General features: G+C 45.8%; 3 protein-coding genes across 13 annotated transcripts in view; all 3 read left to right on the forward strand.

The window, feature by feature from the left end:
- PIGV (phosphatidylinositol glycan anchor biosynthesis class V) overlaps positions 1–293 on the forward strand; it is a 33,452-nt gene extending 33,159 nt beyond the window's left edge. For all 6 annotated transcript variants that reach the window (XM_053268344.1, XM_053268345.1, XM_053268346.1 and 3 more), the window contains one exon: positions 1–293. This exon is cut by the window's left edge and continues 1,377 nt beyond it. The gene's annotated coding sequence lies outside the window, so the exon portion shown is untranslated.
- A 3,723-nt stretch (positions 294–4,016) lies between these two features.
- On the forward strand, positions 4,017–43,405 carry ZDHHC18 (zinc finger DHHC-type palmitoyltransferase 18). Of its 5 annotated transcripts, XM_053267518.1 has the most exons (10): positions 4,019–4,903; positions 11,967–12,127; positions 16,183–16,332; positions 28,435–28,572; positions 29,371–29,419; positions 29,956–30,058; positions 31,981–32,090; positions 34,036–34,135; positions 37,866–37,955; positions 41,690–43,405. In XM_053267518.1, exons 1-9 carry the CDS (start codon positions 4,641–4,643, stop codon positions 37,905–37,907), a joined length of 1,116 nt encoding a protein of 371 aa, XP_053123493.1. In that variant the 5' UTR covers positions 4,019–4,640; the 3' UTR covers positions 37,908–37,955; positions 41,690–43,405. The 5 variants fall into 5 exon arrangements, with proteins under 5 accessions (XP_053123489.1, XP_053123493.1, XP_053123492.1 ...); XM_053267514.1 differs by lacking the exon at positions 37,866–37,955 and having other exon boundaries at positions 4,017–4,903; XM_053267517.1 differs by lacking the exons at positions 37,866–37,955; positions 41,690–43,405 and adding an exon at positions 34,313–37,263.
- Positions 43,406–51,634: 8,229 nt separating this feature from the next.
- Positions 51,635–56,051, forward strand: SFN (stratifin). Of its 2 annotated transcripts, none has more exons than XM_053266760.1 (2): positions 51,635–53,224; positions 53,981–56,051. In XM_053266760.1, the coding sequence occupies exon 2, from the start codon at positions 54,641–54,643 to the stop codon at positions 55,379–55,381; it is 741 nt and encodes a 246-aa protein (XP_053122735.1). In that variant the 5' UTR covers positions 51,635–53,224; positions 53,981–54,640; the 3' UTR covers positions 55,382–56,051. The 2 variants fall into 2 exon arrangements, with proteins under 2 accessions (XP_053122735.1, XP_053122736.1); XM_053266761.1 differs by having other exon boundaries at positions 54,510–56,051.
- Positions 56,052–71,047: the final 14,996 nt, after the last annotated feature.

Raw genomic sequence — 71,047 nt, forward strand, 5'->3', positions numbered from 1 at the left:
TGACCACTTGAAGAACATCAGTAACAGGTAAGCAACCTGAGGTTCTTTCTTTGAAAACTTGTTCCATTGCCCTGAAAACACGTTGTATCAGGGTAAAACATTAATAGGTAAACTGCTCAAAACAGTTGTGTAAATCATCTGTTGTTCACAGTAAAGGAGTAATATTTTAAAACAAAGATGTACCTGGCAGATTTGCAACAAGCATTCTACATTCTAAGATCAATAAACCTTTGGTGAGGTTTTTTTTTAATCTTCTGGTGCTTCATGGAAATAAAATCACTTTCATCACTCTTCCCAAGGCCACTTATGTAGTCGTATTTTAGTTGTATAGTCATCTGAGCTTTAATGTATTGCCTGTGTCCATCAAATACACCTTTAGCCATCTATCAGCTAAGCAAGCATTAGCTTTTAACCAGTAGTTGCTGCTTCAGCTGAGCCAAGTGGCAACACTTAATATGCCAGTGTTCACACACAAGGGGTACAACTTTGCAAAGCAAAAAACTTTTAAAGAAAAAGGATATTGTGTTTTGAGTCCTATTTTTTCACTTGTATGAGGCTAAGCTGTGGGATATGGATATACAGTAGTAACTCAGGCCCTAGTGATGAACTCAGTCTGGGTGTGAAACAGGTCACTCATAAATAAGGTAATGGTTTCTGTGTAGGCAGGGACTGCCCTAGGTATGCAGAAGTATACTGGTTTGTAAATCAATATTAAAAATATGTTTAGAAGCTCAAATTCACACAACCTTTTGACCTTAAATAATGTTAAAAACACACACCAGAACTCATTAAGGCTCTACGCCCTGAGCCTTTTGGAAGGGTGGTATAAAAGTTTTAATAATAAATAAATAATAATAAATAAATACACACGATCTGGGTGTAGAGCCGAAAGGGGGGTTGCGGAGAGAGCGGGCTTGATCTGCTCTCCCCGCAGACGATCCCTGGCCCATTGCCCACCCAGATGAGCAGTGGCTTTGCTCAAGTGTTTTGGGGCCTGGCCGCGGCTTCTCTGGCAGCTCCAGTGGTTGAGCGAAAGGAAGTTCTGCTGTGCGGCGCCCGGCCCTGCGGAGCCCCAGTAATGCACCATGCGAGTGTGTCTGCTGCAGCTGCAAGCAGCCACATGATCAGAGAAACAGGGAGAGCAGGGCACGCACGCCACTATCCTCGTTCAAGTGGGGGGGGGCATTTAAGTGGGCTTGCCACCGGGAGCCATACATCTCCCATTGCAGCACATGACCAGCCGAAACCAGGCTGGGCTCCCTTAGCCTGGTTTCGGCTGGTCGTGAGAACCACCTCAGTGTCTGAAAAGACAGAATCTTCTTTGCTACCTTTTGTTTGAGGTGGGGAGAAGGACACAGTGCTGCTGCCCAGTCGCTGCTACACTGAAATCCTGAAATTCCCCATTGTTACCTGTGTGCAGCTCCCAATTCTGCCCCCAAGGAGGAAAGTGAGCAGGGTGGGTCTCAAGGAACTGAAAGACAGGCTGGCTGCTTATGAATTGAGTCTTTGGTTAAAAGCAGCTGAGACAGAATGGTGAGTGTGTGTGTCTGTGTGTGTGTTGTACTTTCCAAATAGCCCCAAACCTGACCCACCCTCCCCTCTCTTGCACAGCAAGAGAATGTCTCAAGCTACGGAGCAGAGAAAGGAGTCCTCCCCCGCCCTCCAGTGAGCCCTGAACAACCGTTCCAGCCTGAAGAACTGAGCAGTAGCAATTCTCTTAGGAATTCACGGCAATATTTTGTTGCAGGTACCACTTATTTAGATCTAATTTTGTTTTTTAAATCCTAAGAGGAGCAACAATAAATATCAGGAAAGAGCAGCAGAAAGCCTTTTCTTAATCAATCCTTATTGTTGTTTAAGCACAGGCCATTACAGCTTATTTGAACAATTGGTACCTCTACAGCAAGCCATGCTATACTTACATACATACATTTATATACCATATTTCAACTAAAGTTCTCAAGCAGTTTACACAGAGAAAACAATAAGAAATATAAGATGGATCTCTGTCCCCAAAGGGCTTACAGGAGCTAGCATGGTATAGTGCTTAAGAGTGCTGGATTAGGACAGGGGAGACCTGAGTTCAAATCCCCATTCAGCCATGATACTAGCTGGGTGACTCTGGGCCAGTCACTTCTCTCTCAGCCTAACCTACTTCACAGGGTTGTTGTGAGGAGAAACTCAAGTATGTAGTACATCGCTCTGGGCTCCTTGGAGGAAGAGCGGGATATAAAATGTAATAAATAAATAAATAAATAAAATAAAAAGAAACAAAGTAGACACCAGTAGCAGCCACTGGTGGGATGTTGTGCTGGGGCTAGATAGAGCCAGTTGCTCTCCCCCTGCTAAATATAAGAGAATCACCATTTTGAAAGGTGCTATTTTTGCTCAGTTAGCTACAACCAAAGCATGATTCTACCATGAAAGCTATACAAAACAAAAAGAATTCAAGAGATGTATGAATTAGATAGTAACAATCTGCAGAATACGGATAAATGCAAATTAGCTTTTTGTTTCTTTGACTAAATATTCTAGGGGGTGATGGAGTAATGAATCCCGATTAGGTGGTCTCGAGGGTTTGCCATGGGGATGAAAGTGAGATTTGAATGTGAATCTTACTTATGCACACCACTATGAATGTTTGCTTTCTGGCCAATGAAAATTTCAAGTAGAAACTGGTTTAAGGGTGGGGGTGGGGAGCTCATGTGTGAACATTTCCTAAAAGATTATAGTGGTGTGTAGGAGAATTTTGATAGGCCACAGATGGCAAGAACTACAGCTTCAATAGGCTGTCACTCGCCAGAAATGTACAAGTGAAACTCGGAAAATTAGAATATCGTGCAAAAGTCCATTAATTTCAGTAATGCAAATTAAAAGGTGAAGCTGATATATGAGACAGACGCATTACATGCAAAGCGAGATAAGTCAAGCCTTAATTTGTTATAATTGTGATGATCATGGCGTACAGCTCATGAAAACCCCAAATCCACAATCTCAGAAAATTAGAATATTACATGGAACCAAGAAGACAAGGATTGTAGAATAGAACAATATCGGACCTCTGAAAAGTATAAGCATGCATATGTATTCAGTACTTGGTTTGGGCCCCTTTTGCAGCAATTACTGCCTCAATGCGGCGTGGCATGGATGCTATCAGCCTGTGGCACTGCTGAGGTGTTATGGAAGACCAGGATGCTTCATTAGCAGCCTTCAGCAATTCTGCATTGTTTGTTCTCATGTCTCTCATCCTTCTCTTGGCAATGCCCCATAGATTCTCTGTGGGGTCAGGTCAGGCGAGTTTACTGGCCAGACAAGCACAGTACACTGTATACTTTTCAGAGGTCCAATATTGTTCTATTCTTCAATCCTTGTCTTCTTGGTTGCATGTAATATTCTAATTTTCTGAGATTGTGGATTTGGGGTTTTCATGAGCTGTACGCCATGATCATCACAATTATAACAAATTAAGGCTTGATTTATCTCGCTTTGCATGTAATGCGTCTGTCTCATATATCAGTTTCACCTTTTAATTTGCATTACTGAAATTAATGGACTTTTGCACAATATTCTATTTTTCCGAGTTTCACCTGTATGGCCAGAAACGAACCAGTTCTGATGCTACTTGCCTTCTCAGACAAATACAATGGGGGCAAGCCGAGAGTGGCCCCTCTGCAGATGCGCCAAATACTTGTTGTGCCACATGATGGCCTGCACTTCTAGCCTGTCCTTTTTCTAAATAATTGTTTAGGTAGAGTCTGTATGACTCACACTGGCCTATTATATATATTGAGTAACAAATATGATGACTATTTACCGCTTTTCAACAAAAGTTCCCAAAGCAGTTTACATACATACACATAAAATGGTTCCTTGTCCCCAAAGGGCACACAATCTTAAAAACAAAAACACAAGATAGACACCAGCAACAGCCAATAGAGGGATGCTGTGCTGGGGATGGATAAGGCCAGTTGCTTTCCCTCTGCTAAACGAAATCAATCACCACTAACAAGGTGCCTCTTTGCTCAGTTAGCAGCAGGGGTTATGCACGCAGCACGTGTGAAGAGAGGCTGACGTTCGGACTTTCTGCCTCGTGTCCCTCCCAACGCTTTGGGCCTCCCTTACAACCCCTCCCTTGACCCACGGGAAAGCACTCTGCTGCGCATGCTTGTGAGAAGGGGGGCAGAACCTCGCCAAAAGGACAGCGGCGTTTTGAGAAAGCTTGCAACCCGAAGCAGCTCTCTGAAAACTTCCTCGGCAAGTCAAAAGTCCGACTCCTTCCGCGCCAGAGAGAGAGGAAGTTGTCCGTCGGCCACCGGGGAGCAGGACTCGGGAGGCGCTGACCGACAGGGGAATTGGCGGGCGCCGCCGAGCCAAGCCCGGCGGCTGCAATGCGGACTCCCGGCCTGCCCGGCTGAGGGAGGCGCTGCGGCGGGAGGCCTCGGCCCCTGGCGGGCGGGGGTGTGTGCCGGCGCCGGCTGGTCTCCTCCCCTCCTCATCCGCCGGCGGGGCCGCTGCTCGCTCCCTCCCTCTCTCCCTCCCTGCCGGGCGGTCCTGGCGTTGCCAGAGGCCGCCGCCGCCGCCACCACCACCACCGCTCGGTGGGGTCTGGACGGGGGAGGCGAGCCGCCGCCATCGCCGCCATGAAGGAATGCGAGTATCGGCAAATCCCGCCGGGCACGCCGGCTGCGCCGCCTTCCTCGGAGCCGGCGGCCGTAGCCTCGGCAGCAGCAGCAGCAGCAGCCGCCCCGACTCCGGCGCCCCGGCCCCGCCGCAAATGGGAGGTCTTCCCCGGGCGGAACCGCTTCTACTGCGGCGGCCGCCTGATGCTGGCGCGGCACAGCGGCGTCTTCCTCCTCACGCTCGGCCTCATCGTGGTCACCAGCGGCCTCTTCTTCGCCTTCGAGTGAGTCGCGAGAGCCGCGCAGCCCCCCGCCGGACTCCGGGCAGGGAGGAGAGACCCTCCCCGGCCTCGCCGCGCGCTCTTTCCGCCTCGGACCTTCTCGGGGCTCTTGGGAGGAGGACTCGTCGCGGTGGTGGTGGAGCTGCTGAAAGGAGCCGCCGCCTCCTCCTGCTGCTCCTCCGTCCTCCTGCCCGGCTGCAAAGGGCGCACCGAGCAGCCGAAGGGCTCCCGGTCTCAAAAACGGGCCCTGGAAGAGGGTGGGCTGAATTAAGCGCGGACAGGAGCTCCCTTGCACTCCAGCCCGCCCCAGTCGTGGCTGCGCACCGTGGGGGGCTCTGTCTGGAGTGGGGGGCTCCGTACTTCGGAGGGAAGTCTCGCTAGTTGAGGGGAAAGGGGACTAAGTGGGTGGGGGGAGCATGGTTGAAGCTGAGGAGAGCAGGCCCGGTGCAGAGAGGAAAGCGCCTTCCCCCGCTTTCTCACAACACACTACTAGCAGTGATGCAGACTGGTCCGGCAGGAGGTTTATGATGGACCAAAGGAAGTGCTTCTTCACACTGTGCCTACTGAACCTGTGCAACTCAGTGCCACAAGATGTGGGGATGGCCATTAGCTTAAAGAGCTTTAAAGGGGGATTAGACAGTTTCGTGGAGAAAAACAAATCTGTCAAAAGCTGCTGGTCTTGATGGCTATATGCTACCTTCAGAGGCAGGATGTTTCCGAATACTAGTTATAGGGGAGCAGCAGCAGGAGAGGGGGCATGCCTTCATCTCCTGCAGTGGACTTCCCCAAGGCGTTTGGTGGGTCACTGGGGGAAATGGTCTGCTGCACAAGATAGGCTTTGGCCTGATCTGGCATAACCTTTCTTATGTTTACAATAAACCTGTTACTTCTTATGGTGCCATGAGACATTTTATTTGCTTGCACATGTGTGCGCATGTTTCATTGCAAATGAAAAGACAAGCATGCATAGCCATTTTTTTTAATGTCCCTGTGTTGGAACGCTAAATGTGTTAGATAAAATCATACAGAAAAAGTTCCTCAAAGACACTCTTTGAAAAGGAAGGGAGGAGATACTGAGGGGGAAGGAATTCCCCAGTTGGGGCTGTACCAAAAGGTCCCTGCTCTTCCGGATATTGAGCTCCCCAAAACACATAGTGCAAGTTCTTTCTTGGCAACACTTCTCTAAAACTTTCCCTTCTATGAGCTCAGGGTAGGTTCCCCTGCCATTTATTTTCATGTCAACCTTGCGAGTTATTTATTTATTTTTACATTTTATATCCTGTTCTTCCAAGGAGCCCAGAGTGGTGTACTACATACTTAGGTTTCTCCTCACAACAACCTTGTGAAGTAGGTTAGACTGAGAGAGAAGTGACTGGCCCAGAGTCACCCAGCTAGTTTCATGGCTGAATGGGGATTCGAACTCAGGTCTCCCCGGTCCTAGTCCAGCACTCTAGCCACTACACAAGGCTGTGTGATGGCTGAGCAGGGGCTTGAACCTGAGTATTAATTGAACACTATCCATTGTCACACAACTGGCTTTCCCCATGTTGGCAGTCTAGCCTCTCTCTGCCCCCCCAAAAGTGACTTTTTGTTTAAGATTTTGAAGGTAGAGCTAATATTAGCGAACCATAATAACTGAAATCAAATTTCCATATTTAGAGGCTACAGACCTGCTTTGAATATAACATCCTGGGGAAAATCAATAGGGGAGGGGCAGTTGCCTTTATGCTTGTGGTCCCTTTGGAAGCAGGAATGCCGGACTTCTTGGGTCTAGCTTGACGCTAGAATTCCTATCTTGTGTTTCTCTTTCTCCTACTACACACACATGGTTGCACACCCCAGGATTAGGACTTGTAGATGAGACCATTGAAGCTGAGGAAGCCATTTCTGTGGTTGTGAAAGAGCTCATCTCTTCTGATAAGGAAGAGTGCTTGATCAATAATGTACTCCCAGTCTGAGCAGCAAGGGGGTCATGAAGTTGAACCTTCATCATAACCCCATCGTTGCTCAGGCTAGGAGCACATTATTATTCAAGCACTCTTTTGCATCCACAGAAATGGCTTTCTTGACTCTACTTGTCTCTCCCTGTCCCCGGTTGCCTGGTGTTCCACAGGCTCCAGCCAAATGTCCCTGGCAAAGGCATTCCATCAGGAGTCCTAAAGCTTCACCTCAGTAATAGGTTCCGAGCATCATGGTGTCCCCCTCTTCCCTTTGAGACAGAGGACATCCTATTTTATTTATTTATTTATTAAAAAAATTTATACCACCCTTCCAAAAAGGCTCAGGGTGGTTTACATTAAAACACCATTAAAATCAATTAACAATTAAAACAGAAATTGTAAAACTGCATAAAATAATTAACAATTAAAACATCATAAAACACCAATTAAATAGCCAAACAATTTAAAAAGTTTTAAAAAGCTAAGAAAGCTTGGTTGAAGAGATGTGTTTTCAGAAGTTTCTTAAAAATTGCCAGAGATGGGGAGGCTCGTATCTTAGTAGGGAGCACATTCCACCATCTTGGGGCAGCAGCTGAGAAGGCCCGTCTCTGTGTAGCCACCAAACGAGTTGGCGGCAACTGGAGACGGACCTCCTCAAGTGACCTCAATGGGCGGTGGGGCACATAGCGAAGAAGACGCTCTCTCAAATACCTTCTCATTCTTGGGGTCCGTGAACTCTTCAAAATACTACATTAAAAAGTGGGCTGCCATTGTGAGTTATAATTGTGAGAGGCTCTCGGGTTCTCATCCCTTACAGCCTGTGGTGCAACTGAAATACCCACTTGTACCAAGTGCCATTAGATATCATGAGATGATGAGGCGGAAAAAGCTGATTTGCCTCTTGACTGTATCAAGGAATCTGAGTTTGCAACGACTGAGAGTTGCTATCTTGAGACAAATGATGTCAGCATTCAAGCAGCTAGCTTTGACTGGGATCTTGTGAGAGGCCATTGCCTCCAAAATCTAGATAGGAGCGCAGGCTTCTGTGGTGGTATCTATCTGTCCATCTGTCTTCAAGCTTTTCATTCCTAAATGCCTGTTATAAATGGATACCTTTTAAACAGAGAGCTGCCTGGAAGCCATGTTCCTAGATGTTCATGTGGGCTGGATGTGATATTTTGTGATGAAAGGATACTCTGTACATACTGAGAGGTGTGAGTCAGGTGTGTATATTTAGCCTTGTGGAAACAGGTAGAACTGGGACTACTGTATGGAGGCTGCTTGAAACCACTGCTGTTCCATGCTGCAGCTGTTTAGGATGTACCTGCTGGCATTTGTACTGAATGGTTTGTCTCCTGTGCTGCCAGGATTGCTTGGCAACAGTGTGGGAGCCATTTAGCTACCATGCACAGACATTTTCTAATCCATATTTTATATGTATGTATGTATGTCAATCTATAGACCACTCTTCAATAGGGATTACCAGGGTGGTGACTTCCATATCATGAGAAATGGCTCTGAATTTCTATGTAACATGCATCTCAGAGTCCTGTGAGGCTTTTAACCAGCTTTTAGCCAGAAATGGGACAACATCCTGCATGCATCACATTTCTAAGGTTACTGCCAACCAGGTGCCTAATTGGAAAGGTTGAAATACCTTCAAGAAACGTGTTTGGCTCCCATATTAAAGCCCCACTTAAGAGTCAGATCTTTCATTTTAAATTCACTGTCTGACTGGTGGACTGCATCTGCCTACTGGGATTAGCACTTAGGGATGAATTGTGGGTATGGGTGTTCACGGATGAATGTAAAAGGCTTATTGCATGTCCTTCTGTCCTTGCTCAAAAGAAAATTCAGGGGGCATCCATAGCAGATGACTTGGTGTTGATCTGGTGTGATTTCACAACTGAACTGAGGGATGCATCAGATTCCTTTTAATCCTCTCTTGGGTGGGTATCAGGAAGTATTTGGGCAGTTGCATGTATGTGTTGGAGCCTGTGTGATTATCAGTGCTTATAATAGTAAAATCCTTTTGCAGAGTGGGGCGGGCAGGAGAGAGTGTCTGGCATTTTCCTTATGTAAAGGGCTGTGTTTTCCAGAGCACTGGGCTTGTCTAAAGCCTCTGCTTGCGTGTCCAGCTCAGCTTGCCTTTGGGGGTTATTTAATCTTGGATTTTTAGCAGTTCGGCCGTAGAGATCAGAGCTTGCTATTTCTGACAGTGGCAGAGTAGCGCAGCCTGAGTTGTCATCAGGGTGAGTCTATACTACTGCAGATCCACGGATGACTTTTGTATTGAAGATAGATAGATAGATAAGTTTATTCGGTCATTGACCAGCAAATTTTTGTATTGAATGTCATCTGCACTTCAGGTGTAGTCCTAGCCCCAGGTTATCCTGCCCAGTACTATGATTGTTTTATAAAGCTGTCATCTTTCTCTGGACATGAACTGGCTTCTTGTTCATCCATCCACAGTATTTTGATTTCTTCCAATAATGTTGAAGGAAAGGCAGGAGATAAATAATCTAAATTCAGTTGTTTGCACAAACAGTTTCTTGAAATCCCTTCAGCCTTGGCATCATATTCTCTGACTTTGCTTCAGAGAAGTTGTTAATGCTGATATGAGGACCCCTAAACTGGCTTCATTTCTGTAATCTTTGTCCACCACGATCAAGAGATAGATAAAAAGTAAAGTAAAGGTAACGTGCTGTCGAGTCAGTGACGACTCCTGGCGCCCACAGAGCCCTGTGGTTGTCTTTGGTAGGAGGGGTTGACCATTGCCATCTCCCACGCAGTATGAGATGATGCCTTTCAGCATCTTCCTATATTGCTGCTGCCCAGTATAGGTGTTTCCCATACCAGTGGGGATTCAAACCAGCAACTTCTTGCTCCCTAGGCAAGTTACTTCTCTGCTGCACCATTAGGTGGCAGAAGGAGGAAGCGGGTCTTGGAACAACCAGAATGCTGGGAATGAGAATCTGAGGTAGCAGCAACCTTGGTTTGTGCCTGTAAACTAAAGATGAGACAATCAACATGTGGATGATTTAAAATTAGCCTTGAAAACAGCCCTGGGCCCTTTCAGGAGACAAGCTCTGCCGTTAAAAGACACAAGATCAGGCAAGGCCATTTTTCATGGTCGGCTGACAACCCTGCTAGTGCCAATGTCACAAAGTGCCTTGGCATCTGCGCTTGCCCTGTGTCTTCCACAGCCTTTCTGCCAAATGATCCCACTTACAAATCTGTTTCCCCCCAGAACAGAAATAGCATTAATTTCCCTCACGATGCACAGCTCGTTCCCACTTCTCTACTCAGATCAGCCACCCACCCGTTACCCTTGACAATTCTTATGTTCGGCACTGAGTTTCTCCATATTAATTTCCCTCTCTCGCAGATGTGCCTGCTTATCATGGGGATACATATGTGGTCTTTGATATGAAAACACTAAAAGTGTGTAAATGTAGTGAAGACCTCTGGATCTAAGCTCCTGCTTTCTAAAATGGATCTAGCCTGGATCTTCCCTGCAGCAAGGTGGCTTTTGTGCAGAAGACTAATTCTGAGTGGTTGGTGGAGATGAGGGGACTGGATTGCTGAAGTCTTAATCTTGGGTTGCAGAGCAAGGCGGAAATCGCTGTGCTTCGACAGCAAGAAGTGAAATTGCTGTGGAGAATTAAACTTGCTCTAACCAATTTACTGACTGTGTCTTCCAGCATAAATGGGCTGTGTTATGTCAATGAAATAGTGACAAAGGTGGTCACACTTATAAGACAAAACCAACTGGTAAAAAAAACACACCAAAACCAGGTCATTTGCTGTTTGACTGAAAGTCTTCACTTTGAATTGTGGGATGCAGCAATCGGTTCTGCTGGGAGGGGCTTGTGAGGAGATAAGAAGAACATCTTCAGAATGAATTAGGTTCAGAGATGGGCAACAGACTGTTTGGATCTGGAGGAAAGATTGAAGGAACTGGGCATGTTTAGCCTAGTGAAGAGAAGATTGAAGCGGGACATGATAGCACTCTTTAAATACTTGACAGGAGCAGACTGAATGGGCTTGACCTTCAGTTTCTGGAGGGCAGATTTCAGTTTGACATTAGAAGAAACTTAACAGTGGAATGAAATTACCAAGCATGGAAAGTGGGCTCCATCCTTGCTGGAGGTGTTCAAGTAGAGGCTGGAGAGCCCCCTGCTGGGGATTTCCTGCATCAAGCAGGGTTGTGTTAGATGGCCGACAAGGCCCCCCAGATAAATGCTCTAGCTCCAGTTTGTAGTTTTGCTTATTTCCGAATTTAAGGTGTAGTGGGGAAGGCTTTGAGGGAAGCCTAGGCCTCACTTAGAGCAATTGCTGGGAGGGTGACCCTTTCCAAATAAGGGAGGAAGCCTGGGAAAATCAAAACAGAAGGACTAATGTAGAGGACTGGGTGGGGAATACACTCACAGCCACCTACAGAAGAAGAAAGAGCCTCTTCTTGAGTTGTTCTATCCCAGGAGTGTGCTGAGGAAGCAGCTGTCTGAGAAGCTGCTGGGGAAATGGGAGGCCACAGCCAAGGAGGCTGGAGAAAGTAGGAAGATCCCTACCAGTTCAGTTAGACATGTGCGGGAAGTTACTTTCCTTTACTGTATTGCTTGAATCTGAATTGCCTGGTTAATGAAAATTCTCTCTCTTACAATCTGCTTTATGAAAAGACAATTGTTCTTACTGCATACCTTTAAAAAAATCTAATAATCCTTGTTGCTGAAATGTGCCACTCTTCATTTTGGGTCTGCCTTAGTCACATGGCTTTGGAAGCTTAGGACTGCAAAGCCCTTCTAGGGAGGGTTTTGCCACTTTACCTCTCTCCCCCCACCCCCAATGAATCTTGTGTGGAAAGGGTGGTTTGTTCCACATTAAAATAAAGTGGATGGTGGCAGCCTACCTTGATCTATTACAGTCAAGGATTCACCCCAGTGAACTTCCCCCTCCTCTTCTGGCTCTGGTAGGAGCTATAACATAAGGGAAAATTAGATCCTAGGAAAGTAGGGAAGAATTTACCCATGGAATATGCCATGACCACAAGTTGTGCTGTGAATGAATTTGTAAGGTGGATCAAGGGCCTGGTTTTTAAAAAGCCACAACTGTGTTTTTCTTTTCAGCTGTCCCTTTTTGGCTCATAACTTGACCTTGGCCATTCCTGTCATTGCTGGCATCTTGTTCTTCTTTGTCATCAGCTGCTTGCTGCAGACCAGCTTCAGAGACCCCGGTATCCTGCCCAGAGCCACCCCCAGTGAAGCTGCAGACCTGGAGAAATGGATAGGTGAGCCTCTAGTTTTCGCACTTTTCCTATGGCAAAATATTTTAAAATGCAACTAGTTCTTTGATAGCATCCAAGGCCATTTGAACACCTTCACTTCTTGAGTCTGAGGCATCTTTGGAAGGAGGCAAGGCAGCAGGACTGTCAGTTTTTCCCTGGAGAGACTTATCCTCGTGGAAACCCATGATGTCATTGAGCAGCAGGGCCCTTCCTTGTGATGTAGCGTCTGCTGTCTCCTCACCCTGTGCTCTCCACTTCAGAGCCAAATTACCACATGCTGTAGCAGACAGGGAAGGTTAGAGGCTTTCCGTACAAAAGCAGCATTGTGGCAGAAAGCAGTGGCCGCCTGATTGCTCACTTGGCACAAGGTATCTTCCCCAGCATGGAGCTCTTGATTTCCAGACTGGGCTCTAGTTAATGTTCCTTTGACACAAGGAATACAGAGGAAGGGCTTATGGCCAGCTTCTCAAGAATATCTGGGACTTGAGAGTGTGAATTAATCACAGTAGCAAAATGGTTCGAAAGTGGTGGTAGTTGACAAATTTTCAGCATGTATTCTCTTCAAATAAATGGAATTGCGAGTTCCCAGCTAACCATTGGTACCTAATCTTTCATGAGTAGGGTGAACAATTTCCCAGATGACTCAATCGGATAACTTGGTTCTGTTTCCTTGCCACACAGCTGTTCTTACTGTGGCTTCCAGAAGTAGAGCATGAGGCACCTTTTGCCTTGCAGTTATGGCAGTACTGGGTTCTGTCAAGGGGAGAGGGAATATGAATTAACCAGGAAGAGAGATCTGTTTCTTTGTTCAAGTATTGTTTCAACCCTCTATGGGTTGGAACAACGTCTGGTTCAGTTGGTGTGCTGAATTTCGATTTAGTCTTGATAAGTACCTTGGTCCCCAAATGACCCAAGGTCACTTCTGCCTTGGTCCCCAAATGAGCAAAAGATTTAATGCTGGCTCTCCATCCAGAAGAAAGGACTGACCAGATTATCTTTCACAAAGCTAGTTAAATATCTGTCTCTTGTCAGAGCGCAGGAAGCAAATATTCCCTAGAAATGTGTCTATAACTCAGGGTTGTAAATAATCACTTGTTTGCCTCTAGTGAGTAGGTATTTCCTCAAGGTGACCAGGTAGGGAACTTTAAAAAACAAAAAAACAAAATGATGAAATACTATAGCCTTGAAAACACTACAATCTCAAGTTTTTCTCTAATCAGAATTGGCTTCTGAAAGATCAGGAGCTTCTGATTCTGAACTTGATTTATGTCTCCATGGACTGTAGAGAACAGAACGGATTGAAACAGTTTCTCTACTCTTTAATGTATTGGTTTCTTCTTGATTTGGTGTCTGTATTTCCAAACATAGATCGGGGTTTTTTTCACATGCTGTAGAAGATGGAGGAATCTGAAGTAGGCAAGAGGATTTGATAATTGTATATGCTTATTATATATAGGAATGTAAGACCTAATAAGTAGTCTTACACAGTTATTAAAAACCATTTTGAAGGATTAGAAGGCACCTAAAATATTATATCAAATGCCTTAAAAATTTCACTTATAGTTCTAAAAGAAACTATTTCATAAGGTGCTTAGTGTTTCTGAAATGCTCTGCTTTAAAGCAATCTGTGCTTTAAAGCAAATGTAGAAATTTCAGCAAATCAAATCACAGATCTCCCATATAATGTGTAATTTGGTTGCCATTTGGGTTTTCTGTGTGCACCTGATCTTCCTAATCATGCTGTGCTTCTTGAATTTGCCTGGGTTAAAAATGCTAGTTATGAGAGGACACTTATACAAAATGGTTCATTATGAGAGTAACTTTGTAAAATCTGGATTAAGAGTGTGGATTGCTAATTTTTTTCCTAGTGTCTTTCAAAAAGGGAACATATTTTGGAGATTCAGGTGAGAGAAAGATAAGGAAGTGAGTGGGTGTCCTGTGGAGTTCTGCTAGATTAGGTGGATTCCTAAAGAGCAAGTTGGAAGTGCTAGGAGTAGACAAACATTGAAGCTGTTGGAGTGTTATAACTGGAATGCTTTTTAAAAAAAATAGTGCAGTTTAAAGTATTGAAATTGAATTATGCTTTTGTTGGGCTTTGAGCTGAAAGGTGTTGAACACTGTGTACTTGTACATTTTGTATGTGGGAAGTGGTGGTTTTATATTATAACCCACCCTTCATATTGTAACCCATCTCCTCCACCCAGGAGGAGATGAAATAAAAACCCCGTTAAATAAATCAGAAAAAACATAAAAGAGCTCTGCTTAAGTAGTGAACGAATTCTCAGGAAACCTGATGGTGATGCTTATGTTTGTGCACAATCCACAAAAAACCCTAAATATTTTGGGCCCTTGATACTTTGCTGGTTCCCAGGGACCATGCAGCAGAGGTGGGCAGACTTCTGTTTTGTCTGGTCTGCTTTTTTCAAAATACACTTGTGGCCCAAAGCGATTCTACTATCTTTAAAACTGGCAAAGCAAGAAATGCATACTCAGGATCTCTTAGTAGATAAGGCGTAAATTTCTGTTAAGTTATCCCGAATGTGCACTCCTTGCTTAAGGACATCAGACGAGACTTGCAGGCCTTCCGAGTCCAGTGCATTTCCCAAGAATACCAGTGACGAGCACACACTAGGTGGTCTACCAGAAGCTGATCTATGAAGCTGTAGCCATCTAGCCCAGCTTTGTCTGCTCTGACTGGCAGTGGCTCACCAGGGCCCTAAGCAGCGACTTTCCCAGCACCTGCTGCCTGGTGATACTGGGACATGAATCAGAGACCTTCAACATGCAAAGCTGGCGCTCTCTCACTGAGCTATGACTCTTCGGAAGGCCAGCAGCTCATAATCTACCTTCTGGCCCTCCTGAAGTTACACACAAAACACAATTCCACAGCCTCAGGCATGCAGTGTGGTGCTTGTTGTATCACATATCTGCAGCCAGGCTTGTAGCAGAAGAGGGCATAAAGACTGGAGACAACAGCTTGCCACCAATCCTTGTGTCTTGGAGAGATGCTGCTGAAGGTTAGGCTTCCTGTTCATTTTTCTGAAGGTGTATGAGCACTAGCAAGGGCAATGGTCAAAGGTCAGTGGGCAAGGTACACCTTCTGTTTTGAGGTCAGCTGAATCATGAAGCTTTCCCCGCCCTGAGCTGTTTTTCGTAAGCGAGTGTTAGGTGAGTTACTACTCTGCCCGGCCAGACTTCGCTGACAGCTCAGTCTTCTCCCCACTCTGTCCCCATCCCATTGCTTCAGTTCTGGAGAGGAGGTGGTTGTCAGACACCCATTTCTTCCAGGTCTCTCCTCATTGGCCAGACACCTTTCCAGGAGCTCCACCTGTTTCTGTGGGCCAGCATTTCCTGTAACAAGGATTCCCAGATGTTGTACAACTCCCGTAATCCTCAGGCAAAGGATATTGCAGCTGGGGATGACTGGAGTTGTAACCAACACCTGGAAATCCTTGTTACAGAGAACACTGCTGTAGACTTTGCTTCCTTCTCCAGTGCTGACCAGTGTTCTCTCTGATTTTTTTCATATGTGTGCGGAATGAGTTTTCTTCTGGGCGGCAGTATCAAGGCAGTGTGTGCACACGTATATTCAGAGTGGGACCTTCATGATTAAACCTGAGCGGGATCCAAAATCAACTGAGCGGATATTAAAAAAAAGTGTGAGCGCACACGCCTTAGAAGAAACACCGGTGCTGACCTACTCTGCCCTAAAAAGGCACCCTGGTGGCAGGCTTTTAAGAGGCCAGCTAAGCTCAGGGGCACCTTGAAGGGCCTCCTTGGTGCCGATGTCTCCCATCACCTGGGTAAGGATATGCTTCTCTCACTTTGTCAGGGCCTTAATCCTGAACACCAAGTTTTACAACTTTCAAACATTCAGCATGAGGGGTGTGTGTGTGTCTATATAAAAGAAGCTCTGCAAAAAGACTTCTGCTCCACAGAATTTCTAAGTGGGTCAGTGTGTCCTAAGGCAGGGACTTAGTGACAAGATTGTCACGTTACATCCAGGTCTGCCATTCACCCCGGAAGAGCTTAACGTGTGGATGTTCTTGCCTTCACAGACAGTCTGGGCACCTCCACCTATCGGCCGCCTCCCCGCACTATGGAAATTGTTATAAACAAGTACATGGTGAAGTTGAAATACTGCTACACGTGCAAAATGTTCCGTCCTCCCAGGACCTCCCACTGCAGTGTCTGTGACAACTGTGTAGGTAAGTTCAAGGTGAGATTTCCTACAGGCAATTAGGGGTTTAGGTTCAGGTTTTCCATAATCTTTCTCCTTTATCTGAAGGCAGCCTGAAATTTGAAGGCAGAGACTTGAACTGCAGACAGGGTACCTTCCTCTTGCCAGTCATTCATCTGTGCATTATGGCCTCTGGGTATATGGGGAAGAGAGTACAAAATTGCCCTTTTGTTTGTATCAGCATCCTGTTCACAAAACAGATAGTCATGCAGTTCACATGCTTATAATTAGGGTAGGCCTAGTTTGGGAGCTGTGCACACTCCTGTTTTGTGATCATGTGTGAGGGAAACAGCAAGGTCAGAGCGGGGAGAAGTGATTGTCTGGGAGAGAGGAGCTGGATCAGATCGTGATTCCTCCTACCGTTGTAAAGCAAATTTCTCTCAAATTTGAGAGAAAACCCTATGAGGAGAGACTATGCCTTTGCGGAGCTGCTCCCGAAACATTGATGCATTCACTGTTACATTGTCCACTTTATACTGATGAAAGAGATTTATTTTTATCTCAGTATCTGAAAGATCTCCAAAGCCACTCAGTGGAGACAATTCTTATATGCTTATTAGAAGACAGGGACCCAACAATATCCCTGGTGGTTGCTAAATTTTGTTATACACTGACCAAACTAAGAGAAGCTAGAGCACAGCAATCGGTTACTGTCAAAGATTCCTGATTTTATATATTTGATGACATTTTAGACTTTGTTTCCATTATTGTTTTCTCTTTTTACTGTGTATATTCTGTGTATATTGATGTTTGATCTAAGATCGTAAATAAACATCAACAACAACAACAACAATAATAAAAGCACTGGGTATAAGGTAAGGGTGCTGACCGACCCAGCTCCTCTCTCCCAGAGATCACTTCCTCCCCCTTGGACCTTGCTTTTTCCCTTGCACATGATCACTGAATAGGAGCATGCACAGCTCCCGAACTAGGACAGGACACTTGTCCTACCCTAACTATAATCATGTGAACTGCCTTGATGGATGTTCAACTTAAGACTCCCCAGAATTAGCTTTTCTGGGGGTCAGGGAACATGCTAGTATTGGGCCTCAATACTGTTGTGCCCAGTCACCTTTTCCAGGTTCTAAAAAAACCCCGCTTTTTTGACGAGTGGAATCCTGCCATCTCAAAATCTTGCCCCAAATAGAAATGTGGACCTGGGAATCCTGAAAACAGTAGATGGGCAAACAACCCCTACTGTAAGAAGTGCAGCCGGAGTCCTTGGCATTAGGGACTATAAACTTGGGAAATTATTCTGGAGGCTCTTCAGCTCAGAATAATGCTTCACGCTTTGAGCCATATAATATTTTAGCCATGGCTTTGCCATATCTACCAGCAGGGGTTCCTTATTAGTATCTTGATTCTAATGGTCTTTGGTTGAATGCAATAAATGACTTCAGAGGCAAATGTGGAAGGTGATTAAAAGTTGCTGAATAGAAAGTCTGAGAGGCAGGCAAAAATGTTTCCACTTGAAGGAGATATTAGCCCCAAACCCCTCCTATTCTTGCATTGTTTGTAATGGTGACATTTTCCTGTACAATCTACTAGATTGGAGCAGACATTAAAGAACATATCAACATGTGGACAAAAGTGTGAGATATGCACAAACCACTAACTGGGTGCCTCTGGGCTAGTCACTTATCTCTCAGCCTAACCTACCTCACAGGGTTGTTGTGAGGACAAACATAACCATGCACACTGCTCTGGGCTCCTTGGAGGAAGAGCAGGATATAAATGTAAAGAAATAAACAAATTGTCTCCAGGATGTGTAGTGCTTTAGAGTGAGGGGGTGGTCTTGGTGGAAACAATCTGCTTCTTGAAGTAGGAGTCCTGGATGTTTGAACTGTGTCCTTTGCTGTCTGGGAGATGTTAGGGCAGGATGTTGGAGCCTTGGTGAAAGAGACTTCTAATGAGTCAACTTTTAAGCATCTAGTCTGAATATGGTTTTATTTTCCAAGCCAATTCCATGTGTAGTCATGCAGGAGAGAGTGAAGAGCACATGCAATTACTGACTCAGATTATAGAGTGTTAATTCAAGATGATGGACAGAGAGAAATCCCCCCCTCTCACAATACTAGAACCAGGGGTCATCCCATAAAACGGAAGGCCAGGAAATTTAAGACCAACAAAAGGAAGTACTTTTCCACACAGTGCATGATGGAATTCTGTGCCACGGGATGTGGTGATGTGAGCTTGGGTGGCTTTAAAAAGGGGAGTAGACAGTTTAATGGACAACAAAACTGTCAAAAGCTGCTGGTCCTGATGGCTGTAGGCTACCTCCAGGCTCCGAGGCAAGATGCCTCTCAATCCCAGTTGCAGGGGAGCAACAGCAGGAGAGAGGGCATGCCCTCACCTCTTGCCTGTGGGCTTCTTAGAGGCATCTAGTGGGCCACTGTGAGAAACAGGCTGCTGGACTAGATAGGCCTTGAGTCTGATCCAGCAGGGCTGTTGTTATGTTCTGAAGTTACCACGGAGGGCACTGCTGGCAGCCTGCCAGAGGAGTTTCAGGAAGAAATGAGATGAGGTATTCAGGTCCTTGAGGAAGGAAGTCCTTTTCTCCCTTAGCATTCTGCCACAGTATTGCTTAAGTCTGCATAACTTGAGGAGACAGTATGGTGGTGGAGGTGGGTAGGGTCCAGAAGAGAGAACACATGACAAGAATACTTCTCATACAAGTAAGGTTACTTGTTCTAGAGTTTTGTAACATGCATGGCTGTGACTGCACTGCAGTACAAAGGAATATACTTTATAATAGAACAGGGTAGATCCAAATAGAAAAGCCACTCAGCTGTTGGGGCTGGGCGTGGTGGGAGTTGTAGTCCAGCAACGTCTGGGGACCAAGATGTTGAGAACCCCTGGGGTAGATCAAGCAAAAATGCTGACTTTGAAATGAGAACAAGTTTTTAGCCTTAATGGTTGTGGAGGAAACTGGGACTAATTCATTTGCCGAAGGCTTGGAAAATAGCTGACAGCTGAATGGGATTTTTTAATAGTTGGAGACAGGGTCATGCCTGCTTTGTACATGGCTTTGTCTCTCTTTCCTAAGTGCTGAAGACGTGTCCATACCCCTAGATATGCTGTCTCTTCTTATCCTAGAGGAGATAAGAGGGATTTTGTGGAGGACATTGGGGGGGTGGGGAGTAAATGGGCTCCTCCTTATCCTCTTTAGCATACTTAGAAGGATGCCTAGAACAAATAAAGATTTTTGTTAAGTAATTCTACCTCTGAATATCCTAGTCTGGGGCCACCATGGCTATATTTCTAGGTGCTGTGACTCCCTGGCACCTAGGATTTGGCAAGCCCTGACCCGTAGCTCTCTTTCTGCCTACTGCCCTCACCTATAGTGGCTATTGTATGAATTTTATATATGTAAAAAGTGTATTGAGAAAAATAATACATTTTTAAAAACTCTATATCAGGCTGTCAAACTGCAGCCCTCCAGCTGTTGTCAGCCTACAACTCCCATCATTCCCAGTCACAGTGGCTGGGAATGATGGGAATGACTGGGAATGATGGGGAGTCATAATCCTGGCTAGGGATTATGAGAGTTGTAGGGCAAAAACAGCTGAAGGTCCACAGTTTGACACCCGCCCACCCCCGGTCTGTACTATCAACTGGTCTAGGGTCACTGGTCAGTCTACTTGAGGAGATTTCTTTTTTTCTTTTTTTGTTCCAAAAATATCTATTAATCAGTAGGAGCCAACGTTTAGCTGATTAATTAATTAATTAGGTTAACCCATGAGTTCCCAGCAGGGGGTACTAGTTCCCCAAAGGGTTTTGAAGGGACCCCTGCTAACCTGGCAAAGAGACACCTTTTAACGTGGTGATTCTAAAGAGAATTTAGCAGGGGGAGAGTAACTGGCCCTATTCAGCCCCAGCACAATACCTCCAGTGACTGTTGCTGGTGTCTAGCTTATGTTTCCTTTAGATTGTGAGCCCTTTGGGGACAGGGATCCATCTTATTTATTTATTATTTCTCTGTGTAAACCGCCCTGAGCCATTTTTGGAAGGGCGGTATAGAAATCGAATAAATCATCATCATCATCCTAGGAGTGAGTCAAAACCCTTCTGCCCCCCACCCCCATCCACTGCAGCCGCAGTATTTGTTCCCTATCTTAAGATCGCCAGTATAAATTGAACACATCCTCAGTGTTATGTCCACTTCAGAAGAGGAGTGGGGAGGGTGAAGGCCCCCCCCCTCTGCTTCTGACAGGGTGGCTACATGCTGGACTTTGCATACCCCTCCTCTCAGCCTGATCGACAGGCTTCAGAAAATTAGTATTTGAAATTAGTAGGACAATTAAGCTTGTCTCATTAATTTCAGTGGGAGTACTCATAAGTAACTTCTGGATGTAAACCAGTGACTGGAATAGCCTGTCTCATAACTGTAACATTTAAAGTTGTGCATATATGTGAGTATGTATATACACACACACACACACACACACACACACAATCTCTATGAGGTACCTGAGCTGAAGATTTGCAAAAGAAGGGGCACACCTGTAAAAAAAAAAAAGCTTGGGAACCTCTGGGTTAACTGATGTAAACAAGACAATTAAGCTGGTACCTCTTAAGCTGATTAACTGGGCAGAAAAGCTTTTTTTTTTTTTTAATTGTCTATTTTAAAAGTAAATACTTAAACATCCATGCATGTGAGGTGCTGCTTTAGAAGAAATATTCCTTCTTTTCTCTCACTCAGGAGGGAATGCCTCTTTGGAAATGATGCCTTTTGTGACATATTCATGCATCATTTAAAAACAAGGGAAGGGTGCTTCCCCCTTTTTCAGAAGTGTTATTTTATGTTATGCCACTGTTTTATGTTATGTTATTTTATTCATTGATCAGTTGGTGACCCTTCCTCTCTGGTTCTGGTCTTCTGGCTGGCCACCATGGGAAATGTATTCAGGATGCATTTATTAAAACTCGTACGATGAGTTGATGCAGATTTCTTTAATTGAGTGAATGTCATTAATTAGATCAGAAGCCCTGCTCTCAAGTTCCTTTTCCTTTATTATAGTCCTTATCTAGATTACATAGGAAAATGTCTCGTACTGAGTCAGACCATTGGTCCATTTAGCTCAGTACTGTCCACACCAGAGCTGCTCAACTTCAGCTCTCCAGCTGTTTTTGGACTACAGCTCCCATCAGCCCCAGCTGAGTGGCCAATAGTCAGTGATGATGGGAGTTGTAGCCCAACAGTTGCAGGGGGGCTGCAGCCCTGGTCTACACTGACTGGCAGCAGCTGTCCAGGGTCTCATACAGGTATTTCCATGCCAGGGATTGAACCAGGGACCTTCTACATGTAAAACATGTACTCTGCTGTTGAGCTCTAGGCCCTCCTCAGTCCTAAGAGCAGGAGGTTTGCCAGATGCATGTATAAAATGCTAGCTGGAACTCATCAGGTGAACACTTGCCTACCACTTCACCAGACTTTTCTTAATGGGGAGCATCATTGTGGAAGACGGCTCTGAGTATCAGCAAAAAATACATCCACTGGAGAGGTTGACACAGCATTGACTCACCTGTCTCTTCTCTCACCCTTTGATTTTCCAGCCCAAGTTAACTTTCTCCGCTGGTGTCGGAGGTCAACCAACGTGGGATTATGTCCCTCCACGTGCTCCAGGAGGCAGGAAGTAAGACTAATTGAAGTTCCTTTAACCCAACGCCTGTGGGTGGATCCTCTCAGTTTACTTCCTGCCTCTGCTCCAGAGAGTCATACTCGCCTTAGATCGCTTCTTCCTCGTATTCTGGTTTCACTTTCCTTTTCTTCCCCTTATATCTCATCCTCCGATCTTTTCCGTTTCACCTGAGCTGTCCCCGCTTTTGTCTTGTGCTTACTCTGCTCCCCATTTGTCTCCCTCTGTTACCGTAGCTAAAAAAAAATGACTTTTTCTCATCGTTATTTTCTCTCACTCTCATCCTACCCCTTCTCTGCCTCTCCCGTCTGGGTTTCTTTTTCCTCACTGCCCTCCCGCTTTGTCACTCCCGCTGGCTGATGTCCGCAAAAAAAGCACTCAGTGGGCTGGCCTTCAGGGAGGGAATCGCCTGCCAATGGCAATTCCCACCCAGGGCGCAGGAGAGCAGGGACCACGCTGCAATGACGGCAGCGGAAGCAGGGAGCCTTGCTGATGCCAGTGGACCACAGTGGCTTACCCTGACCCCAGAAACCAAGTCTGGAAAGGAGTGTAGGGAGCCCAGGCGTGGGCATCGCCACCGGTCCCCCCCTGCAAAGGAGGAGGCACAGGCGACGCCGGCTTCTTGAACACGGCCGCCCGCCATCCCCAGCACAAGTCCCAGAAGGGTCTCCAGACAGGTCGGCTGAGAGAGAGTCCATGGAGGCTGCCTCACACACACACACTCCACCAGCTTCCCAGTGCGTCGAAGGGGAAACCCAGTCTCCGAGGAGCAGGCTGCCGCCGCCAGAGCAACAGTCCACCTGGCCCCCTCAGAGCCAATTGGACTCTGAGGGAGAGGAGCAGCTGGACATGGAGGCAAGGAGGGAGCAACAGGACCAGCCTGGGAGTCCCACGCAGCAGGCAGTGGTGAGATCAGAGCCTTCCGGGGGCGGGGGGGACCAGGATCCCTGCATGCCACTAGAGTACCCAACTGAGGACTCTGCCCCACAGGGCAGAGCCAGTGGGGTGGGTGTCCACCTGTCCCAGCAATTTGGAGAGGCTGGATCCAGGGTGCCATTTAGCAGTCCTTAGATGCACCCCTCAAGGGGCAGAACCTTGCCCAACCATGCAAGAGGCCCGGGGATGCCCTCTCTTCCTCAGACTCACAGGAGGAGTCACCCCACCAAGAAACATAGGGGCTCTGAGACCAAACATATCCCTAAGAGGTGCAGAGAGCCGAGATCCTCAGAGGACTCGGGCAAGGAATCACCTGACCATTTTAGTCTCCGGGGGACAGAGTTCTATGCAAGGTGACCCAGACCCTGAGTCATGCTCCTTGGAGGAGGGCGAACTACCAGAGGAACCACTTTCTAATATGTATAATCAGAGACTGTCCCTGATGGAGGATTTTCAACCTCTCATTAATTAGTCATTAAAGCTGGCACCCTGTTATCCAAGGGTTCCCTGGTGTTACCAAAGCCTAAAACCACCCAGACCAAATCAGTGATGCCTGAGGGCTTCACAGACACCATCAAGGAGGAGTGGTCTTTCATCTCCACATCCAAACGGTCCTCTGCACTCGCTAATCTCTATAATTTTGATGATGAAACCTTGAATTTCCTTAAGGTGCCACTCACCGATGCGCCCTTTGGGGCAGTCCTCAGCGGCGTAGTGGTTCCCAGAGATGGGGACTCTACTTTCAAGGACCCGGCAGACAAAAAGGCAGAGTCCGCACTATGCAGGGCCCACGAATCCACAGCACTGACCATCAGAGTGGACACCACAGCCTCCCTGGTGTCCAGAGCCTCCATTCTGTGGATAGATGAGCTTCTTAATGACCCACCAACCGACCCATCCAGGATGAGATGTAAGCTACTACGCTTACAAAGAGCGGCTGCCTTAACTGCGGACGCTACCCTAGATAGTGTACGGTTCTCGGCCCGAGCGGTCAGTGCGGGTGTTCTGGCCAGGCATGATATCTGGCTGAAGTATTGGAAGGTGGACAATGTGTCTAGAGCCAACCTGGCGGCCGTGTCCTACGTGGGGGGGAAGCTCTTTGGCGATGAGAAACTGAAAGAGGTCTTAGTGGAAACTAAGGACAAGTGCAAGGCCTTGCCGTCAGTTCACAGGAGGGAGGACAAAGCATTCTTGCGCAGACCTACTCAGCCCCTTAGGCCTTCAGGCCCCAATTTAAGCAGAAGGAACCATTCAGACCCTTCAGACAACAATGGAACAGACCCAGAGGCCAGGGCAGACAGGGTTTCGCACAGCAGAACCGCCAGTCCTTCGGGACCCAGCCTAGGGGTCCCAAGCAGCAATCCTGACAATCACTGCAACAAAGTGGGGCTGCGCCTGTTGGACTTCTGGCCTGTTTGGAGCGAATCAATCTCAGACAGGTGGGTTCTCTCCATCGTTCATCAGGGCTACAAAATAGAACTGTCCGGCTGCCCAGGGGACAGGTTTCTTCTCACACCAAGGTCCAGGAACATTGGGAAGCACAAGGGGCTACTGCAAGCTATTCAGCATCTCCTGGATATCAGAGCCATAGAACAGGTCCCACAGCACCAGAGGGGGAAGGGGGTCTACTCAGTGATTTTCACGGTTCCAAAGAAGGATGGCTCGACAAGGGCCGTATTGAACCTGAGGCCAGTCAACAGATTTGTGGTAAAGAAGAAGTTCAGGATGGAGACCCTCTGGTCTATCGCGGAAGCCCTGCAGGCAGGGGACCATCTAGCCTCAATAGACTTGCACGATGCCTGCCTGCATATCCCCATTCATCCAGACAGCTGCCCTCTTCTCTGTTTCTGCTACATGGAAGGGCACTACCAGTACCGAGCGCTGCCGTTCAGTCTGTCGCCAGCACCCTGGGTCTTCACCAAGGTCCTGATCCCCCTCGTGGCCCTCCTGAGAAGAAAGGGGGTGCACCTATATTGTTTTCTGGATGATCTATTAATCAGGGCAAGCACGAACGGGGCGGTCAATGCGGCCCTGCAGCAGACTATGTCCACTCTGCACTCCCACAGATTCCTGATCAATGAGGGAATCACCTGACACTGTCTCTAAGACTCCGGCATTTGGATGTGATAGTGGACACCTCAGAGTGTCGACTTTTCTTACCACAGGACAGAATGGAGGTCATCATGTCACTGGCACGGACAGTGTGCACAGCGAGTGCAGCAAGGACGCTCACCCTGGCAGGGCTCCTGGGACTCATGGTGGCAGCCATGGACTCAATCCCTTGGGCCAGGCTACATCTTTGTTAACTACAATGGGCTCTCCTTCTTTTCCAACACAGCATTGCCCTCAAGCGCGACAGAAGGTTGGCTATCTTGAGGTCTCTCCGCAAGTCACTCACCTGGTGGACCTGCTGGCAGAACCTCTGCATGGGAAAACCATTTGTGGAACCAGACAGGGTGTTGGTGACCACAGATGCCAGTCTTCTGGGCCGGAGGGGCACACTGCCAGAACAGGATGGCGTGGGGCCGTTGGCCGGAGGAGGAAGCCTGGCACAGCATCAGCTGGCTCAAGCTTCAAGCAGTGTTCCTGGCCCTGAGATGTTTCCTACCGATGCTGAGAGGCAAGAATGTGTTGGTGCGCACGAACAAAAGCGCACATAAACCATCAAGAGGGGACGAGATCCAGGTCCCTTCATCAACAGGTTGTGGAGCTTCTGAGCTGGGCGGAAATTCACCTACAGTTGATTCTAGCCCATCATGTGAGCGGAATATCCAACATCCAGGCAGATTAGCTGAGATGCCAGGAGATCCATCCAGTGGAATGGAGTTTACACTCGCAGGTGTTCCAGTGGGTGACAGAGCAACTGGGGGAGCCACTGATAGATCTGTTCGCCTCCTCATAGAACACAAAGCTGCACAGATTTTTCTCATGTTGCCCTACGCACGGGGCAGAGGTGACGGATGCTCTATCAATGCTGTGGCCTCCGTGTCTTCTGTATGCGTTTCCACCCGTACCACTGCCTTCTCAGTGTCTACAAAAGCTTTGGGGGTCCCGAGCACCATTGGTACTAATAGCGCCGTTCTGGCCCTGGACTGTGGTTCTCAGAGATACGACTGCCAGTTCGGGCAGATCTACTGTCCTAAGGCCCGATCCTCCACCCGGATCTGGACTGGTTGCAGTTGACTGCGTGGAAGCTGAAAGGCTACTACTGAGGAGGGAGCATCTGTCCTCAGGGGTTATTGATACCATCCTGGCCTCCAGAAAGGCGTCAACGAATCAGATTTACCAGTCAACCTGGCATAGTTTCCTGCGCTGGGCAGCCAGACGTTCTTTGCAGCCAGACCGGTGCAAGCTGTGAGATCTTCTGGAGTTCCTTCAGGAAGGATTGTCACTAGGATTAAAGGCTCAAGCGTCAAGCAGCGTGCCTGGTGCAGATGCTGTTTCCGCACCACCATTCTTATCAGGCAAAGCACCCCCTGTTGCAGAAGTTTCTGAGAGTGGCTGTCCAGCTGTCACCTCCAGTATGCCATCGGTTCCCATTGTGGTATCTGCACATAGTTCTCCTGGGATTGCAATTTCCTGCTGACCTGGAAAGTGGTCTTCCTTGTGGCCATAACATTGGCTAAAAGGGTGTCCGAATTGCAGGCCCTATCCATGAAGGACAACCTGTGCATCTTCTCCAAGGACTCAGTGAGGCTCATTCTGGACTCTTCCTACGTACCCAAGATCAATTCAACTTTTCATTGCTCAGCCGACATTTATTTACCATCTTTTTGTCCTGACCCATGCAAGCCGGCCGAGAAGGAGTAGCACAGGCTGGATGTGCGCCGGGCACTTAAGATATACCTGGACCAGACGGAGGGCTTTCGCAAGTCACTATTTGTATGATGCACTATTTGTATCCTTCCGGGCATCCAAGATGGGGACGAAAGCGTCAGCAGCCATGATAGTACGGTGGGTTTGGGCCTGCATTGCTTCAGCATATGACTCCCAGCATCTTCCAGCGCTTGGACATATCACTGTGCACTCCACAAGGTCCGCAGCCACCTCAGTGGCGTTGTCAACTCCTCCATCATTGGAAGAGCTCTGTAAGGCAGCCAACTGGAAGTCACCGTTCATGTTCTCTAGGCACAAACTTGATGACCATGCTTCAGCCAGAGCAGCTTTCGGCTGGAGGGTGTTACAGCAGGTCCTTCTGGGGCAGTAGATCCAGCCGGGGCTTGTACCCACCCGTGGTTGTGTGCTGTGGTATGTCCCACGTTGGGTGACCTCCTACACCAGCTGAGAAAGGAACACTGGTACTCACCGTGAAGGTTTCTTCTTGCTAGTGTAGAAGAAGTGACCCAAAGCCCACCTGGGATTTGTTATGTCGGCTGGATCTTGTGCCCTGGGGAGGGGGCTTATGGTTTTCTTATTTCTGACTTTTCTGCCATACGTTTGTCTCTGGGTTGATGGTCGTGTTCCCCCTGGCCTTGCTGGGATTGGTTGAATCAAGGGGCCTTTAGTTTTGTTATACCAGTTATGTTCCTACTTTTCTTCTCTGAAGCTTGAGCTGTTTAAGTAACTGAGAGGATCCACCCACAGGAATTGAGTTAAAGGATCTTCAATTAGTCTTACTTCCTGCCTCCTGGAGCACGTGGAGGGACGTAATCCGACGTTGGGTGACCTCTTCTACACCAGCATAAAGAAACCTTCAGTGAGTACCAGTGTTCCTTTTTCAGCCAGTTCAAAATAGTAGATACCCAGTCTTGGGAATGATTCAACACATGTTCATGTAAAGAGAGAGAGAGCCAACGTGGTGTAGTGGTTAGAGTGCTGGACTAGAACCGGAGAGACCCGAGTTCAAATCCCCCTTCAGCCATGAATCTAGCTAGGTGACTCTGGGCCAGTCACTTCTCTCTCAGCCTAACCTACTTCACAGGGTTGTTTTGAAAAAGAAACTTAAGTATGTAGTACACCGCTCTGGGCTCCTTGGAGGAAGAGCAGGATATAAATGTAAAAATAAATAAAATAAACCACTTTGGGAACTTTTCAACTGTTGTTGAAAAGTGGTATATAAATATTTGTATGTCACAGACCAGACAGGCATCCTAACTTCATGAGCAATAAAATTAACTTTGGTTGCTAAAACAGTGAGTGTGAATTGATCCTTTACTCATTTCATTCAGCGTCATATATCAGATTGTGCTGCATTAGATAATGCTGGGAGGTGACTCCCCAAGGACAATTGTCTCATCTAGTCATAAGTACATGCCAGATTTCTCCAAAAAGATAAGCCTTCTTCCAGGGCCACAATTGGAGAACAGGAGGGGTGGGGTGGCAGCTCTTCTGGTCCTTTCTGCTTTACTGCCTCTAACCTTGGAGAAGCTGCTGCCAGTCTGGGTAGACAGTACTGAGCTAGGTGGACCAATGGTCTGACTCGGTAGAAGGCAGTTTCCTGTGTTCCTAGATAAGTCACCTCTAACATTGTTGTCTTGCTGTCTTTGTGTTTTTAGAGCGGTTCGATCACCACTGCCCCTGGGTGGGCAACTGTGTGGGGAAGCGCAACTATCGATTCTTCTATGCCTTCATACTCTCTCTCTCCTTCCTAACCGCCTTCATCTTTGCTTGTGTCATCACCCATCTTGCTCTGCGTAAGTACAGTTTTCAGCAAAGCACTTTCTGGGCCAGGTCTCCATCTGCCTCCTTAGGAGTCTGGGTGAGCACTTTGCAAAAGCAAGATGTTTCTTGAAGCTCTGGGCCAAGCCACTGACTCAAGAGGGTGATGGTTGCAGGCTGGTGGAAGTGGGAATTGTTTAAACAGCTGCAGTAAATAATTTTAGTATGCTAAATTTGGGCAAACCCATCCAGTAGTAATGCAGAATTCTTTTTTTAAAAAACAGAATTCTTTTATTAATAATTAAATTTCAGTGCAGTTACTACATTTTTGAATTAAATAATATCATGATACGTTATATAATCATAATAAATTATAAATTTATAATTAAATTATTATAATTTAGTAGTTTTTCAGACAGGGTGAAAAAATTAACATACATTATGACAAAGAAACATTCAGTGGTTAAGTCATTTCATCCTTCTGTATAATAAAACATGTTCCACCTCTACTTTATGGAGTATATAAATTTGTATTATATACATTTAAATTATATAAATTATAATATATAATAATTCTGCCCTCTTGCAATGTGGAGGAGATCCGTGGTGCTCAGTTCTGTTGGACTTGCAACATATTTCTTCAGCTTAGGGCTTCCGAGCTTTAGGTCCCCAGATGTGGTTGGACTACACGTTGGCCTTTGGCCATTGTGGCTAAAGATGATGGGAGTTGTAGTCCAACAGCATTTGGAGACCCAAGTTTGGGAACCTCTGGTCTAGCTAGAGATACGAAAATGGCCTCCTCCAATTCAGTGCTCTTTATTTTTGCTTTGCAGGCTCCCAGGGAAGTGACTTCATCACTGCTTTGAAGACAACACCAGCAAGATATCCTTTCTGTGCCTTTGTTTTCCCATCTCCCCCCACCCTTCTTTTAATTGAAATAGATTGTGTGGCTTAATGCCCTATGAGGTGCTTTCTGGATATATAGCAGGGAATAACCAAACACTCGTGGAGGGAAAACAGATGATCCTTCTTGCTGGGGCTGAAGACCACCTCTACTTGGGGCCATATTATTCTTTCTTTTTTCCCCTTTACAGTAGTTTTCACCTAATTATTCATAAGGCCTATAAATAATGCAAAATCTTTAAAGTAAGATTTGGCTCAGATTAGCCCAGTAACCTCGGAAACTCCATGGACCAAAAGCAGAAGTTGATTTTAGCCCTGGAATCTGACATCCTTTAATTGGAAATCCTAAGGGTTGAACCCTGGTTCCATGACAAAGCATATGATCTTCTAGTGATCATATCCATTTCTGAGGTGTGGAATACTGAGAGTGGGGTTGGGGTCTTTGTCTCTGGGAATTCAGGGAGATAAGCTCTCCGTGATCACACACATTGATTCTTCCTTGATTCTCTGCTCACTGTGTTGGAACTTGTGATCTGCTTCTTCTCAGTCTGGTCTATTTTTGGCCTCTCAGGGTTTCACACTTACTTAGTTGCCTCCAACTTGACAACCAATGAAGATGTGAGTATGTACTCTTCCATCTCCTTCCGCATGCACATCAGCCACTTCTGTAGGCCCTGACCGGGGCGCAGGGAAGGACACTACAGTCCCACGCGCCTGCTTTTTACAAGAGCGCCGGCGGTGGGGCGGGAGATGGCAGCACCTCCCCTGCCCCTTAAAGAAACCACCCCCCTCCTCCCTACTGGGGAGGCAAGAGGACTTTAAGGGCCTTACACACCATAAAGGTACCCCCAGGGGTTTGTGTACCCCTGGTTGGGAACCACTGGGTTAGACCATGGTGGTGGCTAGGTGAATAAATGGGCCAAATCAGTAACTCAAAGATTCTCCCCGGTTGTTAAATTCCAGCCGTGGTGTGTTGTTTGGAGCACTAACCCAGTTAAAGAAATTATTGTCCATGTAATCATGTGGCTTCAATTGATTAAATCTGCACAGATCTGTTATGAAAGAACAGTTTCAGAAAGAAAAAGTTGGCTATCTTCAGATAATGCCTATATCTGCTAACTATAACTAAATAACTCAGTTACAGTCCCCTGCTAACTGAGCAAAGCGGCACCTTTTAAAAAGTGGTGATTCTCTTTATTTACCAGGGGAGAGCAACTGGCCCTATCCACCCTCAGCACAGCATCCCTCCAGTGGCTGTTGCTGGTCTATCTTATGTCTATTTTTTAGATTGTGAGCCCTTTGGGGACAGGGAGCCATTTTATTTATTTGTTTATATCTCTGTAAACCGCTTTGGGAACTTTTGTTGAAAAGCGGTATATAAATATTAGTCTTATTCGTATCTGTTGCATCAGGCCTCATCAACCAGATTTTAATGTTCCAAACAGCTTGATCTCAGAGTGATAAGATTTTTGCATGAACTTAAATATACAGGTATTTGTGCTGTTAAAGTGATGAAATGGGCAAAGTTAAGCAGATTGTATTTTAAACATAATTACAGTATCTTTTGAAATGTAAGTTTACTTTTTACTCACCCATGAAAGTAGTGAATGCTTAGTTGAAATCAAACCTGTGCTCAATTCAGAATAGCTCTAGATTATGCCCTCCTACTTGATTCATAAATATGTTGTTAGTAATCTTTTCCACACTTTCCTAGTGCTGACTTGTTATGCTTGTCCAAATTGGTTTGTACATCTGTCTCAAGAGATGTTATGGAGTGCAACTTTAAAACGGCGAGGTCTGCATAGCTGGTAGCTGAAGTGGTTTTTGCAGACCAGCACCATTCAGGGACATTTCACAGGCCCAGTTCATACATAACGCAGAACCGCAGGTCCAGTGGGGTTCCATGTCCCGCTTCCCCCTGCTCTGCAATCTGTGTTCAGACGTTGGGGAGAGCGTCTCTCTGCAGTCAGCAAGACTGTTACAAGTCCTGTTACAAACTGGGCCAGTGGTTCATGTCCAGACCCAGAGCGGTGGAAATTCCCTGCTGAGTCTGTTTAAGAACAAAAGATGTTAGAACTCTGTGACTTAATGGGATTTCTGAAATACATGGCTGAGAGTGTGATCATTTCTGGCATTTAAGCTGGTAGCAGAAAAAAATATTCAAGAGAAGATGTGCTTGAGGAAGCTGGTCAGAGTGTTAAAGATGGTGGAGAGGGAAGATGTTTACACAGCAAGAGGCTTCCAGCCTGCTGTAGCCCACAGAAATCACCTAAACCTCTTGGCTGAAGGAAGCTATAACAGTTTTGTGTTTGGTGGGCACAGGTTTTTCTCTTTTTTCCTGCAGAAATTCTTGTGCAATTGCTACTCTGATTTTCTTGACTTTTAGCATTATTGCATAGTCTTGCACTCCTAAACCACATGGCTGTATTGGAAAAGAATTTTGGGATAGTCTCCTAGGCCAACCCAACAAAGGATTTGCATTGTCGTCTCCTCCCCCCTGGCCTTTCCTAACCAGTTCATCTCTCTCTCTTGGATTGTAGCTCAAAGGGGCATGGTCAAATAAAAGAGGCTCTGAATTTGCCAATCCTTACAGCCATAAAAGTGTCCTCACCAACTGCTGTGCAGTGCTCTGTGGACCGTTCTATCCCAGGTAAGATGCAAGTGGGCTCTGCACTTGAATGCTTTATAGAGTACCCTGAATTTTGCTCAGGTGGGGAGAGTGGTGGCAAACAGCATTCTACCAGGACTGCTAGCAGAAAGATGGCGCTTGTGTTTGATGAGGCTCCTATCGCAGCCAAAAAAGAGAGGGTCACATTGTTACTGCAGTCTGCCTAATTGCTTGTGAACTGGGAAATTGAAAGGGGTTTTCTCTTTTCTGATGCTTTTCATTCAGGGAGGCTGAAACAGGAGCATGTAGGTGGTCCACCCCCTCTCTAGGTTTGGGCAAGATGCACATGTGCTGCCCCACAGGTGCCCATATTCCAGGGTGCCCATATGGCTCTGAAACCTGGGCAGCTTCCTCTGTCCTACCTGGGAGATGTTGAACCAATTCCCTCCTCAATAACTGCACGTGCATAAGAATCCTGGGACCTGGAAAGACAAGGCAGTGCTGGGAGAGGGAAGAGTGCTAAGCTAGAGGGAGAAAGGAAGGCGAGGAATGATGTGCAGAAAGATGTACAGGTGCCTGAGCCAGAACAATCTAAATCCCACCCCCCAGAAATAATTTGCTGCCCTATAAAAGCATGCAGAATCTATAGCCTGAGGCAGCTGCCTCCCTCAGCCTAATGGTAGGGCCAGCCTTGAATGCTGGACTTTGATGTCTGAGCATTTTGCCAGTAGTGGTCTGGTGTTCTGGTGTGGTTATGGGCAATTGTCAATTGTCATGTGGAGTATTTCCAGTGAGTGACTTTTCATACCTAGCTAGCATATGGTTCTGTTTACTGAGCCAGGTTTAATTATCTTCATGTAGTCACAAGGGGGCAGAGTGGGACAAAACGAAGAGCAATTCTTTCATTGGCATTTGGCATTCATACGTCTATGTTTGAGGAAGCGTTTCCATTGAGGAATTGTGGGGATAATCATTGGCATAGGGTCTTAGATTTCTGTTGGGTCCTGTTCACAGGATTAACCTCAGGCAAAGTTACATGGTGATCCATTTCGCCCGTAATTCATCCATGTTTGCAGAATTGCCCCCAAACACCACCCCATGACTGACAAATATTGAGTCTGAATTGGCTTTCAGCCTCAGGATGAAACTGTGCTTGCCTCCTAGGCACCTAATAAAATGTTTGATTTTGTACTTTTTGTCTGGTGGGTGTCAGCCAATGGGTGACTTGTTCCCATAATGCAGTGTTAGTGTTGTCAGCATAGCACACATGAAAAAGTGCTTTTCTAACTACTCCTGAGCAGATCTGTTTAATTGTAGTTTAAGGGCAAGGTTAAGTTGGGGTTTTTTAAGCGCAATCAATATTCCTGTGACTTAAAGTTCCTGAGGATTCCTTAGTAGGATTCCTTACTAGAGTTCCTGAGGATTCCTTAGCTTATGTTTTAAATACATAATACCCTTGTATAGCCCCTTTTCTCAACCATAATGGGCAGTAAGCTTCCCATCTTGATGGGAATTTGACCCATAGGAAATTTAGGCTGTGGTTTAAAAGTAGCTCCAGCAAACAAAACTTCATACCATCAGAACAAAGCAAAAGAGAACCGTGTTTAGAACTGGGTTTAGCTGAAGACTGTCTCTAAACTGAGGGGCTGGAGAAATTTACTTGCTGGTATCCTTGGTTTGCTCTGGGGAATTGCTGTGAGCCTTTCACACTTCGTGCCTGCTTTGTGTTAAAAAGCTAATCATGTTTTATAAGCATTAATCAAAGTTTTATATCACATGTCCTTATACTCCTCATGTGTAACCCCAGAATCAATAGTTTCATGTGTGTGATCTGAGTGTCGATTAGAACTCTCACTGGTGCCATAAATATGCACTGAAAGTGTGGGGAAAAGAGGGTTGTTGCTGCTCATTTTGCTTTAGCATTGCTTATTTGGCTTGCTAATTACCAGTCTAACGAACCTGTTGCTTGTTTTCCTTCCCCCACTAGTTTAATAGACAGAAGAGGATTTATCCAGGCAGATGCTGCGACCCCATCCACGCCCAAGAGTGAACTCCCTTCCTTTGGAACAAAATCTGATGCCAGCATGGTATGAGCCAACCTTTAGCAGTGCTGATCCCTAATCCTGTGCCTATGCCTGCCTCCAGCGGGTGCCTCTCCTCCACTTCCCATTTCCTGGGCTCAGGCAGGATAGCCTGGTGGGGCAGAGCTGCTAAGCTCCTGTCCAAACCATCTGCCCTTGTCTCTTGGTTTGGTTTTTATACAGTGGGACTTACCTGGACATCACGGACTGTTGCACCTGAGCCTCTAGACAGGCCTTGCTGTTATGTAGCAACTGCTTAAAGGGGGGAGAGCCATGGATCGGGAAAAGTCAGCTTCTTGAGAACCATCTATTTTCAAAGGGTCTGTTCCAGCCACCTGTAGGGATTGGTTAAAAAGGGCATAGTAATTTCCATGTGGAGCTGGTACAGAGTGTGTGGAGCAAAATTTATCACCCCTGAACTGCACTTCAGATTACTGTTCCTTAAAGTTTCTTTTCAGTGAAAAGCAGACAGCGTGAAGTTCCTGCCACTTTCTGTGAGCATTGCAATGGAGTCTTAGTGCTTGCCTAAATGGCAGCATGAGAGAGGAGCCAGTGGAGACCGAGCATTCCTTGCCCTGGCCACAAGTGTTGCTTCCTGCGTTGCAGCTGGTTGGCCTGAGATGACTCTCCCGTTCCCCACTTGTGGGAGAGAAGAGGACTGCTAAGCAGAGAGGATCCCCAAGAATGCTCATGAACCAGTTTACTGGATCAGCTGCAGATCATGGTTTCTCACTTTGGGAATTGACCCAGAGTGGCCCTTGGTGGCTTCCGTTGAATTAGGGCTCTGTTGCAGATTGAACTCAGTCCCGTAAGGTTCTTTAATAGTTGGAAGGAAGTTAAGCAAACCAGCATGAGATTGTTAAATGATGTGAATGGAGGCAGCATACCTGATGCATATGGATCACAGAATTAATGTGGGAGTGAGAGATCTCTCACGACCTTTTAACCAAAGGCTGTGTCCAAGGATGAATCCAGAGAGATTTGGCTTGGATTCTTGACCAGTCACTTAAAGAGGGAAAGGAGTTCTTCCTATTGGAACTCCTCTTGTAGTGCCTGCCATCCTGCTATACGAGCCCTTATTGGAATGTTAAGAAGATGTTAAGAAATACTTGAAACGTGTTTATTAAAAGCTGCTGGGTATTTTTGCACACATTTTGTAGACTTTTCTAATATTCTTTGAAAAGATTTTGCTGTAGATAAACCTGTGTCACAAGTTCAAGTTTAGATTTTTTTTTTTATAGCATTGGAATTTGGAAATAACTGCATATACAAAATATACCCTGGCCTTCACTGGTGGAAAGTTGGGGAGCCTGTAGGACCCAGGGAGATTAGATCTTCCTTTGTTACCTCTAGCAGCTTGAAGAAACTACGGTTTGTGAGAAACAGAATTAGCTTTTGGTCTCAAAGGGACAGTTCAAACATATGAGTGTGCCTTTCTCTACCTTATTCCTGCAGAGGATCAGAAAAGCATGAGCAGCATTGGGTCAATTTTTAAAAAAACCAAATCAGACCTGGAATCATTGAGGTCAATATTGCAGGAATTTGCCTAAAAGGTGTAAGTTAGGAATTGGACAATGAACAAATCTTTCCTTCAACTTCTTCCTACATGCTCTTCAGGGCTGTGTGTTTCATCCATCCTCCGTTTGCAGTAGTTCCACACCCCCTTCAGCAGAATGTTCTTGAACCTGTCACTTACAAGAGGTCTGTGGCAGACTATCTCTCTTGACCACAGACAGTTTACAGCTCTTCATGAGCCTATTCCAAGGTTGGCTGGTGAGGAGAAAGTTTTCCAGCCCTTTTGAAAGGGATTTTCATAGTTCCTCACTGCTTGTATGCTGAGGATGATGCTTACTGTTCTCAGTCTCACATGCTTTGTTAGTTAGAATTTATCTTCCACTCATAAGAAGCAGGGATGAGAGTGTTAATAGAAGGGAAACTCCTGAACTCTTATTTGGACCCATGTCCTGAGCTGAAGCTCAGGTGATTCAAGGTTCACAACCACTATGGCATTTACATTCCTCTGTTTTTGTTTTGTTTTTTGGTTTTATCATTGGCATTTGCTGGCTGCACCATTTGTTTGCCTGACAAATTCAGACTGTTATGATGAGGATGGAGAAGGGCGTGTAACTAGCCCTCTCTGGAATTTGCATCTGTATTTAGACCAGCTCAGATACTGGAACATTCTGATGTGGACTAGCAACTTGCACAGCATAGAAGCATGATGTGCAGATATCACATCTGGTAGAGCTGCTTGATTTGCATATGTTCTGCTTGGAGGAGTTTGATTTATTCATAGTGCAGAAGTGTAAGGTTTGAAGTAAAAAAAGAAAAGAGAAAAGCCACCCCTGCATCTTAGTGGCCTTCTTCCCTGTATGGCCTTCTGTATGACCTTCCCTGTATGGCCTGAGGATTATCTTCTGCTAAATATAGGACTCTCTAGCTTCTGGGACATCATTGCCATAGCGGTCCCAAGAGTTGTGCAGGCTGGTACATGGGACAGGTGCTTGTGTCTTGTGCCATTTAGACCCATGCCAAACCCATGGGCGGGGTCAGGGCATTCCCTTGATAACAACAGCCTCGGGCCTTGGTGTTGAGGCTGCAGTGGCACTTCTGCCCCGAGAGACTCCTACAGTGAGTGGTGCTGAGAATGTCTCTCTCTGCTGTCATCCTGCACTTTCTGAACAGCTGCTCTTCCCAGCAGAACGATGTTAACCATCCCATTTGTGATGGAGCATCCAAAGGTAGTCTTCCCAGTTGTGCCTCTGTGGCTGGACAGTGGACGGAGCCCAAATGTCCGCTTCGTTTTATGTATAGCTTTCCAGGAACAGAATCATGAAGGAGTGGGAGAAAATGCCTGACATATAAGCCAAACAGTCAATTTGTAGCCTATTCAGTCTCACCCTCTTATTTCCCGAGGGGTAGCCTCATACACATTTAAGGGAAGACAGCTGTTTTTGTTGAGGGAAAGGTCAAGCCATCCTTCAATACACTGTTGTATTCATAAAGCTTTGTGGGGCAGGAAGGAGGGGGGGACTACAGCAGTGTTACATTTGTGCAGGGAGACGCTCTTGTGGCTAAGCCAGTTTCCTTTGTTGTTGTTTTGCTTTTGTAATAAAATTTATTTTTAAAGAGTTGTTTGGGGTTTTATGTTTGCATTTCCTTATGTTTATTTAAGAGGCTACTTTGCATGAGAAGAAGCTGGGCTTGGGCGATTGGAAAACCACTGACTGGATGCTGGCTCTAGAACCCAGCAGACATAAGCCCTATTCAGACCTTATGTTGTAGCTGAGTTCAGATGTCTGTACACATGTACATGCTTTTGGATGAATGACTGTACCTGCGTTCATTTTAAAAGTGAATCTGGGTCCCTTAAATGCAAGACACAGATAGGAAATGTACTGCTGTATTCAACATAGCACGCACATAACTGGACCTGTGTACAGATTTGTGCCTGTGTACACTTGCACAACATAGTATCTGTATAGGGCTATAGAAGCAGCTGTTAAGTACTCTCCTGGGATTAAGGGTATTGAGAGTGGTGGTGATGGAGGGTGTGTGCTCTGTTAACTGAAATGATTTTGTAGCATAGAATTTTTAAAAGCCATAACTTAAGCTGGTCTCTCTAAAAGTACACTCCGCTGCTGGTGGACAGCATTCTCTCTCCCTTCCCTCCCTATAATTCTGCTTCCCCAGCTCTGAGACTGCCATGGTGCATAATCTCTGGTGTCTTCTCCAGGAGGATGCCTGCCAGGACTTTGCCATATCTTGCACTGCCTGATGGGATAGCCCACAGGATGGGTTAGCACTGCTCTCTGAGGGTTAGCTGGTAAGAACGCATTCTTTTCTTCTCACTCTCATCCAGTGAATCATCTCATTCTCACTGCATGAGTTGCTTCAAGCCTGGAATCCATCTACCCATACACAATCTGTGTGGCTGTTCTCATTTGTTGTGTGCCTACCAACCTCACTGCCGGCCAGCCATCCCATCAGTAGGCTCAAGACTTGTGAAGGGCTCCAAGGCCTCTGTGGCAGGAAGGGAGACTTCGGTGTTTAGGGGCAGCTGAGGAGGGAGTTCCTTAGGTCAATTTTCTTAGGCAAAGCCCTTCTCATGTCACAGTCAACCCCTAATGGAGAGTGGCAGGACTGCTTGTGGTGCCAAGAAAGCCGCACATGTGGTAGATTCCCAGAGATGCTTTTCACTGTAGTGGTAACATCATCGTGTCTTCCTGCAGATCTGTTTCTGCCCATAAATAGGCTCTTGGATGATGTCCCAGCCTACCTTCTATGAGACAAAGTAGAAGAGGCAGGAAGCATCTTTGTAACTTTTGGCAGGTCTATCCCTGCTAACCCCTGCTAACTGGGCAAAGAGGCACCTTTTACCGTGATGATTCTCTTTATTTAGCAGGGGGAGAGTAACTGGCCCTATCCACTCCCAGCACAGTAGTTCCAGTGACTGTTGCTGGTGTGTGTCTTAAGTTTCTTTTTAGAATGTGAGCCCTTTGGGGACAGGGAGCCATCTTATTTATTTATTTATTTCTCTGTGTAAATCTCCCTGAGCCATTTTTGGAAGGGCGGTATAGAAATTGAATTATTATTATTATTATTATTATCCACTTCTCCATGGTTGCTTGGAGGACTGAAAATGGCAACACCTGGTAAAAATGACATCCCAGGCATCAGTGATTGCCACGGAATAGTAGGGAAAGAAGACAGAAGTATCACGGTAATCTCTGTCCTCACTGAGTTGTAAACTAGAGGCAGAACAGTTGTGATTGGGCTAAGCAAGACATTTGAACACCTTGGGTTTGCAATGGAACAATTATTTTCTAAAAACCTGGTTGCAGATGGCACTTTATAGTAGGCTGTGAGCGCTCTTGACGTTTGGGGTGTGGAACAAGTTGGATGCACAGGACCGTCAGCTTACCCTTTGCCTTGCCGAACCTTTTGTGTTATGGCCCTAGTGAATTGACTAGAGAATGCTTAGCATTTATGTTGTGCTTTAGACCAGAGATTCCACTATTTATTGTGGCTGGGGATGATGGGAGTTGTAGTTCCACAACATCTGGAGGACCACAGGTTGGGAACTCCTGCTTTAGAACATTCAAAGTGTTTTATGTTATCTCAGTTTTCCTTACAACAGCCCTGTCAGGTAGGCCCTTTATTGCATTTGGGGAGACTGAAACGTTGAACAAGCAGCTTGCTTAAGGCCACTCTTGTGGCTGAGGTAACCTTTGGACTGGGGGCCCCCTGGATCACAGTTCAGTCCCTTAGCTGTCACACTGCACTAGCTCTCAAGATGAAAACCCCCAATTGGTGGAAGAGGTGTCCAGACCCCAAATTTTAGTATAAAGGCAGGGCTTGGAAGCCGGAAGCTAGCATGCTATCTAGCCTTGGCTGTTAACAACTGCTACCTCCACCCTCTCTGGTGCTCATTTTGTTGTCATACCTTCTCAAAATGAGACGATCCTTTCTCATACATACCTGTAAATATTGCTGGTAAGTAATTAAGGTGCTTGATTTGTTTGAGAACAATGTTAAATTGACTGTTTAGGTGTTGAAGCAACTAACCGCTGTCTGTTTAGTTCCCCTCCATGTCAGAATCACATTTGGAATCGTATTAAAAGTGTCTGTCTTTCAAAGTTGGAATGTTCTGAATCTGAACAGTGACCAACCTGAGGTTCTCCAGCTTGATAAACTGCAGCTGGGAGAGATGGGAATTGTAGTCTAACGATAGCTATTGAACCTCAGGTTGGCCATCTGTCACCCTTGTATTATCAATTACATACAGAGGTTAGCTTCTGTGAGCTCTTGGTGACAAAAAGTTGCCTCTAGTCTTTGGGCAGGTTTATATGTTACACGTGACACGACATGAGCTAACTGGGGTGATTCCCCCATCTGGGGGGGGACCTGGCTGTGATTTCTGATAAGGTCAAAAATCAATTTCCTAGGGATGGAAAAGAGGTGATAGCATTGTAGTCCTTTCAGCTTTCTGTGTGTTCTCAGGCTTTCATTGTCCTATCCATTGGGCATGCAGCAGCCACATTTGTGATGGTGTTTTAGAAGCTTTTATAAGGTTTAGAAACATAAAAACTAATATAAAACGTTACTGATGTTGCCAGAGGGATATAAATGAAAATCAACAGGGGTGTCTCCATGGAGAGAGTGTAACACTCATTGTTTCCCTAGCCCTACCCTAATCCTTACCCTAACTCTTTCGTCTGTGCAAAAATGCCTGCCATTTTGCCCTAATTGTTTGTGGGTAGGGATAAAAGAGGTGATAACACAGAGAAAGCTGTAAGTGCAGCAATGCTATTGCCTATTTTCCATCTCTCGGCGGGTACTAGACATTGTCAAACATCACTGTGAGCATCCGTCCCCTGAGATGGTGCCAGTGGCCAGAATTTGTGGGCCTGGCTCATAGCTAAGCACATGCCTTCAGGCCTGCCTCCAGTTTCCTCCTCTCCCATCAGCCCAAAAGCAACTGGAGCACTCACTGAATCACTTGCCCGCCCTTCTTCTCTTGCCTTCCCACCACCTCCAGTACTTGGCAAGAAAAGAGAGCTGCCATTGCTCACTCCTCCTCAGCAAAAGCAGCTGGGCAGTGAGGACTCGGTTAGCCAGTAAAGTGAACTGTGTTTCTGTTGCAACGGACTGAGCAGACGTGACTTCTTGCTTCCGGATATGCTGGGCAGGGCAATGAGCACCTGGTCAGGCTTTTCAGTCATCTGTCCGTATTCACTGGTGAGGACAGAGAGGAGTGAGTTTGAAGCAAGCTTCCTTCCAGACAAAATGCGGTTTGATTCTACAAGTTTTCGCTTGCCCCAAGTGCTCAGTGGGCCAGTGGAGCTTACATGCATACTGTTGCTTCATACGTAGCATTGGATGATTGGGGAGGCATACTTCTGTCGGTGCAGGCCTGATGACAGTTTGCTGTGTGCATTTGTGCACACCTCAGTGGAGGGGTCTGTCGGATTGCCCTTTGCTATACCACTTTTGGTTTGAAGCCCACAGGGAACTTCTCATTTCTGTTGTAAGAAGCAAAAAAAGCTACACAATGGCTGTCGGTCAGCCAAATGCTGAAGGAGATGATGAATTAATGGGGCTGGAGGCAACTAGAGAGCAGTTGGGGTGCTGACACACTTGTCCTCTACCTGCATCTTGGTGTCTAGACATCCTGAGGAACAGTGGGTTTTTCTTGTCTGCGCCTCTCCTCTTGCATGCCCCTGTGACACTCTCATGAGAACCTTCTTTTTCTTTTCTCCTACTTCATCAAGGTTGGTTTGAAATGCCTTTCTGTGTGGGTCTGATGTGTGCAATCCTTCCCTTTTCTGACACTTCACCTCATGAGAATCTTGGTAATGATGGGTGATCCTGGCCAGACCGGCTCTTGTTCAGAATGTACCCAAATGGCACTAATTTCTCATTGTCTGTTCCTTCTTCTTGTCTAGCTTGCCTCTAGGTGATATTCCTGTGACTTTTTCTGTCTCCACTGTTTCCTGTACTAATCCTCTCTTCTCTTCTCCTTTTTCCTTTTTTCCTGCACTGCTTGGGAACCTCCAGTGCGTCCGGGGCACTAAAGAGCTTTTGAGGACCTGCGCCTCATGGCAAAACCCAAGGCGACCCCAAGAGGCCCCAGCCCGTATCTGAAAGTACAGCCATTGCCACCACCTGTGCCTCTCTCCTCCAGGGCTATCTAGTTTTTATATTGCTGCATCTCCTCCCCTTTAACTGCAAGGATCGGGAGATGCCCCATGCACAAGGAAAAGCGATTCCAAAACCTCGATGCTTGGAGCTAAGGTGCTCCTGCCGTCTATAGGGTTTGAAGCTTAAAGCCATACAAACCACCTCCTGTGAGTGCAATAACGGGAGTTCCTCTTGACTCCTGAACCTGCGGAAATGGACTCCGAGATCTAAGCATATCTAGGCCACAGAAGGATTCCCCAGTCTAGCCTTATTCTGCAGTAGAGATCACTCAAGACCCCAGACTTCCTAGGCGATGTCTTGAATTACTTAGGTGGTTGGATATGCTAGTCCAAGACTCCCTCCCCTTCTCTGACCACTCCCCATCACCCTATTTGTATTGTCAAGATTCAATGTTGTCTATAGCTGAGACAAAGCAGGCCCTATTAAGACTTTGTTTTGCACTCGTATTTCACATGCTCCTGCTTGGTGTGTCAGTCAAAGTTTGTATCTGTTGAAGCACAATCGTGTGCTGCAATAGAGCTGTGAGCCAGGGCTCTGTGTTTGCGCGTGTGCATGCTGTGATTCCACAGCGACACAGATGTGGTCATGGTGCAGAACCCAGTTTCCGGAGAATCCCAGCTTTCCTTTTTGTGTGTGGTGTTTTTAAACGGCAAGCCTCTAGCTCTTTCGGCTGTAGAGACAGGCTTGAAAATGTTTGGAGAGCAGCACAAGCTGAAATCTCAGCAGCCAGAGAAGTGGCACATGGGAGATTTTCAGGGGTTGGCTTTAACGCCAGCACTCTACATAGTTCTTCACCCCTCCCCATCACTGACAAAATCAGAATTATGCAAAATAATCAATAGTGAGCCACCTAATTGCGCAGCGGGGAAGCAACCTGCCTAGAGAGCAGGAGGCTGTTGGTTCGAATCCCCGCTGGTGTGTATGGTGTTTAGTAAATAATGAAGCGATGTTAAATAAAGTCAATTTGCATCATTGAGAGAGGTTGCAGAATGTAGCTTTTCTCAGTACAGAATCTTCTTGTGTTTTGTTTAAGCACAGAGTTGCACAACCCTTCTGTAGCAGTGTGTGTGTGTGTGTGTGTGTGTGTCCTCATCCTGGGCTACCCTGGGAGAATGCAAGGCTCAGATCACACTCATGCACAACCTCAGCCTGCTGAAATGCACAAGTGCAGCTACAGCCTGCAAAGCAGGATTTTGCAGAGATTGTGGATAAAAAGGTGAGCTGCTTTTTCTAATTACAGAGAGCAAAAGAAAGATGCACACCCCCTCAATTGTTACTGGAAGTTATTACCTTTTCAGCATTTTACTTGCTAATAAGTTAAAACTTGTTTTTAGGACTGCTTTGAATCCCCCCCCCCCCCCGCCAAAAAAAAACCCCTTAACAGCAGTATTTTGTAGTATTTATCTAACAGTTCCTGTACAGAACTCCGCCTTTGTCTCACTGCAAATCAGGGTGGTTGTGAGCCCTCCACAAAGAACGAAACCAAACCCTTTTGATCCCTTTTGATCACTAGGGTTTGAAATCCATTTATGCCTTTCACTTTTGTAACAATAAAATTTCTCCTGTCTACTGCATGATTGTCTTGTTTCTGTGTTAAAACAAATGGAACCTCCTCTTTGTGCTTCCCTATCTGTAGTAGCTGTTAGGGATGTGCATGGAACCGGGGGGGGGGATACCTTTAAGGGCAGAGGAACGTGCCCTTATCCCTCCCGCCGGATTTCCCCTGCCAGTACTCCATTTAAAAAATGTCCGGGGTGGCTGCGTACCTCCCTGCTGCCCTGGAAGTACCCAGCATGCCTGCTTCTGGGTACTTCCGGTTGAGGACGACACCGGGGTGGCAGGGAGTTATTCTGCCGTCCCAACTGACACTTTTTTAATGGAGCGCCAGCAGGGGAAACGTGGCGGGTGTGCCCCCCTTGCCTTTGAACTGGCTGAACCGCTGGTGGTTCGAACCAGTTTGGAGGCTCATAAAGGGCCTCCGAACTGGTTCCATGCACATCCCTAGTAGCTGTTTCCCCTTTCCTTGTTGGAGTGTAACTAACACGTGAGTGTGTGTACACCCTAATCCTTCGTCAAGACTGGCTTTCAAAACAGTTTGCAACTGAAATCAGTTTGCAATTACACACAGAGATGCAGTACAGTGAGTAGCAGTTGGCAACACAGTTGTGGTTGTGTCATGTTTGCCCTTAGATCCTGTGCCGTGAGACCCTGGAATGTGGTGTAGGGCAGTCTTCTTCATTCTGAGGCCCAGGGACTAGCCCCTAAATGCCAGGAATATAAGAACGGCCCTGCTGGATCTGGCCCAAGGCCTGTCTGGTCCAGCATCCTGTTTCACACACTGGCCCACCAGATGCCTCCAAGAAGCCCACAGGCAAGAGGCGAGGGCATGCCTTCTTTCCTGCTGTTGCTCCCCTGCAACTGGTACTTGGAGTCATCTTGCCTCCAAGGCTGGAGGTGGCTTATAGCCACCAGACATAGTGCTTTGTGACTAATTGTTTGTTGGGCCTGTGCAAAGCTTCAGGTGAGGCGGAATACTCTGCACACTCCCCTAGCACCATGCAGAGGCGACTGTTACCACCCGAAAGTGCTGCACTTTGCCCAGCACTGGGCAAACCCAACCTTGAAGAGAAATTGAGCCCCAGCACCATCTTGGAAGGCATGCATGGAGTGCTGGGAAGTGTGGCCCTCCCGGGACTGAGAAAAGTGCGGCGCTGTGCAGAGGTCAGCACAGTGGGAAATGGTCCTCACGGTGAAGGTTTGTTGCCACGGTGGCCCCTGTGCAAAAACTAGTGAAGATCACTAGTACATGGTGTAAAATTCAGTGACAGGGAAATGTTTGCCTTCTCTCTTTTTAAGCAACCTTTCTGCTTAGCTAGAGGGAAAGCAAAGGTTTTCCTCCCACTGAATGTTATATCCGGTACTTGTGACTTTCACTAATTTTCAAGCAGGGAGCCTTAAAGTTTGAAACTTAAGGGTTCAAGGTTGGCTTAAAACTGTAGACTTTGTGACCTCCCAGAAGGCAGAATAGCAGTGATGGTAAGCAGGATTTCCAGGCAGTTCTCCAGGATTCTTTTCCATTCTGACCTGGAGAGAGCTGGGGCCTTCTGTATGCAACCACAACTGACCATCCTTTGCAGATTGTCATCTTGGGAGATCTGTGCAGAGCACGTGGGAAGCCAGAACCCTAGTTAATGTGTTAGGACTCGGTTCTAGTTCTCCAGGACAAGTAAACAGGTAGGGTGGGGATGAAAAGCCATACCAAGAGAGACCAGGCTGGAGACCTAAGCCTTTCTGCAAGAGAGGCAAGTCCTTGCCTGGATTTTGCAGGAGGCTTTCTAAATTGCCCTAGTGCTCCATCCACTTGCAACTGGTCGACAAGCAACAGGTAAGACTAACTTGATGGTTTTCAGGCTCTGTTCCAGAGAAGCCTGAAGTTCTGGAAAGAGATCCCACAATTCGTGATGACAAACAAGCTTCTCTGAAAGTCAGCCCTAATTATGCAGCAGCTGAAGAGGATTGAATGAATTCTAGGTCACACTCTTGGTTCTAGGGGAGCCCAAGCTCAAATCTCCAGATGTTGGACTACAATTCCCATCATCCCCATCCATAGTGAGCAAAGGCCATTGTGGCTGGGGATTATGGGAGTTGTAGTCCAACAACATCTGGAGATTTGAGCTTGGGAACCTCTGACTTAACATGCCTCCCAGAGTTATCTCCAAAGTTGCAGGAATTGCTAGGCTGGTGAGAGTATATTTTTAAAAAGCCCCCTCCCTTCTTAACTTTCTACATTCATAGTGTGGTGTAGGCTCAGCTCTGGAAAAGTGGGTCGCAGGACCTCAATACTCCACTTTAATGACAGCTGTATGCTGGATTCTGTTTCGAACACAGACCCAGCTTCCCCAACCGGATGCTCTACATTCCAGCTTGTCTTTCTGAGCCTTGGAGAATGGGACTCCAAGCCACCTTTATTCATATACTATTTGAACAGTAGCATTGGTGTATGCTGCTTTGTAGCGCAAGGCCAAAGATCTGTTACATATCTAGAAGACTTTGTGGGTCTGTTTGTGCAAAATAAAATCATACTTCCTGATTACCTGCAGATACCAAATTTTGCTTACACAGTCCTGCCACTTAAAAATCAGCTGAATGCACTTCTTTTTACACCAGAATCTATTGGGAGAAAGTTTTGGTTTTTTAATTGGGTATTTTTTAAAAAAGTAATACAGAATGTAATGATTCTAGTTGCACTGTTATTGTTAACAGATTTTTTAACACTCAATGATTATCAATAATTCCAAAATGACAGAACTTTTTCAGCTTCAAATTTACTATGACCAAGTTTACCATATATGGTAATTACTGTATAAAATGAGTAATGTTTGAAGTTGAAATCCTGCAAATGTCAATCTGTTCTTTTTCTTCCCTTTTGCAAGCACATTAATGAAAATATGTATTACATATATTTCATTTATTGAACGTTTCTATAAGTCTAATCTGTGCAAAATGACTTTACCTGGTCAATGATGGGTCTCACCTACTCATAATCTAAGCAGAACAGAAAGATGAGTGCTGCCTGTGGGCAAATGGAGTTATGTACCCTTAAGGTGAATGAGTTCAGTCAGGAGTTCTCAAACTTGGGTCCCCAGATGCTGTTGGATTATAACTCCCGTCATCCCCTGCCACAAAGGCCACTGTGGTTGGGAATGCTGGGAGTTGTAATCCAACAACATCTGAGGACCCAAACTTGAGAATTCTTGGATAAGCATAGGCTTCATGTAAAAGGTGGAGTGTGAGGCATTAATAACCAAAATTCAATCTCAGGTCTTGTTGCACCTTGCTTTCAGGCCTCCAGCAGCACAGATGCCAGCTTCATGGAAAGGGAGGAATTGTCAGGTTAGTGCCACCATCAGAGCTCATCACTTCACCCTGAGTGGATGAAGGAAGGTAGAGATCACCTGCAGGTTAATGCCACCTAATGTATGTAAACTAGGCTGAGAAGGATTCAAATCTCCAATTGGCTGTGACCTTATTAAGATGCTAGCTAAGCCACTGTCTCTATCTTGGTCCCTATCTGTTATTGACCTATCTTATAGGCTTTGAATGCTCAAAAGAGCTATATAGATGCTACGTAGCAATCTCAGAAGAGGACAACTACTAGTCATGAAAGCTAGGTGGAATCTGAGTGTATGGAAGCAGTCTACCAGATGCTGGGGGCAAACTTGGAGGGGCTGATTCCTTCAGCCCTAACCTGGAGGCTTTCCAGAAGCAGCAGGCTGGCCACTGTTAGTATTGTGTTCCTGGACCTGAGATGGGCTTTGGGGCTTATCTAGGAGAGATTGTTTTGGGTGGGCTCTGAATGCTTGGTGCTAATGGGCTAATTCCTCTCCGCTCCATTTGGATTTGGCTTGGTAATTGCAAGTTCTCTGGGGAGTGTTTGGGAAAAGCTCATCAGTTTTTCAAGAGTTCGCTCCAGCCTTGTAATGTTGGCAGCTGTGCTGATGGTGCCACAGGCAGGGGCCTTATTATATTGTCCCTTGGGAATTATAGTTCCCTTATTGCATTGCCCTTGGCTTGACAGATAAGCAAACTCCCTGCCTCTGACCTTGCTTTTATCTAACAATCGACTATTGGGAGCATGGGCAGCTCCTGAACTAGGGTAGGAGAAGCTTCCAGCCCTAATGATTGTGAGGACACATGTGTGCATGTACATACATAAGGGCAGTTCACATGACCATAAAATGGGTAGGAGTTGAATCCTACTCTGTTTTGGAAACCAGATGTGCTCCCATTTTGCGATTGTGTGTTAGAGAAATACAAGGTAGGAGATGGGGAACTTGATCGTCTTGTCAGACCCCAGCTGGGTGGAACAATGTTGTTGGAGCTAGGACCCTGGCAGCATCAAGGTCCCCTGCTAACTGGGCAAAGAGGCACCTTTTACCGTGGTGATTCTCTTTATCTAGCAGGGGGAGAGTAACTGGCCCGATCCACCCCCAGCACAGTACCTCCAGTGACTGTTGCTGGTGTCTATCTTGTGTTTTTTTTAGAATGTGAGCCCTTTGGGGACAGGGATCCATCTTATTTACTTATTATTTCTCTGTGTAAACTGCCCTGAGCCATTTTTGGAAGGGTGGTATAGAAATTGAATTAATAATAATAATAATAATAATAATAATAATAAACCGTGGACCACCTAATCAGCTGTTGTAAAAAGATCACACAGACTGACTACAAACAAAGGCATGACAAAGTAGCAGGGATGATACACTGGAACATCTGCAAAAAATACAAGCTACCTATAGCCAAAAATTGGTGGAACCATAAAACTGAAAAAGTTGAAGAAAATGAAGATGTAAAAATATTATGGGACTTCCCACTGCAAACAGACAAACATCTGCCACACAATATACCAGATATAACTGTAGTCGAGAAGAAAGAAAAACAAGTCAAAATAATCGACATAGCAATACCAGGGGATAGCAGAATAGAAGAAAAAGAAATAGAAAAAAATAACCAAATACAAAGATCTACAAATTGAAATTGAAAGGCTGTGGCAGAAAAAGACCAAAATAATCCCAGTGGTAATTGGCGCCCTGGGTGCAGTTCCAAAAGACCTTGAAGAGCACCTCAACACCATAGGGGCCACAGAAATCACCATCAGCCAATTACAAAAAGCAGCTTTACTGGGAACAGCCTATATTCTGCGACAATATCTATAACAGCAGCAACAAGATTGACAATAAAATTCAGCCATCCCAGGTCCTTGGGAAGGACTCAATGTCTGGATAAAACAAACCAGTCAATAACACCCGTCTGACTGTGTAAAATAATAATAATAATAAAATAATAATTCAGCTCTCAGCTGCAATGTCTCACAGTGACCATGGGGGAAGGGTCATGGATAAGAGTGCAGGACTCCTCCCCTCTTTGTTCTTATAGGGTTAGTCTCTATTTTATCTCTCCAGAGATGGCTGTTTGTTTTGGTCCCTCTCTTCAGCTACAGCTGAAATTAAGCTGCAGGCTTTTTCACATTGCTTTGTAACCTTTTATTTAAATAAATAAATTCTTGTAGTTCTTTAATACCAAAGAACTGTCTCCAGACCTCTTGCTTTGCTGCTTTCTCACCAAACTGGTTTTGCTTTGCTATTTGGGGACTGAACTGCCATACTTCCCCTACAAATTTTTCTTCAGAATTCTGGGATGGAATTTGGGGCTTGACAACAGTGTTCCCTCTAACAGGAATTTCCAGATGTTGTTGACTGCAACTCCCATAATCCCCAGGCAAAAGCCACTGCAGCTCCGAGGGGATTCTGGGAGTTATCGTCAACATCTGGGAATGCCTATTATAGGGAAGACTCCTTGACATACTCATTCTACCCAGCTGGGGCTTGACAGGTGATCATGCACATGCACTCCACCTTGTTTTCATCGAATACATGGTAGCAAGACAGGAGTATATCCAGCCCACTGAAACTGGGTAAGATTCATCTCATACCCAGTTTATGGTGGTGTGAACTACCTTATGTTCCACACATCTACAGTAGTACAATTCCTATCTGTAACCTGCATTTGATGGGACCTGCATCCAAGTTCACTTTTAAAATTGCAACCCATGGATGTTTCTGCAAGGCTAAGGGGTGGGGGGTTAGCATTAAAAAAATATTTACATTTGTACCTACAGAACAGCAGGTTGTGAGCACCAGATCTTCATGCTGACTCTGCATGTGCAAAAAAATTACTTCGAGGTGAAATGGCTTTCAAATGCATATGCAGTCGTAGCTCTCTGCAGAGAGGATGGGAGAAGCAGCGGGGAGGGGCGTGCAGAACCACAGGTCCATTGGACATGCCATTCTGCGTTACGTCTGAAGGTGGCCACTCCCTATTCAGACAGTTTAACAAGTGTACAGTCTACACAGGCACAAATCTGTACACAGGTACAGTTACCCACATGTTATGTTGTACATAGGTACAGCAGTATCCTTCCTAAATGCATCATGGTTTTGAGGGGCTTGTTCACCGTGAGGGTCACTTTTAGAATGAATGGCGGTAGAGTCACACAAAAACAACTGTGTGCAGAGACGTCTGAACACAGGTACAACATAACTAGGCTGTCCGCATGATCATAAACTGTGAAGGAGATGAGTCCTATCCAGTTTTGAGAGCTGGGCGCATTCCCATAGTACAATCTTGTGTCAGATGAAAACAAGCAAGGAGGTAGGCAGCTTGATCGTCTAGCCGCAGCTGGGTACAAGCAACACACCCTACCCAGGTTCCAGTCACAGCTTTTGAACTGGGTAGGCGGAAAAGTCATCCTGCCCAGCTGGGGCCTGACAGGCGATCAAACTCCTCAACCCCTACTTTGTACTTCTCTAACAAACGATCACAAAACGGGTGTGCATCCAGCTGAAACTGCGTGGGACTTGTCACCTACTCAGTTTATGGTCCCAAGAACTGCCCTAGTGTTTGACTAGAGTTACAAATTCTGGCAAAGGACATTTCCGACCCTCAGTCATGATCTCCCCCACCCCCACCTCGCCCCGAGAATATACGGAAGCTGGCTCTTCCCACTTCAAAGTGCTGTTTCTGGGACATCCCCATGAGCTGTCTGGGTGTGCTCAAATGCTCTTGGCCTGCACCCTCGTCACCCCTCATCCCACCCAGTGCAATTCTGTGTCATTGGGATAGGAGGCTACTAAGGCCCTCACCACATGTGTGAGTGAGTCACCTGATAGAACATGCGTTTTTGCCCTCACCACATGCGCACCTCAGTGAGTCACCTGATGGAACTATTCACTCTCCAACCAAAGCGGCTGAGTGATAACCGGCCCCACCCATCCCATCCCATCCCCATGTGAACCAGGGATGCATCACCCAAGGCCCTAAGAGCATTCTTCAATGAATGCTCTTTTTTTCTTCTTGTTTTTGGCATTGTCGGAAGAAAGGAGAAGACGTCTCCTGGCAAGTGCCGACAGGTTTTGTTTGGAGAGTGAAACTTCATTGTAACTCCACAGCAGGCTGGTGTGGATAATTACAAAGGGCAGATGAATGTTCAGATAAATGTTTGTTAAAGCCGCTCTGTGGTGATTAGATAGAAAAAGGCAGAATTGACAACCTTACTGGTTGTCCTGGGAAATGAATTTGAAGACAGGCATATGGGGTGTGGTGTGGCTGTGACTGCTGCATTGAGAGTTATCTTCCTTTGAAGGATACAGTACAGGGGGTCTCAAATGGTGGCCTCCAGGTGGACTACAACCCCCATCATCCCCAATCACGATGACCAGGGGTGATAGGATTGTAGACCGACATTTGCAGGGCTGCTGTTTGAGTCACTGATCTTCGGCATAGGAGGTGGCCTTCCATTGAGCTAGACACTGGTCTATCTAGCTCAGGGCTGGCCTAGCTGAGACTCTCTAGTTGTTGTTAAACTACATCTCCCATCATCCTGACCCACAGGGGATGATGGGCATTGTAGTTCAAAAACTGGAAAGCCTCTGCTTGGCCACCTCTTCCCATTCCAGCATCTTTTAACTGGAAATGCCAGGGATTGAAACTGGGACTGGCTAGCTGTTTTCTCGAATATGTCTATTTCTCTCTCTCTCCTTCCCACCTTCATTCATTCATTCATTCATTCATTCGATTTCTATACCGCCCTTCCAAAAATGGCTCAGGGCGGTTTACACAGAGTAATAATGAATAAAGAAGATGGATCCCTGTCCCCAAAGGGCTCACAATCTAAAAACAAACAAAAGATAGACACCAGCAACAGTCACTGAAGGTACTGTGCTGGGGGTGGATAGGGCCAGTTACTCTCCCCCTGCGAAATAAAGAGAATCACCACATTAAGAGGTGCCTCTTTGACAAGTTAGCAGGGATCACTTTAGAGCCAGAAGGATCCCCAAGGCAATTTGGGCTTCATCAAAAATTGTCCTATGCAGCAGCAGAAATGGGGAAATGGGCAGTCCAACCAAAAATGGTGCCCCACAATATCCCTATTGAGACGTTAGGTTGTACCTGTCTTCAGATGTCTGTATATCTATGTACCTACATGTTGTTGTGTGAATGACAATACCTGTGTTCCTTTCAAATGTGACCCTGAGTATAGGCCCCGTCAAATGCAGGGGAGGTGTACTGATGTACCTGCGTTCAGCATAACTTGTGAATAACTGTGCTTGTGTACAGCTTTTTGTCCTTGTGTTCACTGTACACAGATTGTACAAGTGTTGAACGTAATGAGTCAACAGGGCTCATGTGGAGCTGCTGTCTACCAAGTCAGACTATTAGTCCTTCTTGCCCAGCAAACCATGCATCCTACCCTGAGCTATGGGCCATCCTTCTTACCAGTTTATCACATGTACAGACATACCTACACCCCTCTTGACAGAGGGCTTGAGCAGAACAGGAGCCACGGAATGAGTAGCAGATGGTTTCTGTGGCAGTTTAACAACTCTACGCAGCAAGCTCAACCACTCTGAGTTCAGGAGAATCTTTGATGTCTGTAACTGATTATCCGGTGTTCTCAGTAACACCATCATGGAGCCCAGTTCCTTACACTTGTGTCTAGACAGAAATGTAATTAGCAGCTTAATAAAGCAAGGTGGGTAGTTCTCCAGCTGTGAAGGTGTAGGGGCATTGGCATAGGACAGTGGCCGGAGTGTCGTGAATGCTTGGACTCTGGGAGTGACGTACCGGCTATTGGAAGATCAGCAGGCACCGAAGCTGCTCTCTCTAGCCCTCGTCAGACAATGAGCCCTTTCACATGATCAAACGGGGGTGGACTGGAGGGGAAGCAGGAACCTACCTGCTCCCCCACAAACAATTTGAAACTCCATTGGGCTCTGCTGCTCACATGCCCACAAACGCCACAGCGGCATTCTTCAGGGCTGCAACCAGGAGCTGGGAATCCACCAATATCCCACAATGCACCGCGCACAGTGCATTGGGGAAGCATTGTGCTGCTTGGCCACTCTTTCCCTCCGCGTTATTGTGAAGATGGCTGCTGGCAGCACCGAGTCCAGCGAGACTGGCGAGAGAGGCAGGAGGTGCGTGCTTGTTGTACGGCCGCACTTTAGACCTGTCAGTGACTGACCAGGAGAGAGATCTTGGGGTCGTGGTGGACAGCTCGTCGAAAGTATCCACATAACGTTTTCATTCTGTGAAAAAGGCCAGCTGTGGAAAAGGCCAATTCTACACTTGGAACCATTAGGAAGGGGATTGAAAATAAAACTGCTAATATCATAATGCCTTTAAACAAATCTATGGGGTAGCCACATTTGAAGTGCAGTGTACTGTTCTGGTCACCATTCCTCAAAAAGGACATTATAGAAATGGAGAAGGTACAGAAGAGGGCAACTAAAATGATCAAGATAATCATGCCTGGAGCACCTACCTTATGAGGTAAGGCTACAATACTTGGGGCTCTTTAGTTTAGAAAAAGATGACTGGGGTGACATGATAGAGGTCTATAAAATAAAATTATGCATGGTGTGGAGCGAGTGGATAGAGAGAATCCCCCCCCCCCCGCTCTCTTATAACACTAGATCCAGGGGTCATCCCATGGAACTGATTGCCAAGAAATTTAGGACCGACAAAAGGAAGTACTTTTTCACACAACACATAATTAACCTATGGAATTCTCTGCCACATGATGTGACAGCCAGCAGTCTAGGGCTTAGATAAATGCATGGAGAACAAGTCTGTCAATGGCTACTAATCTAAGGGCTATAGGCTACCTCCATCCCAAGAGGCAAGATGCCTCTAAATGCCAGTTGCAGGGGAGCAATAGCAGGAGAGAGGGCCTGCCCTCATCTCTTGCCTGTGAGCTTCCCAGATGTTGTCTAGGGCCTCCACACCCCCTGGGGCCCCCCAAATTCTCTTTAGTCTGTCCAGGGTGGTGGTGTTTTGTCCCCTCAAGAACCAACATGTTAAAAAATGATGCTTAACTTGCGGGGGGCGGGGGGGCTCCAAAGGCCTTTAGGTCCAGGCTCCAAAATTGCCTAGCTCATGCACCTCTGGTGGCATCCTGGAAGGTAAAACTGAGGCCCCTTCATAGTCAGCCTCATTAAGTGGTGAAGCCTTTCCTGGTCTGTACCTCTTTCCACACTGCACAACTAACTAGACTGAACTCCTCTCATTGACATGCTGGTGTTGTAGGTTCGTGAAGTCCCTGTACCCCTGAATGACTGAATATTCAAACACGAAAAAACCCTCACCTCCTGCAACCTGAAGTGCTACATTCCAGGAAAAACTGTACTACTTGATTCTTCTGATTATCTAACCCAGCCCTAAGTTTAGAAGGTGGAAAGGCAATTGCAAAAAGTCTGTTACTGGCCGAGTAGAAAATGCAGGCTAAAGAATGCTGTGTATGGAATGATGTCGCTTTCTGGAGCAGGAGCAGAGATTGCCTGGGACAGGTGTTTATGCCCTGCCCTCTGGAGGGGAAAGGAAGCCTTTTTGAGCTCATAGTCTGTAGCCTACTGCTTGGCTTCAGCTTCTGCTCAGGCCAGGGGCCTCTTAGTCCAAAGGTCTCTGAGCAGGGAGCATTTCTGCATCCTTAGCAGTTACCCATTCATTCAGTTCCCAGGTGAATCACTGCCGCTTCCTTTTAAGGAGAGGCTGCATGGCAGGAAGTGGGGGAAGGCTTCATTCAGCGCTTCTTCACCACGCCTTGTTCTTGCTCCAGGCTGAGACGCCAAGCCAAAAGCCGATCCCAGCAGCTGTGCTCAGCAGAGGCTCTGACAACTCTCCCAGCAGCTGCCTGATCCCTCTCTGAGCCAGATTCCTTGCCCAGCATTCCTTCCTGCGGCCCCCAAGATGGCAAGGAACCACCAAGTGCAGAAAGCCAAACTGGCTGAACAGGCCGAGCGCTACGAGGACATGGCTGACTTCATGAAGGCAGTGGTGGAGGATGGAGGCGAGCTCTCCAATGAGGAGCGTAACCTTCTCTCGGTCGCCTACAAAAACGTGGTGGGCTGCCAGAGGTCTGCCTGGAGGGTCATCTCCAGCATCGAGCACAAGACCGAGGAAGGAGATGACAAATCCCAGCTGGTCAACGAGTACCGGGAGAAGATTGAGAGCGAACTGAAGAACGTTTGCAATGTCGTCTTGGGGCTGTTGGACAAGCACCTCATCCCAAAAGCCAGCGACCCGGAGAGCAAGGTTTTCTACTTGAAGATGAAAGGAGACTACTTCCGCTATCTGGCTGAGGTGGCCTCAGGAGATGACCGCAAGCAGATCATTGACAATGCACGGAAAGCGTACCAAGAGGCCATGGACATCAGCAAGAAGGAGATGCAGCCCACAAATCCTATCCGTCTGGGCCTCGCCCTCAATTTCTCTGTGTTCCACTATGAGATCGCCAACACCCCAGGAGAGGCCATTACACTGGCCAAGACCACCTTCGACGAGGCCATGGGGGATCTCCACACGCTCAGTGAAGATTGCTACAAAGACAGCACCCTCATCATGCAGCTTCTCAGAGACAACCTCACGTTATGGACAGCGGAGTGTGCAGGAGAAGAAGGGGGAGAGGCCGGCGAAGAGCCAAAGAACTGAACTGAGCAGACCCCCCCAACACGACGGTAACTCCCCATCTCCACCCACTCTCTGTTTTGTTTCCTTTCCCAACTTGTTCTGTTTTTATAAGATGTGTCTCCGCTTTCTGGAAGCTCCAGCTGGATTTTCAAAGCAAAAGGGGACTGCTTGATATGCATGGGGACTCGAGCGCTTACCTGACCCTCTTTGTGGGGCAGCTTTGGGAGTAACCCTGTTTCTTGCCACCCTTCTTTCTGGTATGTGACCCCTCCCCCCCGCCAACTCTATATAAGCTCTTGTGTCTGATCCAGCATTTGGTTAGCACGAGAGTCTTCCCGACCTATCATGGAAGACTGAGGTATATTTTGCTATTTAACTGTAGGGGTTAAAAAAAAAAAACAACCTCTACAGAGAACTTTAAATATTGTTTTGCGTGACAAAGATACAAAATAATGGCTGAACAGAATGAAGCAAGAGTTGTCAGTCTCCTTTGCTTGTTTTATTCTGCAGGGTTTTCGCACTCAGGGCATCCTGTCATAATAAAATGGGGGGGGGGTGGCGGGCCTTTAGGAGACTCTTCGGAGTGAGTTGAGCATACACTCTCAAGAGGGCCTCTGGTTATCACGGTGTTATGCCTGAGCTGGTTTGCTACAGTGTCCTTCCTCAATAAAAGTTCACTTTCATGCCTGTCTTTTGTAGTTCTGGTCTTCAGTTTCTCACTGCGCAGGGTGGTCGGAGGCAGCAGCCAGCTCCCACACTTTGGCATGCTGTAGAGATGTAGAGAGGAGCTCTCCCCAAAGGCACAAGCCCAAGCAAGGAGAACAGGGAGCAGGTTGATACATGCAGGGGCAGCTTTTAAGCTTTTCTGCAATCCGAGGCGCTCCTGCGTGCTTTGAGGGGAAAGGTGATGCCTGAAGCAAAAGCGGCACAACCTGCAAACACGGCTCGGCTTTCTCTGTGAAAGAACGAGGCGAGGGTGGAGTAGCAGAACCTCCCTGGGGAAGGGCTCTCGGTGACAGGAATGGCTTTGATCTGGGAGGAAAAGGGAGGGTGCCACTTAGGCAGGAGAGGAACACGTGCTTCCTTTCTCGGGGCCAGGAGTGGCTATCCCAAGGGTTCTCAGATTCGGGTCTCCAGATCTTGTGGTACTACAACTCCCATCATCCCCAGCCACAATAGCCAGTGGATGGGAGTTGTAGTCTAACAATATCTGGAGACCCAAATTTGAGGACTCTTGGGCTGTCCTTATTCATGTGGTAGAGAAGTCAGAGACAAACACCAGTCCTTGCTTTTCAGTAGCTTTCAGATTCAGATAAATCTTGTACATTAATTCACCTGGTGGAGAAATATTGCAGAATATTCGGGGGGAGGGGGTGGAGGCTTGTCTTAGGATATGCACTCAAGTCTATGTGGGGTGTTGGCAAGACCTATTGGTTTCCCACAAGAACAGAGGGTGTGACCAAGAACATAAATTAACATTGTAGGAAAAGTTTGAATATGGTGGACGAGCAGAGTTTCAGGTAAGTTTAAACACCAGTATGGATCTCCTCAGTGAGGAAAGCCTGAAGAACTTCCAAAGAACCCCATGATTCCTTGGAACACACTTGGAAAGCCCAAACTTTCCACTTGTTCCTGACTTCTGGTACCCTTGGAAGAAAACGTTTAGGAAGTTGCATAGTATCTGTCACAAGGCAGGAATCATTTGGATGACTCTCAATTTTCATTTCATTTTTAAAAGAGCAATTTTCTCGTGTTCACAGTTGTTTTAAACAAGCCTTTTGAAAATAATGTTGGTAGTTTTTGCCCAGGATGAGACCAAAGAGGATGTGACTTCATGCTGTCGGCCGCTGGGACTTCTCCTCTAGGCACAGCTTTGCCATTGGTCTGATGTGTGTATAATCCTAGCGGCATGGAAGCCACAGCTATGCTTCTTGTTATATGCTGCTGCATGAGTAATCCTAAACTGAGCAGGAGGAGTCCATGCTGCAGCGCCTCACAGATCCTCCAGAAACTGGGTCAACCAGGCTGGTCTGAAAAGGGACTACAGTGTGGACTCTTCTTGTGTTACATCGGAACATAAGAAACTGGTCCATCTACTGTATTGTCTACTACACAGTGGTGGCAGCTCTGCAAAGCTGCAAGCAGGAGTCAGGAATCCTGCCCAGCCCTACCTGGAGATGCTGCCAGGGACTGAACCATTTGCATGCAAGCAAGCAGATGCTCTTCAACTGAGCTACGGCCCTTTCCCTAATGGGAAACGGTGCTCACATGTCGCCCCCTCACCCAAATGCAAACCAAGGCAGACCCTGCTTAGCAGAGTGGAGAATCCGTGCTCGCTACCATAAGACCAGCCCGCATCCCCTGGTCTTGTGGGGCAGCATGGAAAGGAGGGCCACTCCCACAGCACTGGGAGCACATGAGTATCAGGCCTCTTGTCTCTTTTTACCTTGAAGTTCCAGTTCCTTGTCCACCTTTTGGCATTAGTCTTAAAACACTCCAAATTCTGCCTCCCCGTTCCCTGAGAAAAAAGGACAGAGTTTGCCGACAAAGCAGACGTGCTGGATTTAGATAAGAACCTGCCATATATGAAAAACCATTTGCAGGATTTTTGTGGTTGCAATATTTGGGAATTCTATTTAGCAAGGAACTCCATCCCACTCCTCTTCCTCGTCCCCTCCACTAAGAATTCGAAACAAAATGAAAGTCACATTCACTGTGGTTTTTAGGGGCCTCAGTGGGCATTCTGGACATAATTCACTGGGAATGTCTCCTGCACAAAATCTAATTGAAATGAACAGGAACTGCTCTAGAACAGTTAACTTCATTTCCATGAATTTTCACAGTTTATCCCCCTTCTGGGGGAGCCCACCCAATGATTCTACAACACAAAAGTGGGTCATTCAGCTCAGCTTTGATGGATGGAGTTGATGGATGCTGGGTGGCTGTCCTGACATTCCAGGGGCAACTTCCCACTGTCTTCATCCTTCTTGGAGGCATTATGATATATTAACCCTTCGCACCTGATGCTTTAGGGCATGGGAGTGACTCAAAGTCTCATGAGAAGCATCCTTTAGCATGAGACGGTTTCTGTTACATCCTGGATGAAAGCCAACTTGAGTTCTCCACCCTACCCACCCACATCCAGCTGCATATGGATCTGATTTTCTGTCTAAAGGACTACACTGCTGTTACACTGAAAATAGTAATTTTAGGAACCACCCCTCCTGATACACAAAAGCATAATTATTTTGGCCTGCAAGGATGTGACAGATCAATCAAGGGCCACCTAGTCTGCACTCAAAGACTGCGACAAGACATGGGGATCTCGCCCATCTTCTTTGGGACATTCTGTAATTTCAGTGAGAGGTCACTATATCCTGACTGGCTTGGTCTCTATGAATCTTATGTTTCCAAATTAGCAGTTGATGCTTTTCCACTGCATGATTACCTGCTTGTTGCTGTAGATCAAATGATCTACACGGCTCCAGAGGAAAGCTAGCGATCTTAGCCTCATGTATCAGAGGTTCTGTAAACCATTGATGGTCTCTGTGATGGACACAGCTGCACCTATATCAGTGGTTCTTAAACCTTGTCATCTTTAAGATTACAACTGGGCCAGCACCTTTTCTTACCTTGTGGCCACCATGCGAAAGGTAAAGTAAAGGTAGTGTGCCATCACCTTCACCTGGTGGCAACCATAGAGCCCTGTGGCTGTCTTTGGTAGAATACAGGAGGGATTTACCATTGCCATCTCCCACGCAGTATGAGATGATGCCTTTCAGCATCTTCCTATATCACTGCTGCCCAATATAGGTGTTTCCCATAGTCTAGGAAACATACCAGCGGGGATAAGAACTGGCAACTTCTGGCTTGCTAGTCAAAGATGCATTTTAAAAGGCTTTTGAATTAAAACTCAAGTGGCTGCATTTTCCCTCTGTGGCAGTCATCCAACAAAGCCATCTGAATCCATGTGGAGGAACCAAGCACATTGCTAGGGCCATCTTTAAAGCTGTCACATACTGAGTCAGATCCTTGGTCCCCCTTCAGCAGGTGATGGAAACTTGAAATAAATTCCTGGCCCTTCAGCATTTTCCTCCAATTATATTCATTGTGGTCTCAGAAAAACTGCACCAGAGATCAGTGGTGGTCACCTGATCACAGTTTAAGCATTAGTGGATTATCACTGATCACTGCCTCTCAGCCTAATCTGCCCTGTGTCAAAATAACAACAGCAACAACCAGATTGGCCTACATGAAAGAAGAATGTAGGCAAGATTCAAACCAAGATGAGAAGAAGAAAAGAACAAACAAACAAAAACCCGCCCACGGGACATAAATGTCCTAGGAGAAGCTGAGAAGATATTTTAATTGTAAAGGTGGTCATGGTTTACAGTGGATTCTTATACTTTAAAATCTGATTCCCTGATTACAAATTTTGTAACTTTTAATTTTCCATTTAATATTGTGATTCCCTAATTACAAATTTTGAAAACCTTTAATTTTCATTTTACATTGTGATGACTTTGGTTATAACCTGAATTGGAAAATTCCCATGTTACACTATTGTTGTAACGGGTTCACCTATTTAACAGGTAAGCTATGTCAATTATAGATTTATCCATAAAATCTATAGTTTATAGACTTATCAATAAAATCTAGAGTTTATAGACACCCAGAAATGAATCTACACATGTATTTTCTATTTATTTTATACACCATATTTTACACATTTATATTGTTGATACAGCTTCTGATGGCATTGACTCTTAGCACCCGCAACCCTACTGACCACTGGGGCACTGGAGTAGAGATAGTGAGCAAGGGAATCCCCTTATTTTTTTTGCCCCAATTTTCTGTTTGCATCTCTACTTCCCCTTTGTTAGACTGATAGTCTCAGGTTTCATTCTCTCACCTGGAGAGAGAGAGGTGTCTTCTCCCTTCCCCTCTTCCTGTATGTAGCTAGCATCAAGGCATGCAGGCCTTATCCATCTCCCTGACTGATGTCCTAAATACTTTATTTAGAACTGATGAAGAGGGCCATGTCTTGAAAAAAGCACATAGATGAAAGGTGCCACTATGTTTGAAGGGCACAAGAGAATGGGCTAGTTATGCTGAAGTAGTTCCCAACTCAATACATGATAGCAGACAGGCTGACCAAGCTGCTCGGGGGTAGGATTAAATGGACAGTTTTCACAATTTATTTATTTCTTACATTTATAACCTGTTTTTCCTCCGAGGAGCACAGAGCAACGTACATGCTTATTTTTATCCTCACAACAACCCTGTGAGCTAGGTTAGGCTGAGAGTTACATGACTGGCACAGAGTCATCCAGTGAGTTTCATGGTTGAATTGGGATTCAAACTCGGGTCTTCTAGGTCCTAGTCCAACACTCTAACCACTATGCTATGGGAAGTGGGGCCCCCAGGGATTTGTGCTGGGACCAGTGCTCTTTAACTTGTTCATAAATTATCTAGAAGTTGTGGTAACCAGTGAAGTGGCCAGATTTACAGATGATAGAAAACTATTTAGGGTAGTGAAATCCAAAACAGATTGTGAGGCTCTCCAATAAGGATCTCTCCAAACTGGGTGAGTGCGCGACAAAATAGCCATGTGGTTCAATGTAAGCAAGTGTAAAATAATGCATATTGGGGCAAAACAACAACAATACCCCAACTTCATATATACACTAATGGTCAGTCACTGAGCTGTCAGTGACTGACCGGGGAAGAGAGCTTGGGTTCGTGGCGGACAGCTCATTGAAAGTGTCAACACAGTGCACGACAGCTTTGAAAAAGGCAAATTCTGTGCTAGGGATCCATGCTAGGGATCATTAGGAAGGAGATGGAAAAAACCACTGAATCTTAAGAAAGATATTGTAGTGCAGAAGAGGACAATCAAAATGAGGGCCTGGAGCACCTTCCTCATGAGGCTACATCATCTGGTGCTTTTTAGTTTGGAAAAGAGGCAACTATAGGGAGACATGATAGAGGTGTATAACATTATGCATGGAGTAGAGAGAGTGGTGCAGTGGGGAAATGCTTGACTAACAAACAGAAAGTTGCCGGTTCGGATCCCCACTGGTACTATATCGGGCAGCAGCAATATAGGAAGATGCTGAAAGGCATCATCTCATACTGCGCGGGAGGAGGCGATGGTAAACCCCTCCTGTATTCGACCAAAGACAATCACAGGGCTCTGTGGGTGCCAGGAGTTGCCGAGGGCACACTTTACTTTTATTTTCTCCCTCTTTCATAACACTTAATAATTTTTTCTCCCTCTTTCATAACACTAAAACCAGGGGTCATCCCATGAAACTAAAGACCAGCAAAAGGAAGTACTTTTTCACACAGCACATAATTAATAACTGAATTCTCTCCCATGGGATGTGGTGATGGCCACCAGCTTGAATGGCTTTAAAAGGGGCTTAGACAAATTCATGGAGGACACATCTATCAATGACTACTAGTCTGGTGGCTATGGGTCACCTCCAGCCACAGAGGCAAGATGCCTCTCAATCCCAGTTGCAGGGGAGCAACAGCAGGAGAGAGGGCATGCCTTCACCTCTTGCCTGTGGGCTTCTCAGGGGCATCTGGTGGGCCACTGTGTGAAACAGGCTGCTGGACTAGATGGGCTTCCTTGGGCCTGATCCAGCAGGGCTCTTCTTATGTTAACTAACTCCATGTATCCAGGCAATATTAAGGAGCAGTGCTCTCCCTACTTGTGCAGTTTCGCTGCAGATGGGGTAGATGAAGAAATCTCCCCTCCAAGCTCTCTAACAGATCTATCATGCACACATATTATACAGACTCATGCAATCATCTCCACACCCGAGTCGCCTATATCCCCCCTCCCCTTTTTAGAACTGTCGGGATGCCATCTTACCTGGTTGCCTGGGTGGCCCTGTGGAGAAGGGCATAATTCTCCGGAATTAAATTAATTAATTAAACAGAAGCGGATTCTCCAAGGCTGCAGCCAGGAGTAGCATGATGCAGTGCAATATGCCTCGTTTGGTTTACGGAGGACTTTTGCACACGTGTACTGTAGTGCAAGAGAGCAAGAGCACATTTATGCCAATTCCTGGGTTTTATTAACACAGCGACGCACAATCTTCCTGCCAGGAACACAGGAGAAATTGCAACAGGGGGTGCAGCTGCCCTGCCACTCGGGGGTTACCACCCCCTCTCCTCCACCCCACCCTGCTCCTGCATCCTTCCCAAAAGGATCTGGCTGGTCATTGTGGAGAATGGGGAAGGATGCTGAACTAGCATCTGGGCCAGGGGTCTGACCGGAAGGGCTCCTTCTGATTCTCAAATCACTAACTGCTTTTGAAAGCACCCGCTCTGTTTTTTTAAAAAGGCGCTGTTGCTCAAGAAGCACAATCCCAAGGCCTCTTGGGGTATGTAGAACTAGTGGTCTATTCTTTAGACCCAGGGAAGGACCATCGCTCAGTGATACGGCTCATCTGCTTTGCATGCAGTAGTCTCAGAATCCTGGCCATCTCCTGGGAAAGACTCCTGCCTGCAACCTTGGAGAAGCTGCTGCCAGTCTGTGTAGGCAATACTAAGCTAGATGGGCCAATGGCCCGACTCAGTATATGGCAGCTTCCGATGTGCCAATGGATTTTTTGGGATGGAGCAGTAGCTCAGCGGTGGAGCCTCTGACTTGCATGCACGAGATCCCATTTTCAACTCCTGGCATCATCTCCAGGTAGGGCTGGGAAAGACTGCTGTCTGGAACCCTAGAAAGCTGCTGCCAGTCAGACCACAGTTTCTCAACCACCGGTCCCTGGACCGCTACCGGTCTGCAAAGGGTTGAGTGCTGGTCTCTGGCTGGGAGTCAACACCCCCCCCCCACCAACAACTGCAATCAAGGCATTCACTTCCTCAGTTTTGCACATGGCACAGAAGAGGAAGAGTAGCAGCATGGAGGTGCGGAAAGGGAGTGAAGGTGGACATTCCTTGGGGGAGGGGGAGCAAGCACGAGTACCAAGGAGGGCTGAGGGAGGCAGCATGGTGCGGGGGAGAGGCAAGATACCATTTTGTGCATTCATGCAAAAGGGAAACTGGATGAATGGCACTGGAATGAAGTGATCATAGGGCAGGGGCGTAACTACTATCAGGCCCTGGACTTTGAGAAGGGGCCCCATTTTAAAATCAGGTCTCTAGGCCCACTGCAACCTTGCTACACCCCTGCATTGAAACGCTGAAACATTGAACCATTGAAGCTTTGAACCATTGAACCATTGAACCTTTAAACCATTGAACCTTTAAACCATTGAACCATTTGTACCTTTGTACTTTTGTATGTTTGTACCTTTGTACTTTTGTACCTTTGCACCTTTGCACCTTCAATCTTTTGTACATTTGTATCTTTGTATCTTTGTACCTTTGAACCTTCAATCTTTTGTACATTTTTACCTTTGTACCTTTAATACTTTGTACATTTGTACCATTGTACCATTGTACCTTTGTACCTTCGATCCTTTGTACCTTCAATCCTTTGTACCTTTGTGCCATCGATCCTTTGTACCTTCGATCCTTTGTACCTTTGTACCTTAGAACCATTGAACCTTTGTACCTCCGTACCATTGTACCTTTGTACCTTCAATCCTTTGAACATTTGTACCTTTGTAACTTTATGCCTTCAGTCCTTTGTACCTTTGTGCCTTTGATCCTTTGTACCTTTGTACCTTCGATCCTTTGTACCTTTGTATCTTTGTACCTTCGATCCTTTGTACCTTAGATCCTTTATACCTTTGTACCTTTTTACCTTCAATCCTTTGTACCTTTGTACCTTCAATCCTTTGTACCTTTGAATCTTTGTACCTTCGAACCATTGAACCATTGTACCTGTACCTTTGTACTTTTGTACCTTGGTACTTTTGTACCTTCGAACCATGGAACCATTGTACCTTTGTACCTTCGATCCTTTGTACCTTTGTACCTTTGATCCTTTGTACTTTTGTACCTTCGATACTTCGATACTTTGATCCATTGTACCTTTGTACCATTGTACCTTTGTACAGTTGTACCTTCGATCCTTTGTACCTTTGTACCTTTGTACCTTTGTACCTTTGTACTTTTGTACCTTTGTACGTTCCTACGTTCAAACCTATGTACCTTTGAACATTTGATCCTTTGTTCCTTTGTCCCTTTGTCCCTTCGAACCTTTGTACCTTCGAACCTTTGTACCTTCGAACCTTTGTACCTTGTACCTTTGTACATTTGATCCTTTGTACCTTTGTACCTTTGTACCTTAGATCCTTCGATCCTTTGTACCTTTGTACCATTGTACCTTCGATCCTTTGTACCTTCGATCCTTCGATCCTTTGTACCTTTGTATCTTCAATACTACTTTCGAACCCTTGTACCTTTGTACCTTTGATCCTTTGTATCTTTGTGCCTTCAATCCTTTGTACCTTTGTACCTTTGTACATTCAATCCTTTGTACCTTTGTACCTTCGATCCTTTGTACCTTTGTACCTTGGAACCATTGTACCATTGTACCTTTGTTCCTTCGATCCTTTGTACCTTCGAACCATTGAACCTTTGTACCTTCGAACCATTGAACCTTTGTACCATTGTGCCTTCGATCCTTTGTACATTTGTGCCTTCGTATCTTTGTACATTTGTACATTGTACCTTGGTACCTTCGATCCATTGTACCTTTGTACCTTCGAACCATTGAACATTAGTACCTCTGTACCTTTGTACCTTCGATCCTTTATACATTTGTACCTTTGTAACTTTGTAGCTTTGTACGTTCGATCCTTTGTACATTTGTGCCTTCGATCCTTTGTACCTTTGTGCCTTCAATCCTTTGTAAGTTTGTACATTTGTACTTTTGTACCTTCAATTCTCTGTACCTTTGTAGCATTGTACCTTTGTACCTTTGTACCATTGTACCTTCGATCCTTTGTACTGTTGTACCTTTGTACCTTCGAACCATTGTACCTTTGTACCATCGAACATTTGTACCTTTTCCCCATTATTCCTTTGAACCTTAGATCCTTTGTACCTTTGTAACTTTGTACCATGTACCATTGTACCTTTGTACCTTTGATCCTTTGTACCTTCAATCCTTTGTACCTTTGTACCTTTGTACCTTCGATCCTTTGTACCTTCGAACCTTTGCACCTTCAAACCATTGTAACTTTGTACATTCGATTCTTTGTACCTTTGTACCTTAGTACCATTGTACCCTTGTACCATTGTACCTTTGTACATTTGTACCTTTGTACCTTCGATCCTTTGTACCCTTGTACCTTCGATCCTTTGTACCTTCGATCCTTTGTCCCTTTGTCCCTTTGTACCTTCGATCCTTTGTACCCTTGTACCTTTGTACTTTTGTACCTTTGTACCTTTTTATCATTGTACTGTTCTACTTTTGTACCTTCGATCCTTTGTATCTTTGTACCATTGTACTTTTGTACCTTTATAGCTTCCTACCTTTAAACCTTTGTACCTTTTATCCTTTGTACCTTTGAACCATTGAACCATTGTACCTTTGTACATTTGTACCTTTGTACCTTCTAACCTTTGTACCTTTGAACCATTGTAACTTTGTACCTTTGTACCTTTGTACCTTTCTACATTTGTACCTTTGAACCTACATTTATACCTTTGTAACTTTGTACCTTCGTTCCTTTGTACGTTTGTATCTTCGATCCTTTGTACTTTTGTACCTTTGAACCTTTGTACCTTTGAAACTTTGTACCTTCGACCCTTTGTACCTTTGTGCCTTCGATCCTTTGTACCTTTTTACCTTCAATCCTTTGTAACTTTGTACCATCCTACCTTCAAACCTTTGTACCTTTGTACTTTTGATCCTTTGTACATTTGATCCTTTGTTCCTTTATACCTTTGATCCTTTGTACCTTTGTACTTTCTAACCTTTCTACCTTTGTACCTTCAATCCTGTGTACGTTTGTACCATAGATCCTTTGTACCAGAGATACTTCATACCTTCGATCCTTTGGTAGAAAGGTACAAAAAATTGAAGGTACAAAGGTACAAAGGTTCGAAGGTACAAATGTACAAAGGGACAAAGGAACAATGGATCAAAGGTACAAAGGTACAACAGTACAAAGGATCAATTGTACAAAGGTACAAAGGAACAAAGGATCAAAGGTACAAAGGTACAAAGGATCAAAGGTACAATGGTACAAAGGTAAAAAGGTACAAAGGACCGAAGGTACAAAGGCTCGATGGAAACAAAGGTACAAAGGATAGAATGTACAAAGGTACAAAACTACAAAGACAAAAAGGTACAATGGTTCAATGGTTCGAAGGTACAAAGGATCGAAGGTACAAAGGTACAAAGTTACAAAGGATTGAAGGTACAAAGGTACAAAGTTAAAAGGATCAAAGGTACAAAGGTACAAAGGTAAAAAGGATCGAAGGTACAAAGGTACAAAGGTACAGAGGTACAATGGTACGAAGGTAAAATGCTTTGAAGGTACAAAGGTACAAAGGTACAAAGGAAAAAAGGGTCGTGGGTACAAAGGTACAAAGGATCAATTGTACAAAGGTACAAAGGAACAAAGGATCAATTGTACAAAGGTACAAAGATACAAAGGAACAAAGGATCAAAGGTACAAAGGTTCGAAGGTAGGAAGGTACAAAGGTACAAATGTACAAAGGATCGAAGTTACAAATGTACAAAGCTACAAAGGATCGAAGGAACAACGGTACAAAGGTACAAAGGATCGAAGGTACAAAGGTACAAAGGATCAAAGGTACATAGGTTCGAAGGTAGGAAGGTACAAAGGTACAAAAGTACAACGGATCGAAGGTACAAATGTACAAAGGTACAAAGGATCGAAGGTACAACGGTACAAAGGTACAAAGGATCGAAGGTACAAAGGATCGAAGGTACAAAGGATTGAAGGTAAAAAGGTACAAAGGTTCAAAGGCACAAAGGTTCAATGGTTCAAAGGTACAAACGTACAAATGTACAAAAGGACAAAGGTACAAAAATACAAAGGTACAAAGGTACAACGGAACAAAGGATCAAAGGTACAAAGATACACAGATACAAAGATACAAGGGTACAAAGGTTCTAAGGTAGGAATGTACCAAAATACAAAGGTACAAAGGTACAAAGGATCAAAGCCACAATGGTACAAAGGATAGAAGGTACAAAGGTACAAAGGTACAATGGATCGAAAGCACAAAGGTAAAAATGTACAAAGGTACAATGGATCGAAGGTACAAAGGTACAATGGATCAAAGTTACAAAGGGACAAAGGGACAAAGGAATGAAGGTACAAAGGTACAAAGGTACAAAGGATCAATTGTACAAAGGTACAAAGGAACAAAGGATCGAAGGTAGAAAGGTACAAAGGTACAAAGGATCGAAGGTAAAAAGGTACAAATGATCAAAGGTACAGCTCTACAAAGGTACAATGGCACAATGGTACAAAGGATCAAAGGTACAAAGGTACAAAGGATCAATGGTACAAAGATACAACAGTACAATGGTACAAAGGTACAAAGGATCGAAGGTACAAAGGTACAAAATTACAAAATTACAAAAGAATAAAGGATCAAAGGTAGAAAGGTACAAAGGATCGAAGGTACAGCGCTACAAAGGTACAATGGTACAAAGGATCAAAGATACAAAGGTACAAAGGTACAAATGTACAAAGGATCGAAGGTACAAAGGTACAAAGGTACAAAAGTACAAACGTACAAATGTACAATGGTTGAATGGTTCGAAGGTACAAAGGATCAAAGGTAAAAATGTTCAAAGGTAGGAAGGTACAAAAGTACAAAGGTACAAAAGATCAAAGGTACAAAGGTAGAAAGGTCGAAAGGTACAAAGGTAGAAAGGTCAAAAGGTACAAAGGTACAAAAGTACAAAGTTACACAGGTACAAAGGATCGATGGTACAAAAGATCGAAGGCACAAAAGTACAATGGTAAAAAGGTTCAATGGTTCGAAGGTACAAAGGTACAAAGGTACAAAGGATCGAAGGTACAACGCTACAAAGGTACAATGGTACAAAGGTACAAAGGATCGAAGGTATAAATGTACAAAGGTACCAAGGATCAAAGGTACAAAGATGCAAATGATCGAAGGTACAGAGGTACAAAGGATCGAAGGTACAAAGGTACAATGGTTCAATGGTTCGAAGGTACAAACGATCAAAGGTACAAATGTTCAAAGGTAGGAAGGTACAAAGGTACAAAGGATCAAAAGTACAATGGTTAAAGGTACAAAGGTACAAAAGTACAAAGTTACAAAGGTACAAAGGATCGATGGTACAAAAGTACAAAGGTACAAAGGATCGAACATACAATGGTACAAAGGTGCGAAGGTACAAAGGTAAATTGGTACAATGGTACAAAGGTACAAAGGATTGACGGTACAAAGGGACAAAGGGACAAAGGGACAATGGTTCATTGGTTCGAAAGTACCAAGGTACAAAGGATCGAAGGTACAAAGGTACAAAGTACCTTTGTACCTTTGTACCTTCGAACCATTGAACCATTGTACCTTTGTACCTTTGTACCTTTGTACCTTCTATCCTTTGTACCTTTTGTACCATTGTACCTTTGTACCTTCGATCCTTTGTACCTTTGTACCTTCGATCCTTTGTATCTTTGTACCTTCGAACCTTTGTACCTTTGTACCTTCGATCCTTTGTACATTTGTACTATTTACCTTTGTACCTTCCTACCTTTGAACCTTCCAACCTTTGTACCTTCGAACCATTGAACCTTGGAACCATTGAACATTTGAACCATTGAACCTCTGAACCTTCGAACCATTGAACCTGGAGCACACACCAGCCCCCTGCTAACTGAGCAAAGAGACACCTCTTTAAAAGTGGTGATGATTCTCTTGATTGAAAGGTGGGGCCTGGGGTGTGTGGAGGCCCTGGACTTTGAGAGGGGGCCCCATTTTAAAATCTCGTCTCTGGGCCCACTCCAACCTTGCTACACCCCTGTCCTAAGGATTTGATTCCCAGCGCAGTTTGTGTCCAATCCCAACTAATTTGAAACCAGCTGCCTGTTTTGGCCAAGGCACCTTGAGAGGGAATGCTGTTTCCCTTTTGCATTGGTGGGGCATTGTGGTCCCTCGGCCCCCTATAACCACCTGGTCTGCACCACCAGTGGAAGACGGAGGTCCCCTTTATGACCTCTCCAGGTGTGGGGGACAACCTCTGGCTGGGATCATGCCGCGGTGAGGGCTAAGCGGTGGAGGGAGGGAGGAGGGCTGCCTTGGCTCGCCTCGCAGCGACCCGTGGGCAGCATGTGGGACCACGTGAGCTGCGTGGCCCCAAAGGCAGGCTGGTGTGATTGGCACATGCGGGGGAATTGGGAGGGGGCACAGAAGCACGCACTGTGAGAGAGGATGGGGGAACACCTGCTACACTTTAGTGCACAAGCACAGTGGTGGCAGCTCTTGGACCCTGGCAACCTTCCCAGCGCAGTCCGGTGCACCATTGCCTCACCCAACCTGGACAGTGCCTCGTCTCCCCAGTGAGGAAGACGAGGCATCCACCGCTACCACGCCCCACACTATCTCAGAATTGCCCCCTTCCCTTTAACATCAGGTCCCCACTGCTCTTCTTCACATTTTCTTTCACCATTAAAAAACAACAAACCACCACCCATTCCCAGCACCTGCCACATAACTGTTTTTAAGGAGTTTTGGAGGAGCTGCATGGATTTCATTAGGTCTGCCTCACAAAGTGCACATCTAAGAGCAGGATCCAGATCAAGCCAGGTGATCATGACCAAGCAGCATTGACACAAATGAGAGATGACTAAATTAATTTCAGTGGGTGGTCCTGACTAATGTGGTCTGGATTCGGCCCTGTAACTCCACCTCCATCAAGACAGGGTTAAACTGTAAACTTTGGGCTCTACTGACAACTTGCCCAGCTCTCCTCTCCTCACCTCCTTTTTGCTTTGCTTGACATCCAGCCTGATGAAGAGTTTTGGGGGATTCAAAAGCATGCTTGTGTGTTGTTTTCATTGGCCCCATGTAGCTTTTCTAATGGCCCAACATCCCTTGTCCATTGAGTAATCACAAGCACCCCCACCCCGCACATACTGAAGACATACTGGAGACATATTTGTTCACCCAGGCTTTTAGATTCAGGGGTTCTCAAACTTGGGTCCCCAGATGTTGGTGGACTTCAACTCCCATAATCCCCAGCCATAATGGCCAAATGCCATTGTAGTTGGGGGTTATGGGAGTTGAAGTCCACCAACATCTGAGGACCCAAGGTTGAAAACATTCAAACATTCCATGTTTGCAAAAGATTCCAAATTTAATGATTTTAATGCTTATATTATTTTAATTGTAAACTGCCCAGAGATGCAAGTTCTGCTGGTCCGGGAAACTGTGCAGGAAGAATGTAGCGGTCCTTGAAACTCTGCACAAAGTATTTAGCGGTCCTTGACTCCAAAAAAGTTGAGAAACACTGGTGTAGACAATACTGAACTGGGTGGATCAATGGCTTGACTTGGTATAAGGCAGTTTAATATATAGGTGCAAAATGTGTTATACCAATTCTGGTTTTGCCAGGATAGTGGAACAGATTCATGCTGGGCCCGTGAGGGTTCATGTCTCTGGAATCAGTCCAGCATTAAATTGCTGCAAGTTTCTTTCTTGAGGGCCAATTTTTAATTAGGATGGGAAGAAAAAAAAGATCCACAAAGAGAAATAACA

This window comes from Hemicordylus capensis, chromosome 7, assembly GCF_027244095.1.
Source record: "Hemicordylus capensis ecotype Gifberg chromosome 7, rHemCap1.1.pri, whole genome shotgun sequence".
In the NCBI taxonomy this organism is placed as follows: domain Eukaryota; kingdom Metazoa; phylum Chordata; class Lepidosauria; order Squamata; family Cordylidae; genus Hemicordylus; species Hemicordylus capensis.

Excerpts from the sequence above, each read along its gene's own strand:
- ZDHHC18 (XM_053267514.1), top strand. The coding sequence starts at position 4,641 with ATGAAGGAATGCGAGTATCGGCAAATCCCGCCGGGCACGCCGGCTGCG. Across the intron at positions 4,904-11,966 it reads GGCCTCTTCTTCGCCTTCGA|CTGTCCCTTTTTGGCTCATA; the intron begins GTGAGTCGCGAG and ends TTTTCTTTTCAG. Across the intron at positions 28,573-29,370 it reads CATCACCCATCTTGCTCTGC|GCTCCCAGGGAAGTGACTTC; the intron begins GTAAGTACAGTT and ends TTTGCTTTGCAG.
- SFN (XM_053266760.1), top strand. The coding sequence starts at position 54,641 with ATGGCAAGGAACCACCAAGTGCAGAAAGCCAAACTGGCTGAACAGGCC.